The sequence below is a fragment of the Propithecus coquereli genome, unplaced genomic scaffold, assembly GCF_000956105.1.
Source record: "Propithecus coquereli isolate 6110/MARCELLA unplaced genomic scaffold, Pcoq_1.0 Scaffold139, whole genome shotgun sequence".
Classification (NCBI taxonomy): domain Eukaryota; kingdom Metazoa; phylum Chordata; class Mammalia; order Primates; family Indriidae; genus Propithecus; species Propithecus coquereli.
In genome coordinates this window covers 4,768,588-4,829,909 of record NW_012138191.1, presented here as the reverse complement: position 1 = coordinate 4,829,909, position 61,322 = coordinate 4,768,588, and the positions used below count along the sequence as shown (strand labels likewise).

The 61,322-nt window shown below is 47.8% G+C and overlaps 1 protein-coding gene across 2 annotated transcripts; it reads right to left on the bottom strand.

Moving 5' to 3' along the window:
- Nucleotides 1–3,774: 3,774 nt before the first annotated feature.
- Nucleotides 3,775–33,569, bottom strand: RASSF2 (Ras association (RalGDS/AF-6) domain family member 2). 2 transcript variants are annotated; one of them, XM_012639303.1, is made up of 11 exons: nucleotides 33,554–33,569; nucleotides 20,747–20,837; nucleotides 18,732–18,807; nucleotides 16,145–16,296; nucleotides 13,952–14,040; nucleotides 11,797–11,957; nucleotides 10,867–10,968; nucleotides 9,578–9,629; nucleotides 8,999–9,120; nucleotides 7,670–7,767; nucleotides 3,775–5,813 (listed from the first exon to the last, which is right to left on the bottom strand). In XM_012639303.1, exons 2-11 carry the CDS (start codon nucleotides 20,803–20,805, stop codon nucleotides 5,744–5,746), a joined length of 981 nt encoding a protein of 326 aa, XP_012494757.1. In that variant the 5' UTR covers nucleotides 20,806–20,837; nucleotides 33,554–33,569; the 3' UTR covers nucleotides 3,775–5,743. The 2 variants fall into 2 exon arrangements, with proteins under 2 accessions (XP_012494757.1, XP_012494758.1); XM_012639304.1 differs by lacking the exon at nucleotides 3,775–5,813 and adding an exon at nucleotides 7,285–7,328.
- Nucleotides 33,570–61,322: the final 27,753 nt, after the last annotated feature.

The following is a 61,322-nucleotide window of genomic DNA, read 5'->3' as shown; positions in this document are numbered from 1 at the left end:
TTTCACAGTAAAGTCTTATACTCGCAGCAAACTCCATTCAGTGATAACTTTATTACCTAAAATAGATAATATCAAATTATTTCATAAAATCTGTTTCCATTAAGCAAGCCAAGAACTGCTGGCTCCTTTGGCAGACTGCAATTATTAGAATTTGTTGGGTGATCTTAGACACTCTAGCTTCTCTAAGGCTTACTGCCTGATTGGGGGTCTTGGTGAGATTCCCAAAGGAACCATTTATGTTCTGTCTGTATCACCTACATCATGATGGGCAGTACAAAAGTCTGACTGCCTTGGAAGGGTTAACTGACTGATCACCTGTTTTGCCCAACATAGTTAAGGCAGCAATCAAAGAGCTATCGCTTTGGACTACAAACACTAAATATAGGAAGTGGAAGCAACACTCAAAGGGAAATGTGATTTATTCAAACTTTTCTCTCTTTCTTTCTTCTTTTATATCAATATACATTGTTTGGGAAGGCATCATTAAAAATCTTGTCTTGGCTGTTAGCTTCCTCTAGAGGCCAAATTATTATGGTCATTATTCATGCTTCATGCCAGGTTTCCTAGGATGACAACTGTCAATCACATATTGGACTTTCTGGACCAACCACATCACCCCTCTGTATTAGTCAGGGTTCTCCAGAGACACAGAAACAGAACAAATAGGATGTGTGTGTGTGTGTGTGTGTGTGTGTGTGTGTGTATAGAAAGAGAAGAGAGGGCCGGGCGCGGTGGCTCACTCCTGTAATCCTAGCTCTCTGGAAGGCCGAGGTGGGCGGATTGTTCGAGCTCAGGAGTTCAAAACCAGCCTGAGCAAAAGCGAGACCCCATCTCTACTAAAAATAGAAAGAAATTAATCGGACAACTAAAAATACATAGAAAAAAAAAATTAGCCAGGCATGGTGGCGCATGCCTGTAGTCCCAGCTACTTGGGAGGCTGAGGCAGTAGGATTGCTTGAGCCCAGGAGTTTGAGGTTGCTGTGAGCTAGGCTGATGCCACGGCACTCTATCCCGGGCAACACAGTGAGACTTTGTCTCAAAAAAGAAAAAAAAAAAGAAAGAAAGAAAGAGAAGAGAGAATTTATTTTAAGGAATTGGCTCACATGATTAAAGTTCCAGTTCGAGCCCAAAGGCAGGCTGGAGGCAGAATTCCTCTTCCTTGGGAACCCCAGTCTTTTCTCTTAAGGTCTTCAACTAATTGGTTGAGGCCCACCCACATCATGGAGGGTAATCTGCTCAAAGTCTATTGATTTAAATGTTAATCTCATCTCAAAAATAACTTCACAGCGACATCTAGGCTAGCATTTGACCAAATATCTGGGTACCATGGTCTAGCCAAATTGACCTTTTAAATTTACCTTTCCCCCCCTGTTGGGTTGGACTTGAAGTTTTGTTCTTTGGGGCCTTGGGGGGGTTGCTTCCACCAGAGGCAAGCCCAGGTCCCCAGACCCTGCAGTGTGTGGCTTGGCCATTTTACAAGTGAGAAAACCAAGACCTAGAAAAACGTTCATTGAGTTGGTCCCAGGTCCTAAAGAGCCAGGGGTGGAGTTGGGGTGAAAATCCAGCTTCAGTGAATAGTAGTTTCCAGCTCTTTCCACAACACCTGGCTCCCCTGGGGCCTCAACTAGAGACTCAACACAGGGTGTTCTCATCTCACTTTCCATTGGGAACATGACGGCCAGGCTCAAGCACATTCAAACCATAAACTCTGGGGGAAGGAAATTAACTTATCTCCTGGGGGTACCTTCACATTCCTGTCCCCAAACATACCGACACCCTCTCACAACACAGAGCTCCCCACCCAGCAGACACACACAGACCCATTCACGAGGGGACTTCTCTTTGAAAAGTGCTTTATTTCAATCAGAGCTAAGTCAGGTGCATTAAAACATATCAAAACGTTACAAAAATGTACGGCTCCCTACCAAGGCCTTGTCAAATTATGTTAAGATGCCTAAATGCATGGGTTTATAAGTCCAGAAGCAAACATTGAACCAGGTCATGTACCATCACTGAAAAGACAAGTTAAGATTAAGAAAAGAACACTCCACGAGGCTAAAATGAGTGGGGAAACGCTTAGGAAACACTAGCGATTACACACCAGAAACATCAGCCTGAAACAGGTCTGTGACGTGCAGGGAGGACTCCAAGGGCAGATGGAGGCCCTCCCTTCATAGCTTGTGAGGCTTTTGTGCTCAGTTAAAACACAAGGGGTGCTTTAACCTCCCCTTGCAATAAGGTAAAGCTTTCAGTTCCATCTGAAAGAAAGGGTACCACACTCGTTTTTATATATATCTCTCCAGGACATCCCATCTCATCCCATCGGACTGAAGCAAGACTTCGCGTAAAACGATTTAAGTAGAAACTTGAAACTTCTCATGCCGCTGTATCAAGGATGCTTAGGGTGATCTCTTGTCATCCTTCATATCAGGGTTTGGTCACCATGAGACACTGAAATTCCCCCGTTCACATAGAAATTTCTCTCTTGGAGGTGTAACTGTGATGCCATGTTCTCCGTGCTACAGAGCTTTGAAATAAAATGTGGTTTTTTGTTGTTTCGGCGGCGGTGTTGTTTGAAAGAGAGCTGCTCTTTTCTTAAGAGAATTCCTTGCCCTTCTGGGGCTCATTTTCCCTTCCACTCTCCTGAAGCTCGGAAATAACCACCTGACGGCACAGAAAAGGATTCCTGCGAAGACATTTTTGCGTGGAGAACTTATTTTGAGGGGTCATTATAGGCCACTGATATGATGATTAAATGTCTTTATCTGGAGGTTTCCAGGAGAGAGTATTGTTTTCTTTTCTGGGGGGAGGAGGGTGGGGTGAAAATATTTCTCCCTGAAGCATCAGCATGTCTCAGACCCAAACCTGGACCTCGAGCCTCAGCATCTTTCTCGTGGATGGGTGGCTGATCTGAGATCCTCTCGCCTCAACCTCAACTCGAAGCTGAAGTCCATCCAGCCTGGAGACGCGTGTGCATGCTCGCCACCAACACGCCCGGGCAAGCCTATCGTTTGTGCTTCTCAGCCCCTCCCCAAGGTAACCCTTCCCAGTTAAGCCCTCACCTTCCCGCTCATGTGAGCGAGGATGTGATCTTGTGCTTAATTCCACCATCCCAGCCAGATGGGCTCAAGGTTTTCTTTCACTTGATCACCTTGTAATATAAGCCCCAGATGCGGCTAAACTGCTTTTCCCAAGTTGGGAAAAAACACTCACAAAACCCTATAAATTGGCCTTTTGTTCTTCACGCCATTTCAGGTTGATTGCACACAATTACATAAACCCACACAAATCGGTGGAGGAGTTCAAAGCTGCAAGGCCATGTGATACCAGTGAGAAAATCCCATCCATACCGTGGAGAAATGTCTCTGTTTCAACCGCTGCTATTTCAAAGAACTTTTCCAAAATGTCTGATCAGGTTATTAGGACGAGAGAAATGATCTCTAAATAGGGCGGGCCAAAATGGAAAAGTGGAAGTGCATTGTGTAAGATGTGATTTCTCCTCGCTTCCCTGCCCTGACCAGCTCCTACCCCCTATTTTTGAAAAGCTGAGCCTACTTTAGCATCATTTTCTTAGAAAGTCATCTGGCAAAATGGACATTTTGCAACATTTCCATATTTAACACTATCACAGTGCTAGTGCAAATTAAAGAGAACTTTTACAAACCAGAAATAGCTGTCCAGTAAGAGTTAGTGGTTAGTAATTTGCTTTGTGGAAATTCTCCCCCACCCCCAGGCCCCAAGGAGAATTACTGGGGCCAACGAAGGCTTTGAACATTCAAAATATAAAGTACTGGAAGAGCTGCTCTCCAAATCATCTTCTCAAATGCAAAACTCAGGAGGTATGTTTGCATTCACAAAGCTGCTCTTTCCCATCTGTAACAAAGGGAGCCTCTCCTTGTCTTTTTTGTCCCCAATTCTGTGCATTTTGCAGGAGCCCACTGAGACGTACGATTGAGACTAAGCCCCTCTGGGTTTCCACTCCATGCCCTACGGGGCTGGTGGTAGTGTCCCCATGAGAGACCCCCAGCAAAATGCCAGGTGACAGCATGCCATCTTTTTTGCAGTCTACCAGGAGACCACAGCTGTGGGCCTTCTACAAAGGCCATAGGTATGAGTAGGGGGCAGAAGGGTGCCCGGGGCAGGAACAGCTCTGCCGAAAGGGTCCACCTTCCTTTGGAGGCACCGGCCAGTGGCTCTCCTTTCCTCAACTGCCCAGCTCTGCAAACCTTCCTTGGATAGGAGGTGGAGAAGAGAAGGGGAGGGCCCATACCCCAGCAAGGCTCAGAGACACTGCTGTTAGGAGCTCCTGGTCTTGCCCAGTTGATCTCCCCAGCCAGGCACCCAGCTCCAAGCATCGTCTGTGCCTCCTCAAACTGTATCAGCCACACTGGTGCACTCAGCTGCCTGGCAATTTTCCCTATGTGGGCCACAGTGGACTGACCATCTCTGACCTTTCCTCTCATTGGGGCTGGCTCTAAAGATCACCTGTGTGGCTGCTCAGAGAAGCCAAAAGAGACGTTCTGTCCTTCCTCTGCACCTTTACCTAAAGAGCTTCCCTGAGCCCCACCCTCAATCAGTAGCAGGACGAGTCCTCGCTCTTGGAGTCCATCTCCACACACAAGGTGAGGGCAACTTGCAAGAACCCAAGAGGCTGGAAAGAATAAAGCCTCAACTTCAAACACAGAGCCCCAGACCAAGTGCAGGAAGACCCTTGATGATATGGAGACGGGCTGGGCTCATGGCACCTGTCGTCTCTGCTGGTAGCCACTGCCCTTCAGCATGAAGGAGGGAACTTGGAAACTTCCTGGCCACTACACCAGAAGGACCCATGCTCTGGCCACACTCGCTGCTCAGCATCATGTGCACACTTGCCAAGATCTTTGTTTCATGAGACCTTTCCTTCACTTGAGGGAGCAGCAGGGAGATGTGCCAGCAGCTTGGCATGCAGAGAGACACACAGGTGGCCTCTGTCTCCTAGAGGTGGCATGGAGGTGGGACGGAGGCAGAATCCATTCTTTACAGGGGTCCACATAGAATATCCCATACATCTTTGTTATTCAAAACAATCAGTTTCCAGTGTAAAAACTTGTGGGCTTATTGCATCTACCCCACTGATGGGTTATCTTTTTCTTTCCATCAGACTTGCCCTAAGGGTATTGGGGGTGTTATTTTGTCAATTTCCAAGGGTCTCACATTCACTGATCCTTCTACGCATACAGGGAGAATTTAAACTAACATATAAATACCCCAAATGGTAAGATTGGAGAACCCCCTGCCCCTTCTAAATATCTGTGGCTGCTCCATGGCACTTGAGGTTTTCTTTGATGTAAAACCCTTCAGATCAGCATCTCCTCTGATTTTCCTGCCCACAGGCAGCACTTCTGGGCCAGCCTCATGGCACTTGTGCTGGTTGCTTGGAATTTAATCACATGTGAAAATGTCAGGTAGGCACATAGACACGTATCGCGTGCGTGTTGCACGCAAGTGTAAAAACACGCACATGCATTTGGAGTCCTCCTTAAATCAAAAGTCCTTGTGAGTGAATGAAAGGAGAACAGGGTTCAGGGATGGGGAGCTGTCTGCTGACGTCTTCATCCTGCTCCAGGTAGCAAACGGTGGCTTGTCCAGAGCTGGAGAGGTTTACATTTAAACATTTCCATGGAAAGAAGGCATCCGGCCTTCTGTGGGTCTGCTCATGTCAATGGTGGCTCCTGGGGTGTCTGGATCCCCTCACTCCGGTGGCTCAGATTGTTGCGGGGGTTTCTGCTATCTCCTCTAGCCTCTGCCGAATCATCAGCCGCAGCACGGTGTACCTGGGGGCAAGAAACAGGCCCCAGTGGAGAGCAGGCAGCAACACAGCCCTCCTCACGACCTTCCTGGCCACCCAGGTGACACCAAGGTGACTCCAGGTAACACCAGGTAATGGTGTGGGCTGAGTGTCCTGTCCCTTTACTTCCATTTTTGGCCCACTCTTTAGCCACTGTATTGCTTGTGTTCATTTCCACAACAGGATGAGAGAGGATAAAGAGGCCAAGTCCAAATTAGACTATTTTACTATGGTTAGAACATCTGGGCCGGGTGTGGTGCTCACACCTGTAATCCTAGCACTCTGGGAGGCCGAGGCGGGAAGATCATTTGAGCTCAGGAGTTCGAGACCAGCCTGAGCAAGAGCGAGACCCCGTCTCTACTAAAAATAGAAAGAAATTAGCTGGACAACTAAAAATATATAGAAAAAATTAGCTCGGCATGGTGGCGCATGCCTGTAGTCCCAGCTATTCAGGAGACTGAGGCAGTAGGATTGCTTGAGCCCAGGAGTTTGAGGTTGCTGTGAGCTAGGCTGATGTGACAGCACTCTAGCCTGGGCAACAGAGTGACACTCTGTCTCAAAAAAAAAAAAAAAAAATCTGGCAAAAGGAGGATGAAAAGGTAAAAATAACAACAATAATAAGCATTCCATTAACTGAGTGTTTACTATGCTCAAGACACTATACATAAGACTTTCTATACACAGTAGCTCATTGACTCTCACATAGGCTGGATTATATGAAATTGCCAATATTTGACCTTTTTGGAGGACCTACAAAAATGGCAACTGCAAATGCTTCAACCCTATATTGGAAACTGCATTTTGCAGAAGAGGCCATAGCAATGACTAGGCATGGAGGCCCGTGGCTGGTGGGTGAATTCAGTTTTCCTGAGTCATGGCACCACAGACACTGGAGTGGGCACTGTTGTTCCGGGCTACGTGGGCATATTCCTTATGCTCAGGGCTTTGCACTGCACAGCAAAAGCTATTTTTAAACTTTAGGACATAGTAAGTGTTCAATAAATGTTAACTGATAACATTCTAGTTATTATCATTGATATATAGCATTGGCTTTATTCTCCAGTGGCAAAAATCAATCACTTACTCTACCATATCTATGAGATACAGTTTATTCTATGACTCAACAAGGCAAAGAAATCATAAAATCCTCCCCAGAAAGAAGCTTTACTGGATTTTTTCAATCCAAATGAAATTTTCAGAGAAGAAATGTTTAAAAGGGAAGAAAGGTGGGAAGAAAGGATTTTTGAGGTAGGCTGCTCAGACTACTTCTGCTAAGACAACCTTCCTGGAATCTCAGAACCTCTGGGTCTTGGTTAGCACTCCTTGCCCTCAACCAGAGTTAGGCAAGGGGTGGTGACACCAGCTAACCCCAGGGCTGCACTATCCCTTGAGGTGACCCCAGACTCCACCCAATTCTCCATAAATAGTCCCTTCATCAAATGCCCCTCAAAGACTCGCCCTGGAGTGGGCATCTGTGTCCTGCTGGGAGCCTGATCACACACTTTGGAAAGAAGAATAAAGTCACCTCCCCCATTTCTGAATCTAGACCCCAAAGAAATTTGAAACCAACACCTTCTTTTCAGGGTCCTTCCATAGAAGGGGGGGACAAAAGACATTTTGATATTCCACATCGAAATGAGAAGCTGACACGAGAAGCAGAGAGATGAACACACTTAAGTTCTGTGTCCCCATTTGAGGTCCAGATTTGTCAGTGGGAAGCCCCCCAAAGAAAGCCTATAAGACCCAGGCCCACGTAGCAGCTCGACACAGTCCCTGTGAGGCACCTGAACAGAGAGGTCCCTCTGGCTGAGGCCCCAGGGGAAACCCACCCAACACACTCACTTGCGCATCAGCTTCTTTACTTCCCGATCTTCTTCCTCTTGGAGCTTCTGAATGAAGCTTTTAAGAACAGGCATCTCGAACTTTATATACTGGGCCACCTGGGGAGAAAAAAGTAAGTTCTGGGGTGCATGTCCCTCCCAGTGTTATTCCAGTTCCTTTTGGTATCACTCACATGCAAGGCACAAAGCCTTGGGAGATCTATTTTTCCACTAACCCAGAATTTCCTTAAAGGTGGGGACCAAGACTCATCCTTCTTAAAGCTGGTAGAGAGTCTGCGATGAAGATTTCTTCATGTACATGACACCACCCCATAGCTTCTCATTTTTCATCTGACATATCCAGTCCATGATGGGGTGATGTCAAACACAGAAAAGCACGTTCTCTTGATACATCAATGTAGAGAAAGAACAGATCCCAGGATATTTAAGAAAACTTTTTGTTCTCCACTAAGAGCATTTAAGAAACCATAGTGCCGAGGGACGATTTGGGTCTCAAGGCTCAAACAGGCATCCAAATGTGAACTTGCTTCAGAGAGGCCGTGGGTGGCTCCCAGGTGAGTTGAAGTTTAAAATCAGCTTCCTCTCTCCCACCACAATCCACCCCCCTTCTTCTATCGACCCTCCTCCAGGGGAGAAGTGTATTTCTCCACCCTGTGAAAATTGAACTCAGCTATGCGACTTGCTTTGGCCAATGGAATGTGTGTGGACATGATATATGCCAAATCTGAGTGGAGGTTTCAAATGCACTCCATGGTTTGGCATGGTTTCTTGTGCTCCATCGTCCCCCAGGAGGAGCATACACAGGAGGAGGAGTATGCCCTGGAGCCTGAGCCTCTGAATGAGATACGCATTGCAGACTGAACTTAACCCACAGCCTAGAGCAGAGCCCCTGCTACCAGCTGACAGAATCACAAGCCAAAAAGTAAATGTCTGCTGTTTGTAAGCTACTAGGATTTGGGGATGTTTGTTACTGCAGCAAAAGCTGACTAATACACTGCTAACTTCTTGAAGTTACAGTCTATGAGATGCAGTCTATTCTATGAGTAAGTGAGTGGCCACAGAAACTTCTCAGCCCTCTTATAGTACCCTACAAAGGCACAAGAAATTTATTCCTTCTATAGAAATCACTTTCTGCCTGAGAATTCCTCCAACAACTCCCGCAGGGCAACTCCCACCCTTACCCTACCTTCATGAACACCTGGTATTGAACAATGGCAGTGAAAGGGGACACAGTCCTTGGTCAAAAATTCATGCTACACCCCAGTTGCAGGTAACATCACCAAATCCCCCTCCTCCTGAGGGCAGACCACCCAAGCAAAAGGGGACTCACATCATAGGTGACTTCCTCCACCTGGTCCTTCTCCATAAGGAACACTTTGGAGACCTGCTCACATGGGCCCTGGAGAATTCGGGCAATCAGGGGGTAATCAGTGGTCTTCAGCTTCTGTTTCTCTGGAACCACACACAACCAGAAGCAGCCCTGAGGTTGGCTAGAGGCCTTTCTCATCTTGAGTAGTGGTCAACTCAGGGGCCCAAAGGAACAGGCAATTTAGGAGACTGATTTGTAAATGAACTACTCAACGGGTGTCATTAAACACAACCTCCTCCCACTCCCCTTCCCCCAACAATACTATGGTGCTTCAAACCCTTCAGAGGAATTGGGTTTATCTATCTCTTAAGAAAATTAAGTTCTTTTTTTAATAGGCAGTTAGGTTTTAGAGTTTGTTTACTGACCATATATGGCATTCCCAGTGGATTCAACCAGCAAAGCGCATCAGCCTTGGAGGCAAACAACATTTGGAAGTTTCCAAAACCCAAACAACAAGCAAGGCAGAGGTATTTTTTTTTTTTAACTTGCTATTTTGAGTTAATTAGAAGTTTTAAAGTACACTGTGGTCATCAGACTTACCACCACTGGTATGGACCACGTACAAAGCAAACTCCTCCGCCGAATTCTCAATCTGAATCAGGAGCAAAAGGTACTAGTTGAAAGCACATATTTAAACATCCTCACTTTGAGCTTTTCCCTCTTCTTTAACACTGCAAAGCTAAATAGATTTTAGGCTCTTTTGAAGGGAAAGCTATATATCAACAGCTCTCGGAAGTGACAAGGAGATGGGACAGGTGGATAACTTTATCAATAATACAGCCATGTCTCACTTAACGATGGGGAGACATTCTGAGAAATTTGTTAGGTGATTTCGTTGTGTGAACATTCTAGAGTGTACTTACATAAACCCAGATGGTACAACCTACTGCTCCTAGGCTACAAACCTGTACAGCAGGTTACTGGATACTGCAGGCAATTGTAACACAATGGCAAGTATTTGTGTATTTAAATATATTAGACATAGAAAAGGTATAGTAAAAATACAGTATTATAATCTTATGGGACCACCAGCATATATTCAGTTCGTCATTGACCAGAAGGTCATTGTATGATGCGTGACTATGACAGATAAAAATAGCTAAAATTTATTGCAATGTGCCAGCCTAATTCTACACATTTCACATGTTCTAACTCATCCAACATTCATGACAACACCATGACAAGGTACCATTGTCCTCATTTTATGAATAAAGAAGCAGAAGCAGAGGCAGGTTAAGTAACTTGTCCAATTCATTCAACTAGCAGATGATAGGTGGGGACTGGAACCCAGAGACCGTGCTCTTAGGCCCCTAGGCTACGCAGGCTTCCAGTAAAAATAAGATTACCTTGTCTCCAAAAGAATTATAAGGAGGTTGTGGAAAACACAGAGTAACAGGATTTTAAAAGCATTCATGCGCCATAATTTGCACATCTATTTAAGTATCATTTTACAAAGTAGGTTCCCCAACTGTGTCCTAGAAGTCAATCTGTGCACTGAGTCCAAAACCAATCAGTAAGTCCCACGGCCCTTCCATAGCAGCCCATAAAGGACCCGAGGGCTGATACCTCTCAGACTTCAGCAGGCACCAGAATCCCCCGCAGGCCTCGTTAAACAGGTGCCCTGGCCTCACCCTCAGCATTTCCAGCAAGCTCCCAGGTGATGCTGGTGCTGTGGACCTTCCTTGAACAGTGGGAGTCTAAAGAACCCAAACCCACTGCCCGGTGCCCCCCAAACCATACACTCTCCACAGCTTCCCCCACTACCCCTCTAGGGGTCCCCAAAGCACATGTGTGACCCTATCTGTGGCCAGCCAACAAAGGGAACTTGCCTTAAATTTGTTGAGCAGCAGCTTCAGGACCTGCGGGGTGGTCATGGTGCTGTTGATGCGGACGTTGGTGACGGAGCCATAGGCCGGCGTGAACACCGACGTCTGTCAATAGAGGGGTCCAGCTCAGGGTGGGCAAGGACAAAACACTAAAACCCACATGCAGTATAGGGCACAGTGACACTGGTACTCTAAAATGGTACTCGAAATGTACTCCTGGAAAGCCCCCTGGCGGCCTGGCAAGCAGCCAGTCCTTGGGGTTCGCCTAATTTGGTTCATGCTCTTGCAGGTAGCTCAAGTCTGAGCTTGCCAGATGGCAAGATTGGGGAGGGGGAACCAGACTCGATAAGTGAGGTCCTCTCCAAATAAAACACTCACAAAGACCCTTCCACTGGGACTTCTACACAGGGAGGTCTCTGACCACTCTCCTACCACGCACTTCCCTCTGGGCGTAGGAAGCGAACCAAGCAGCAGGAGGGGAAGGAGGTGTCGGCTAACTTGGGGTGGGGTGGGTGGTGCGCTGGCACCCCCAGATCTGGGGCCTGCAGCTCTGCTTCGGAGGCAGCCCTTAGCTCAGGGAATGTCAGACCGTGCACCAGCCAGCAGGCACAGTGTGCAGGAAGAACAGAACACATAGCTTTACCTGGGAGGGATTCGAGAGGTGTGTTCGTGGGCTCTTCAAGGCTACAGCAGGGCCTGCTTGACACAGCCCCTGAATTCACCCACCACCCTAGGGAGGTCTCAGAGTCTCTGACTAGGCACCCTCATCCTTCAGGAAGCCAGCAGAGCTTGCAGCCCACCTGCCACCCAAAGTCTAAACAGCACCGCTTGGCTTCCCAGGGGTCCCACCTCAGACCGTGTGGCTATAGCCCTGAGGTGGCAGCTGCCCAGGAAGGGGACTTGCCCCCCTCTCCCACCCCCTGTCCACTCTACCTTATGGTTGTAGTAATGGCCATTGATGGAGAAGCGGTGGCGTCTGATTCGCCGCTGATCACTAGGTGTCCTCACATTGCCCCGGCGACGCACTCCGACATCACTGCGTGTGCGCATCAGCTGTGGGGTGTCTTCCTGCAGGGGCTTCAGACCCCTGGCGTCTGAGAGGAAAGAGGAAAACGAGCTGTCCGTCTGGACCCGGGCCAGCTTGCACATGGCTCCCCCTTTGTGGCCAACGCTACAGCACCACTGCCTCAAAATATATAGATTTTATAAAAATAGTGTTTTCTGCTGGAGGAAAAACATAATGCACAATTGATTGAGAAGTTATGCAGTGAAAAGGTTCAGAGCATAGACTTTGAGCCAGACTACCTGGGTTCAAATCCCAGCTCCCCTATTGCCTTATTTTTACCTCCCCATGCCTTGTTTTTTTCATCTATAAAATGGGCATGATGATAACACCCACCTCATGGGATTGTTGTGAGGGTTTAAGTGAGTTAATATACATAAAGCACTTAGAACAGTGTCTGTCACAGGATAAGCACAGTATCAGGGCTTGCAAGATACTGCAAACAAATTCTGACACATTACAACATGGATGAACATTTTGGACATTACACCAAGTGAAATAAGCCAATCACAAAAGACAAATACTGAATGATTCCACTTATATGAGGTACTTAGAGTAGTCAAAATCATAGGAGACAGAGAGGAGAATGGTGGTTGCCAGGGGCTGGAGGTAGGAAAATGGAGAGTTACTGTTTAACGGATGTAGAGTTTCAGTTTTACAAGACGAGAAGATTCTAGAGACAGACGGTGGTGATGGTTGCACAACATTATGAATGTACGTAATACCATTGAACTGTACACTAAAAAATGGTTAAGAAGGCACATTTTACGTTATGTGTATTTTACCACAATAACAAATTGGAAATAAAATGCTTAATAGGGCACATAAATATAAACAAATATAATATGACATATTTCTGTCCTTGTGTGTATAAAAAGAAAATATTGACATTAACCAAATAGTGAAACACAAGTAGGTTAATCTGTTTTATTAAAATAGTTTTAATCAATGTTATGTTAAAAAAGATATTGCAAATTGATAATATCTATCAAAATTACAAATGCACATAGCCTCGAACCCAGAAATTCCACTCGAAAGAATCCCACAGACACACTGATAAAGAAGGATGGACATATTTGAAACACGGACTTTGGTGGGGGGGGAACCAAGGGCAACACACGTAACTTAAACGTATGTACACCCATAATTTGCTAAAATAAAAAATAAAAAAAATAAAAAAAATAAAAAAAAAAATACGCAAAATGATACGTGTGTAAGGCTGCTGCTGCAAGCTTGTTTGTCACAGCAGAGACTGAACTTGACTTAACTATCTATCAATAGGGTGTGATTATATAAATTATCATTTTTCCATAGAGTGGAATAATGCAGTGCTGTAAAGAAGGAGGAAGTTCTTTACAGATTTGTATGGAACAATCCCTAAGATAAACTGATAAATGAAAAAAGCCATGTGCAAAATGCTACCACGTACATATCAATAAAAAGGAGAAAAAAAGAAATTACATCCAACTATAAAAGTATGTTGGTGTGAATTTGCTTATATGTGCATGGAATACCCCAGGGAGGATGTTCTTGGTTGGCTTCTAGGTGGGCAGATGAGGTGGGTAACTTTTAATTCTTTCTTTGTAATACCTTTAGTTTTTCTTTTCTTTTCTTTTCTTTTTTTTTGATACAGAGTCTTACTGCCCCAGTAGAGTGCAGTGGTGTTATCACAACTCATTGTAACCTCAAACTCCTGGGCTCAAGTAATCCTCCTGCCTCAGCCTCCTGAGTAGCTGGGACTACAGGTGCGCACCAGTGAGCCCAGATAATTTTTCTATTTTTAGTGGAGATGGGGGTCTCGCTTTTGCTCCGGCTGGTCTCAAACTCCTGAGCTCAAGCAATCCTCCTGCCTCGGCCTTCCAGAGTGCTAGGATTTCAGGCGTAAACCCCTGTGCCCAGGCTAGAATCTTGAACCATATAAATTTTATATTTTCAAAAATAAATGCCTGTTTACAAGAGCTATCACAGCGGTCTTCACGCAGTTGGCCCCTAGCGCAAAGTTCCTTCTACATACGACGCACGTACCTGTGGTACTCAGTGTCTGGTCACTCTCGGGCGGTGCATCCACCTCTGAGATCTGAATGCTGGGCGTGGTGAGGGGCTTCAGGATGGTGCTATGGTGGGGGGGAGGCGAGTAGAGACAAACAAAAAGGAGACTGGTTTAGCCCCTGCAGGGAGACGCCCCCGCTCCCACCCCAACCCACCCCACCCCATTCCTGCAAGGGGAGGACTTTGCTTGTGCCAGGCTGGGTACCAGCACCCATCAGGCAAGGAAGGATGCACGTGGGCTGCCCTGAGCATCCCACCAGGCTGGCCCAGCTCCCAGGCTGAGCAGCGGCTGGGGAGGGGGCAGTTCTGGAGGGAGATGTTCTTTCCCAGCATCTGCAGCAACACAAGCACCCAATTCATCAAGCCCAGGATGAAGAACACCAAAGAACAAAACCCGTGTGTTGCCGGCACTGAGTTTCTAAGCACGTATGTGTTATTTGGAAAACCCTAATAATGGCCGTTTGTTTCGCAGGACAGGATTCCAGTTCAGATCCATCTCTGTTGGAGGAATAACTCAAAAATTGCTTCTGCCATCTGAAGGGAATGAAAGGTAATATTTGATGGCTACAGGGTCGGAGTGGCTTTGGAAGGGGCGCTGATGACAGTGTTCTCAGGGTTACAAGGACAGAGTCCTCCGCCAAGCTAGAGAAAGGGTCACAAGCAGACAGTCCAAGCTAAGACCGGGGTTTGCTGTGATAGCTGGCAAATAACTTCTCAAGGTGAAAAGGAACAATGGGAGTAGCATAGAGAGAAATACCCAAAATCAACAGAGGATTTGGTGGTAAAGTTGAATCATATTTGACCAGTTAGGACCATCCCATGGTGAGAAGAGCATGGTCTCCCTGGGACCCAGTAGAGACAGGCTTCATGTTCCAGAGATGGTAGTTTTCAGAAAAGACAACTAAAATTGGAAATCTGAAAGAACTTCCTATTGTGATATAACTCATAAATTTCTGAGCTGCAGAATGGATGTGGTCAGAGCCCCTCCGGATGGAATGTAATAGGAATGGAATGGAATGGAATGGAATGGTCTGGGGCTCAGGGCTGGGCTGTGAAAAGGGTTTGGCCCATTGGAAATCAAATACAGTGATGATGCCGAATCAAAGCAGAGCGTGACTCCAGCAAAGTTAGATGAAACCAAAGAACCTTGACCAGACCTCCCAGCGCCCAATGGGATGGGCAAGAACTTTCCTCCTTAAATTCCTTGGAAAGAAACCAGATCAGCTCCAGGGTCTGGCCACATTCTAGGTTTCTCTCAATTGTACAGAAAGATAGATTTGGCTGTGGAGTTGAACAAAACGTTCAATGCGGCCAAGAGAGAGGGCTTGGTTCTCATTTAAACTGGAAATAACATCACTGTGGTTTTGGCTCGGAGGCTGGCGCGCTCCACCCAGGCTCTGGCCTGAAGGCTGTCAGCGACAGCAAGTTCCAGGATGGAACAAGGCTAGTCACTTGATCCCGAAAACTGAAGACCCAGAAAGACAATAAAAGGGTGTGCCGAAGGGCTACTCATTTGGCCGTGCAGAATGGGGAGGAACAGGCTAGGTTCACAGACCTTCCAGTGGGGACCCAGAGGAGGGGACTTCCCAGACTGCTGGCCATCACCTGGTGACTTGCTCCAGGAGTGGTCTGAAGGGAGCAGGGTCCTGGCTGGCCTCACTGGCTGGGTCAGAGAGGTCTGACATTCCTTTTCCCCTTGCAGGTTCCCTGAGACTTGGTCAGAAGGTTCAAGTCCTAAATGTCTCTGGAGCGGGGCCATTCTATAAGGAGCAAGCTCAGCCGGGAGGATGCAGGGGCCCTGGGCGTCTGGTCAGAAATCTGCAGGCTGGGCCTAGCCAGCCACTAGCAACACCCCTCAGAGACTCCAGAATTCTCCACAAGGGGGGCACGCTATCACCCTGGCCTTGGCATGGGGCTCCCCCTCTGACTCAACAGCTCCTCTCCACCCTGTGACCTCACTCAGCGATTGTGGCGACAGGACAGAGGCCCCATCACATCAGTGTCTGCCCCTCTCTCCTTATCCCAAACCCAAAGTGGGGATGAGGCGGCGGAAGTGGTGGGACAGGAGCCAGGATGAAGGCTGGCTGGGACAAGGTGGCCTTGACCTGCTGAGAACACAAAGAGCCCCCAGGCACCCCTGTCTTCCAGCCCCCATCTCATCTCACTCACCCCTGGGCCCCCAGGTTACAGCCGGAGTGCCAGGAGGAAGAAGACGGAGGGGGACGGATGCGCTCGTTGTCATCTTGCATCTGCAGACGAATGGGCCGGCGCAGGCCCCAGGAGATGTTCAGCAGTCCTTCCACGATGAACTCATCTTCTTCCTGCCCACAGAGCAATCGCACAGTGAGCCCAGAAAAGTCCCACAGAAGCCAGGACCACGCTGGGGGACAAATGGCAGCATTTTTCATGTGTCCTTGCTGGGTGTACCCAGATTGAATTCACAGGATGTGGGCAGCTGCCTAGTCCACACTCCAACTCCGAGACAGTCTCTACTCCAAACTACCCCAGACCTTGAAGCTGACCTCACAGGTCAGCACGAAAGTTGCTGTGAAATGCAAATATACATGTGCAAATTATAAAACTTTTTTTTGCTTTGGTACTAATGACTTTTTTTTAAAGCAAGCACAAAAATGAGGTTTGTTGAGGCAAGATAGGATTATAGACCAAGAGCAAGATATAGGCTTGCAGAGCAAGATACATATGCCACAGATGACAACTGGACCCATTGTCACAGCAAAGGGAGAGCAAAAGGAAGAGCCAAAAAAAAAAAAAGTACTAATGACTTTTAAAGACAGCAGAATACATCTCTTAAAATAAGTGAGACTAGTTTTGCTAACAGAAGCAAGAGCTGAATTCTTGAGTTAGCTACTGCCCCTCCCCTACTATGGGAAATGATGTCTTTAGCTAAAACACATGTTTAGCAATCTGACCCACTAGATCAGGGGTCTCCAACCTATGGTGAGTTGTATAATTATTTCATTATATATTACAATGTAATACTAATAGAAATAAAGTGTACAATAAATGTTATGTGCTTGAATCATCCAGAAATCATCCCCACCTTCCCCAGTCCATGGAAAAATTGTCTTCCATGAAAACAGTCCCTGGTGCCAAAAAGGTTGGGCGTTGGAGACCGCTGCACTAGATGAAGGAGATTTAAAGCAACATTTCCTCAGGTTCACTCTCTGCCTGATGAACTGTTGCCTTAAAAAGAGTATCAAGTGATTGTGAGCTGGGAGAGGCTGCATTAATCAGATTTCCTAACAGCAGAATGTCCCAGAGCCTATAATAAGCTAATGTGCTACATGACAACTCTTTAAGAGGTGAATAAATCCTGCAGGAGTTCCCAATTTATACACTCCAAGGTTACTGACTAATAAGCTAAATGTAAAACCCATCCGAGGGCATTTTTATGTTCTGTCCCAAAGAAATGGATCTCATTTATGACCATGACACTCTTTAATCATGGAGCACTTTGAGGATTTATTCTATAGGACTTACCCCAGGAAAGCTATTTAAGAACCAAAATCTTGCCCATGGCCCAGCCACTAATTAGTAGATGCTCTGAGGACAATGCCTAAAAGAGTCAGGCTGTCCTTCCCCAGTCTCCGAACAACCTTTCTGAATCCATGCTTTACAGGCAGGGCCATAAGTGTCAGACTTGGGTCATGGCCCATCTTCAGGACAAGCCTCTGGGTGAAAATGACATCTGCCCCATGAGCAACTAATGTGGGTCACCTTAGGGAGGCAGGGGGACATAGAAGAAGGTAGAAGAGGGATGGAACAACTTCAGGGCATTTGGGGATTTTGGGGAGAAAGGCCTATGTACGCATAGCTATATATATATGGCCTTCCAGCTGGTCTGGGTGGGTATCATTACTTTACATTACACAATTGTAGGACAGAGTTTAACCCGAAACAAGACTTTGCCTAAGTGAAGTGGTTTGAGGGACACAGAAAAGGCCACTGCATCCACATATTGTCCCCAACCGGCCTGCCTTCGTAGCTGAAATTCCATCAGCTGCTATCTGTTTCTATGGATTAAATCACCATGGCTTGCTGACCTGAAAATGTGTTTCCAAGGGTATGATACATATGGACCTTCTTATCAGTCAAGAACACTTGAGTATAAATTACTCTATCAGACTCCTTTATAAGTCATCTTCTATCTGATAACAGGCTTTACAGAAATGTATACAGGATGAGTAAGCTTAGATTCAGGCTGGGGGTGGGGAACATCAGATGGGTAACAAAGGGCATTTCAGGAAGGCAGCCGAGAAAACGCACTGCAGTTGTGGGGAAAAGCCAACTACTCAGAGCTTGTGTGACTCGTCCAGGTCCCTGCAGCGAACTGGGCCCAGACGTGTAAACCTAGAGGACTGGGTAAGGTTCCTAAATTGCCCAACAAGAGGAAGTCTGCTTGGGAGACTTCTGAAAGAGTGATTTCATGAAAGCTTCCCTCTGAAAAATCTCCCCTTCAACGTTGTGTTAGCCCAGCCACACACACGCAGGAATGGAACAGAAAAACTCATCCTTTTTAGAACAAAACTGGGGCTGGGGTCTCCTTCCAAAGAATCCCAAGGACTCTTGAAGTTCTTTGGAAGGAACAGCCTAAATGAGAGGCCACTGACTGTGGCAGGAGAGGTTATGACCTCTTGGGACCTCAGGAACCCTTAGACCGAGGACACACGTGGACAAAGACTGGGCCAGCCATCCAGGGCAGGAGACTCACAGGCCTTCCCTGCGGACTCCTTACCTCTCGGTGCCGGAGCTGCAAATTCTGGCCTTCGTAGTACAAATTGTAGGTCTTCAGATGCAAGAGAAGTTCATTCCTTAGGGGGAAAAAGATACAAGGGGTGTAACATTTTCAGCTGAAGCCACATATAGTGCAGTTGCTCCCTCTTTATGTCACCTCTAACCTGGTCTTCAGTCACCCCGCTTTGTCCACATGTGTGTACCCACACACACAGGCACACGCAGAATTCTACCACTGCCGCCCCATCACCATCCTCCCCAGAATCAAGGTCAAGAGTAAACACCACCTCAGAGCAGGCTGAAGGTAGGGGGCAACTCCAGAACGCCGGGGCAGGCCTTGTCTGCAGACAGCACCCCGCCAACCCACGCTGAATAATCAGGTGTTAATAAGCTACAGATTCACAGAGACAGACATACTTCGAAGCCCACAGACACGGTTTCTCCTGCCCCTGCTGGCCTTTCCCACCTCAAGCACGCTGAGTGAGGAGAGAACAATTACTGCAGGCCTTCTCGAGCCCCAGAAACTTCTAGGCTTTTCGGCAGATTAAAAGGGACAGGTCTGGGCCTCACTGACTTATGCTTCATAGACACCATCTTATCATGTGTTTAAGACTTACAAACTCCCAGCAACAGTGGAATACACAAATCTAGTTTTACCTAAAAGTGCGTGTTATTGCACTCCACGAGGGATGAGAGCGGAGAGAGGCAGAGGGGGCTGCTGGGTGCTTTTGCCTATTTTCAGGCAAGAGGTGACAGAGTTCAGTCCCCCTAAACCCAGCCGTGCAATGGAGAGGTATTTGGACCACACCAGAAGTCAAAACCTGCTGGAAATTCCAAGCAACTCCTGACAAGTTAAACCTAGATAAACTGGAATCATTCTATGCCAGCTGAAATGAATTAGTGAAAAATGCGATTCCAAGTAATCTAAAACAAAAAGCTATTTGGTACTTTTGAACACACAGGTCTGAAGCCAGGATTTAAAATTTCTGGTCAGTAGAAAGTCCCTGGGAAAATCTTTCAATAAAGAGATAAGAATGATTTGGATCTCACACAACTGGTGTCTGTGTATGACCGAGTGTGTCTACGGACTTAAAGCAATTTAGTCTCAGATCAATTAAACATTTAATTAAGATACAGAGAGCATCCAGTGCTGGACGTAAAAATATATTCTCAAACTCACAATTTGAAAAAGTTCATTTTGGCACAACCCGTCACATTAGCAAAAAGGCTGAGTTCAAGAGACTTTAGTGCATAGAAAGCAATGAAACTGTCCTCTTCTATTCAGAGGGCACCTGTGCCAATTGTAGCCAGAATCACAGCAGCCCAGGGAGACATTACCCCAGCCGGGAGTCCCCTGGGGAACACCACAGACAGGACAGTGAGTAGTGTCTTAGTCCATTTAGGCTGCAATACCGTAGGCTGGGTGGCTTATAAACAACAGAGATTTATTGCTCATGGTTCTGGTGGCCGGGAAGTCCAAGATCAAGGTAGATTCAGTATCTGGTGAGAGCCCTGCCCTCACAGACAGCAACTGCTCACTGCTTGCTCTCATGGCGGAAGGGCAGAAAAGCACCCTTGGCCTCTTGTACAAGGGCACTCAGATCTAGTCACCTCCCAAAGGCCCCACCTCTTAATACCAGCACCTTGGGGGTAGGTTTCAACATATGAATTTGGAGAGGACACAAACATTCAGACCACAGCAAAGAGCCACCAGCCAACTTCTCTCCTGGAAGCCTTCCAGGACACCACTTCTTTCCAGCCCCCGAAGGTCCCACATCTTGACCCTCCCTTTACTTCAACCTCCAGACTTGGCGGGGGGGTGTCCTTATCTATGGCAGCAGCCTTGCTGATGGTCTCACTAAATCCAAGTTCAGCTGCTCTGCTCCTTCTCACACGCGGGAGCCCCGGCTGTCTGATGTACAGAGGAGGCCCCTCTGCCAGAGGCTGCCATCCACCCACAGCGTCCCAACACAGGATAGGCCACTGCAGACAGAGCACTGCAGCAAAACATCTTACTTGGAAATGTATTTATCTTGTCCACAGGGGACCAGGGAAGTTTGGTGACTGTAGTCCATTCTTCCTTTCTCTTTTCATCAGAAGGAGAGGCCTATAATTGAAAGGAGAAGACAGAGGTTAATGGCAGGTTGTGTCCTTGGAAACTCAGCAGAACTTGGGCAGCAGGGAGGTGGGGGTGGGGCGTGGGAGTGGAGGACACAAAATTGGATGACATAGCTTTCGTTCCCCCCAGCTCCACACGGCTCTAACACTGGCCTAGGACGAGTGAGATGCCACATTGCTGGCTGTTGCCTCTGCTTGCAACAGCCTCTGGGGAAAACACCCAAAGGAAAGACGACAACCCTTTACAGTCTGAGGACAAATGCCCCAGCCGCAGAGAACGCTGACACTCAAGTTGATTTCAAGGACGACCGACGAGTCCTCCTCTCTGAAGGGACCTTCACAAGACAGAATAGAGACCTGTCTGTCAGATTCTACTGAGGTATACAGAGATGGGTAAACCACCTAAAAATGCCCAAATATAGCTGGGTGCAATAAATCACAGCATATATGCCTACAATCACCATTAAAATATGACAATGTAAAAGGCAATTTAATTATTTAAGAAAATAATACATTATGAAAATGCAGGTTACAGACCTATGAGTTCAATTTTGTTTAAAATAATGTAAGTGTACAATATGCACATGTACAAACATATATACACATTTATATTTGAATATGTATATTCAGAGATATGTGTGTATCTGTGTGTATGTATGTCAGGGCTTTTCAGCCTCGGTACTGTTAACATTTGGAACTGGGTCATTCTTTGTTGTGGGGGCTGTCCTGTGCATTGGAAAATGTTTGGCAGCATCCCTGGGTTCTACCCCTGGATGCCACCAGCACCGCCCCAGCTATGACAATCAAAAATGTCTCCAGGCATTACTATGTGTCCCTGGGGGCAAAATCACCTCCGGTTAAGAACTGCTGGCACTTATATATATAGATAGATACATAAATGAATAAAAAGCTGGCTCTATCTGGGTAATGGCATTACCAGCAATTTTTCATAAACATTTTATTATGAAAAACTTCAAACATAGACATATGACAGCTGGATGCTGTGGCTAATGCCTGTAATCCCAGCACTTTGGGAGGCCAAGTCAGGATGATTGCTTGAGGCCAGGAGTTTAAGACCAGTCTGGGAAATATAGCAAGACCCTGTGTCTATGAAAAATTTAAAAATTAGCTGGGTGTGGTGGCATGCACCTGTAGTTCCAGCTACTTAGGAGGCTGAGGCAGGAGGATCACTTGAGCCCAGGAATTCGAGGTTACAGTGAGCAATGATCAGGCCACTGGGCCACTGCACTCCAGCCTACACAACAGAGAAACACTTATGGAAAGAAAGAAAAGAAAGAAAGAAAGAAAAGAAAGAAAGAAAGAAAAGAAGAAAAAGAAAGAAAGAAAGAAAGAAAGAAAGAAAGAAAGAAAGAAAGAAAGAAAGAAAGAAAGAAAGAAAGAAAGAAAGAAAGAAAGAAAAGAAAGAAAGAAAGAAAGAAAGAAAGAAAGAAAGAAAGAAAGAAGGAACAGTAACCAGCCATGTGTCCATGGCTATTCTATCCTTAACATTATACTATGCTCACTCCATTGTATATCTATTCATCTATGCATCCTTTTATCCAATCACCAATCCATGTTATTTTTGATGCATTTCAAGGTAAATTATAGACATCAGTAACTTTCCCTTAAATACTTCAGTATGCATATCATTAAATTGAGCTCAACATTTGTTTATAGTACTAGTGATTTTTTTTTTTATTTTCCCTTTTACTTTACTATACCTTTCTGGACTGTTGACAATTATATAATATATGTAACTGGAGCGAAAGGGGTTAGACATTGGGTGGCTCCAAGGAAGGCAGGGAAGAGCCAGAGGCACGCATCTGTCGGGGGTGGGGAGACATGTTCAGAGCAAATGGAAGCCTTTTCCTGCCGCCACCCACTGCCAGGGGCTCCAGGTGGTCCCAGGGGACTGGGGACTCAGATGCAGGTGAAGGTGCCCACTGTCCACCTACCAGCTGCCAATCTCTCCGTTCTTTAAGTCTAGGCAAAAACTGAGATGGAAGGAGATATCTCAAATTAACATGGAAGAGGCCAGGAACTCACGAGCTCACTGGGAAGACGTGTGTGCTCTTCCTTTTAGCTGCTGGTGAAGGAGGCATGAAATGGGCCCTAGCAGAGGCCAGAGCAGGGAGTTGAGGCCTGTAGTTGGCAGAATAAGGGCCCTCCCCAAAGTCAAAAGGTAATGCTGGATTGTCTTGGGGAGCCCAGTGTAATCATAAGGGTTCTTAAAAGTGAATCAGTAAAGTGAAAAGGCAACCCAAAGAATGGGAGAAAATATTGCAAATCATGTATCTGATGAAGGGTTAATATCCAGAATATATAAAGAACTCTTACAATTCAACAACAAATAATGAAAAACCCAATTCAAAAATTGACCTAGGTCTTCAACAGACATTTCTCCAAAGATGATATACGAATAGCCAATAAGCGTATAAAAAGATATTTAACATCATTAATCATTAGGGAAATGCAAATCAAAACTACAATGAGATACCACCTCATACCCATTAAGATGCCTACTATTAAAAACAAAAAATCAGAAAATAGGAGTTGGCAAGGATGTGAAGAAACTGGAATCCTTGTGCACTGTTCTGGGGAATACGAAATGGCACCATTGTTATGAAAAACAGCATGGCAATTCCTCAAAAAATTAAAAACAGAATTACCATAGGATCCAGCTTCTGGGTATACACCTAAAAGAACTGAAATCAGAGAACTGGGGAGATATTTGCACACCCATGTTCACAGCAGCATTATTCACAATAGCCAAAAGGTGGAAGAAACCCAAGTGTCCAAGGATGGATGAAAGAGTAGTATACACATACAGTGGAATAGTATTCAGCCTTCAAAAGGCAGGAAATTCAGACACATGCTGCAACGTGGATGAATGATGAGGACATTATGCTAAGTAAAATAAGCTAGACACAAAAGACACACATTCCACTTTTATGAGGTACCTAGAGCAGTCAAAATCAGAGACAGGAAGTAGATTCACGGTTGCCAGGGGCTGGGAGGAAGGGGAGATGGAAAGTTAGTGTTTCGTGGGTACAGAGTTTGCAAGATGAAAGAGTTCTGGAGTTGGGTGGGGGTGATGGCTGCACAACAACATGAGTGTATTCAATGCCACTGAACTGTACACTTAAAAATGGTTAAGATGGTAAATTTTATATGTATTTTACCACAGTTTTTTTTAAGTAGAAGAGGAAGGCAGAAGAGTTAGGGTTATTGAACTGGACCTGCTGCTGTTGGCTTTGAAGCTGGAAGAAGGATCCATGACCCAAGGAACAAGCCTCTAGAAGCTAGAGCCTCCAGAAAAGAACACAGCTCTGCTGATACCCTGATAATAGCAACCTGGTGAGACCTGTGGCAGACCTTTAACCTATGGAACTGTAAGATAAGAAATCTGTGTTATTTCAAGCCCCTAAGTGTTGGTAATTTGCTATGGCAACCACACAGGAAACTAATATTAATACAAAGACATACTAAGGAAGGGCCATGGGTGGGGGGAGGGGAGCAGAGTGAGTTTCACTCAGAAGACTCAGACTCCACCCACGCATCCAAAGGTGGCACCCTGAGAACACAGCTGATCTCTCTAAATTTTAAATTTAATTTTTTTCTTTTCCAAAAAGGAAAAATAATCTAATCACACAAATGAGAGTACATATGTACTGCACAAAAAGGAAAAAAGGAAAGTCAAATTAGTGAGAATGGGTTTCTTTTTAAAGTGACAATTACCCATAACTCTTGAGTATTTATTTAAAAAAAAAAAAATGTACCTCTTCTCTGCATGTGTAAATGTACCCATTCAGGAAACATTTATGATATTTCCTGATGGTGTTTCAACAGCAAAATACCCAGGCACGATCCTGTCCTCAGGGCTACATGGTCCGGGAGGAGGGGGACAGAGGGTTCTATCCAGGGAGGTTAGGTGCTATGGTACCACACAGGAAGGTCACCTAATCTGGATTGGGGTGGGTCCTGGGGGCTTTCCAGAGGAAGTGACCTCCAAACTGAGACCTCAGTGACAAGATGGTGTTGCAAAAGAGAGGGTGGAGAGGTCCAGGCAGAAAGAAGGAGTATGCACCACAGAGTTGTGCAAGATGGGGTGGCACGAGCAGGACCTTGACATGTTGAGGAGTTTGGACTTCATCTGGAAGGCAAGGACATGCCCTGGCGGGTGCGGTAGGACAAATACCACATCCAGGTCCCAATCCCTGAAATCTGTGACTGTTACCTTATATGGTAACAAGAACTTTGCAGATGTGATTAAATGGAGGATCTTGAAATGGGGACACCATCCTGGATTATCCGGTGGGCCCTAAATGTCATCAGAAGTGTCCTAGAGAGAAGGCGACAGGACAACCTCAGCAGAGAGAGAGATGTGAAGATGCTCCACTGTGGATAAAGATGCAGGAAGGGGCCACAAGCCCAGGAATGCGACTCCCCATGCTGAGAAAGGAAAGGACACCGATTCCCCCCAGAGCCTCTGGAGGGAGCGCAGCTCTGCCCACACTTTGGTTTTGGCTCAGGGAAACTGATTTCAAGACTTCTGGACTTCAGAATGGAAGAGCGTACATTTGCATTGTTTTAAACCGCCAAGTCTGTTGTAATGTTTTACAGCGGCAAGAGGAAAACAGGGACATTCTGACGGGAGGGATGTGATCTGATGTGTACTTTGGAAAGATCGCCCCACCCCGCTCCCTGCTTTGTGGAGAAAGGATCCAGCAGGTGACCAGGTGAGAGGCCTGAGCCAGGGAAGGGGGACGAAGCAAGAGAATCTGAAGGGTTTAAAGAGGTAGAAGAAAAAGTCGTGATGCATCAATAAAAAGCCTGGGAAAGGGGAGTGCTGCTAGACTAGGGGTGGGGTGCAGGCAGAGGCACTGGCTGCTGGGGAGGGCAGCCAGGTGGAGGTGCCATGTTCACACTCACTCACGTGAGGAACACGGGCTGAGTTTGAGGCAGGCCTGTGGAACCCTCTGGTGCAAATAATGAGAAGCACAGCCAGGTCTGGGGTGCAGGAGGGTGGGTCCTGGCACATGAGGTCATCTGAGGAGAACGGGGAGGGCAAAGAGAGCAGGGCCGAGGGCAGGGGCCCCACGAACTCAGGCCGTCAGCGTGGGCAGAGGAACAGGGGTCCCTGGAGGAGGGGGTGGGGACACAGGAGGCAGGATACCCTGGAAGCCCAGAGGACAGTGTGCTTTGAGAAGGAGGCCACGGTCAGCACAGCCAGGAGCTGGGGGCAAGCGCCCAAGGACGGGACACCCAGAGCAGCCCCTGATTTAAACCACACAAAGGTCCCCAGGGACCTCGGCCAGAGCCACTTGTGCAGCCCGGCTGGAGTGGAAATCAGATGACCAGTGCCCGCCATCGCCAGCCCTTCTCCCCCTGAGCACTGGAGTCTTTCTTCAGCTGGGGGAAATGTTATTCTATTCCTTCTTTCATTATTTCTCCTCTTCCTCCCATTCTGGGTTCTTCTGCAATCTCTCTCTCTTCTCTCTAGCACTGTCCATCCATCCATCCATCCATCAACGCATCCACCCACCCCACGGCTATCCTCCAAGTCTCATATCATTTTTACTCATCATCTCTCCATCTCCTTATTTTTCTTCAGAATTCTCTGGCTAATCTTCTAATTCACTGAATTTTCTGCAACTTCCTCTTTCATTCACTGCCTCCATCATAACCTATAATTTGGTAATTTTGTTTTGCATCTGTCCTGCTCTTAAGACAATTCCCTTTTGATACCATGGCCTCCTAAATCTACTGAGAATACCAATTCTCAGAGAATTTGTGTCTTCTCTACAGTTATTAAAACTATTTTGTTCTAGGGAAAAACAAGCAGATCAATGAAACAATAGAGCATTCAGAGAAACAGGTCCAGATACATCTGGGGACAGAACGTCAGAACCATTTCTAAATAGCAGGGAAAAGTAGATTAATTTAAAAACAAAAGCCACTAGAGAATTGGTTGGCCTTTGGAAAAGGGAACCTTGGGAAGCTAAATCCCTACCTTACTCCTTCCACCATAAGAAATCATAATTGAATAGAAAAATTAAACATTAAGAAATAAAATCCTGAAGGAAATGCTCATATTCAAGATCCAAAATCCAAAGGCATAATTTTAAAATGTTGATATCAATGTGTAAAAATTTTAAACTTCTGTTTGGAAAAAAAAATACCCTATACAAAGTCAAAAGTCAAATAAAACACTGGGAAAGAATATTTACAATACATATGACAAAAGGCTAATGTCCTTAATCTCTAAAAGGCTTCAATATTAATAAATCAATAAGAAAAATGTCCTACCCTCATTTAATAAAATGAGCAAAGGACATGTATAATAGTTTATGGAAAAATAAACACAAATAGTTAATAGATATATAATAAAGCCTCCTTCATGACTATCTTTTTACTTACCAGATTGATATTATACAAATCAAGTAGTCTGATGGCCCTGAATGTGGGCCATCTCCAGGGCTCGGTCACTCTCTGCCTGTTGGTCTGTCTTACCAAGGCTATAGCTATTTATGCGACCTATGGGCTCCTGTTGCCCCATCTTTGCCTCTGGCCTGACTTCTACCCACCTTTTTTCTTACTTTTACATTTCTTGGAGAAGGAGCGTTAGGAAAATACGTACATAGCCCCCACCTTGTTGAACTGAGATTACAGGTAAGTGATTCCAGGCCCCAACCCCTCCTCTGTCTGCCTTGAAGACATCTGCACCTCTCTTCACCAACTTTCCAACCATCACCACACATCTCTGGCTACTCCCAGCCAGCTGAAAAAAACCAAGCTAAATCCACGTATGCTTTAAGGCAAACACGAGAGCAGCGCTAACAAAGGGCCGGAAATTTACAGTTAAGTCTGATATTTTTTAAACAGAGCATTGTTCCTCACACAAGGAAGGGTCAGAGGAAGATGGTTTATGGAGCTGGAATGTGGATTCAATTGGACACTTCCTCCAAGGGTCCCTGCCAATAGCCGTAGCCTTGGAGAGAGGGATTCACTTCATTGACTGGCTGCAACTCTTCTGCCTTCCCTGTTATTATCTAGACTTTATGGGGCCCTCCTGGGCTCCAAAATGCCTTGTAAGAACCATTTACAAGCATCACTTCCCACGATGTCTTGGAATAGGGCCCAATGGTCACCATGTCTTTGTAGAGGGGAAAGCAAGGCAGGGAGGAGAGAGGGCTTCCCGCACCAGCCAGCGTCTCAGGCACGGGACTGAAACACCTAGTTTACCATGCCGAGAAAAGAGATAAGAAAGAGTGGATTTTACACAAATAATTTTTAATATGGAGCTGCTCTTTGGATGTCTAAAACATTTAAATCTACTGAACTCCCTCTGTGGGCACAGCTGTTTAACCCCTCAAGAATTCTAAATTAGTACTTCTCCTTAGAAAAACCACTTTAGAAAATTACATTTCCTGGAGCCTGCTCAAAACTCAGAAATCATCTGCCTGGTGTTTGTTTCTTTCCCCTCCTGGGCCTGCAGCTTCCTTGCTCCCGGCCTTCAGCCCAAGGACGCTAACCTGCTGCCTTGGGTCAGGGGATTCCTAGAAGCAGAGCCCAAGAGGAGGATTCTTGTGTACGTGATTAACTCAGGAAGTGTTTGCAGGAGAAACCTGTAAGTGAGTGAGGGAAGCGGGACAGGGTGGGACGGCAGCTAAGGGTTCAGCTGGGGTCCAGCCACAGCCTGATCCCAGGGGGAGCTCTGGGGTGTGGGGGGCACCACAGGGTCATCTGGCCGGGCCTCTGGAGCCCTGTCAATCATCAGCGGAGAGCCACCCCTGGGAGGACGGGGTGACCCCCCAGGCACTTCCCTGCAAGAGTGATTATCAGGATAAGGAGGCAGTTGACACTCACAACACATGACACAGATTGAGAGGACTTGGGTGGGCACAGTGTCCACGACACCTGCCCCATGTTTTGGACTGAAGCAACTGCTCGCTCTGTCACCTTCTCCCACGCCCATCCCCAAGCTGGGAGGCCACAGCTGCCCACTCAGGACCGGCCTGGTGCTGCGTGAGCCTCAGCTACAGGAACAGGGCAGACTCGCCCAAGCTCTGGCCCAGCCAAGCCCTGCAGCAGTTGCACAAAGGATCTTTTCCTCTTCCTTTCCACAGACCCCCACTCACAGGTGTTTCCAGCCTTCCCAAGAATAAATGAAGGGCTGTCCAAGCCCTTGGAATTCACAGGCTCAGCTTCCTGTGAGGACAGCAAACCCCAAGTCCTATAGAATCTCTGGGAGACTGGAAAGGCATTAGAGCTCCCTCCAAAGCTGGCAGAATCTCCTCTTCTTAGCTCTTGCTTCCTCCAAACGCCCCGCAGTCGGGGAGCCCGGAGGACACACCGTGGTTAATCTGGTCTCCGAGCATCCCCAAGACGCTTGGCTCATCCCTACAGTTTCTGTCTGGCCTGGGGACCAAGCATCTCTCCTCTTATTTATTAACTGGAAAGCCCCCTGGAGGGAGAGCAGCAAATGTGGAACAGAAAGGCGGGCAACCCTGGCAGCAAAGTCCAGAGCAAGAGAGATGAAGAACCCCCCATCTGGTGGCTGCTTTTTGTTTTTTGTTTCCCCGAACTGTCTTGCTGGTTATAGAGCAGCGGCCAGGCCAGGCCCACCCCCACCTCTGTTCATGGAGGGATGGGGGAGGGGAGGGCAGAGGTGGATTTATAGGACCCAGGCAGCCCCAGCTGTGAGAAATTACACCTGGGAGAAGGGAGAGACAGGTGTGGGGAGGAAAGGGCTTTCCACGGAGAATTCCCAGGGTGGCTAACCCCACAGAACCACCCCTGACCGGTGAGAGGGCCGGCCAAGGACGAGGGTGGTGGGGGCGCGCAGCTGTGTCTAGGGACACATGGCATCTCAGGGGTGCGGGCTCTGCGTGCTGATCAGACTCTTCCGGAGCAGAGGCAGGGCAGGGGCTGGGGAGAGGGGTTGCTTTTAAAACCCCGACGTCCAGGCTTCAGCCCAGACCAGTTACATCAGACCTGCTGGAAGGTGCCCAGGCCTGAGCATTTTTAAAGCCTGTCACGCCAGTGTACAACCAGGGCTGAGAACTGCTGGGAAATCTGGTAGGGATAGAGCTGTGTAGACTGAGGCCACCGCCAAATGTATTTCAAAGCGGCCTTTCAAGAAAGGAAGAAATGGAATTTTCTAAAAGCAAACTGAGTTGGGTATTTAGCACCCTCTCCCCATTACTAATATTTCTGAGAAGGAAGGGGACAGTGTGGAGCCCCTCCCAAAGGTCCGTGTGTGTAGGCACAGAGCTGACACAAAGGGCCCCTGCTTGTGCACCATGTCACAGAAGCCAGGAAGCCAGCGCCAGCCCCAGGCCTGATGCAAAGGAAACGCTGGCTGGAGGACCGCAGCTTCCCCTTTTGGGGCCTATCCCCACCTCCTCTCTGAGCCCTGCCCCTCCCTCTGAGGACAGTCTGGGACTAGGGTGGAGATGAAAGTGATCTGACACAGTGCTTCATACTATAGTGTTAAAGACTGACTCGGCTGGGTCTCCTGAGGGAATGTGCAGTGTAACCAAGCAGCCCCAGAGGAGACAGTGCTGAGCCCTCTGCGTGCACTTCAGCCCCATCTCTGTGCTTCAGCCCCCTGGTAGCGGGGCAGGAAGACGTTTCGATGGCAAACAGGAAACCCCAGTGCTATTGTGCCACACGAGGAAGGAGACTTGAGCTGCGGGCTGGGACCCTGCCAAGACCTAGAGACGACAAGAGATTCCACATGATGCTTCCTAAACCTGAAGCTGTCCTGGGCATCGCAAAACTCAGGCTGCTTCGGGAGGAAATAGAAGGGCTGCTTACCAGCCAGGCCCGTGTCCTCTCTGGGACCCGTGCCTCCTCTGTCCCCTTTCCCACCACACTCCGCCTCCTGGGGCTGTCCCAGCCACTCTGCTCAGGAAGGGACCCAGCACCAAACACCACCTCAGGGAGAACGAGGTCAAGTGTCCTGGGTAAATGTACTCACTTTCCCAGCTTCACCTTTGACTCTGAATGAAAAGGTTTTTCCCCTCCCCACCCCAAAAGAATTTTAACATATTGACTGCCACACTAGAAAAAAAATTTTTTCACTGGGGCCATGGTGTTTTATTACGAAGATAGAATAAAAACTTCAAAAACAAAACAATCCTTTCTAATTTAATGAAAAATTTGTTATTTTTTATTGTTTTCTGTGTGTGAGTTATATGGAACTCACGTGGCACTAGAATCAATTTTTACACTGCACGCCAACTGAGTTGTGACTCACTGCATACTTATTGAATTCATTTTGGAGAATTGAGTCTTCATATGCTTCACGAGGCCCCGGGCTCAAAACTAGCATGAGTTAAATACAACTCACATGGCAGTTAAAGTGTTAAGCATCAGGGAAGAGAAAGAGGACGGTATTTGGGAAGAAGCCGCCTTGCCCTTCCAGAGGACGGACAGCACCTAGGGGGCAGGTAGAAAGGGGCTTAGCTCAAGAGAACTAGCAGAAGACGAGCTGCAGGGGGCCCTCGACATTTTTCTCCCCCACAAATTGGTAACAGAACAAATCAGGGAGATTTTCATGCTAATAGTAATAAAACAACAAATGTGAATAACAGACAGCTACCATAGCTGAGACCCTATTGTGCGCCCGCTGTTTACCTGCTTCGACTCTAATCTCCACAACAACCCCATTAAGAAAGACACTTTATTATCCCCATCTTGCAGATGAAGCAATTGAGGCACGAAGAAGCTGAGCGACTTTCCCAAAGATGCACAGCTAGCAAGGGGCGGAGCTGGGGCTCAAATCCGGGACTGCTCAGCTGCAAAATAGAACCCTTATACAGCTGTTCTCGGGGTGGAGAGGAAGAAAGAGCTTTCAGCCCAAAATCAACTGACCCGGCTCTATTCCAGAGGTGAGCTTCTCCCACCTGAGTGTGCATCAGAACCCCCGGAGGGCTCCTTAAAATACAGGGTGCCGGCCCCTCGCCCCAGTATCTGATTCAGTAATTCTGGGCAGGGTCCGAGAAGGTGTGTTTCTAACAAGCTCCCAGATGCTGAAGCTGCTGGCTCTAGATGCTTTATCTCTGTCCCTCCAAGAACTCCCGGGGGGAGGTTTTATTTTCACCATTTTACAGATGAGGAAACAGAAGGTCCCAGGACTTGGGTGACTTGTCCCTGGTCACGCAGCCAACATGAAGCCCAGTGCCCCTTCTGTGGTGCCCGGGCTGAGAGCGGGATGTGAACGACTGGCTACAGGGCAGGCAGGTGCAGGCTGGCTTCAGTTCCAGCCCACAGCAGCCTGCCTGTCCTGGGGAAGGGAGGTAAGTGAGTGACCAGCCCAGAGGACAAGCTGTGGGAAGAGCAGACCCTGCAGAGGCCAGGGAGGGAGACCCAGAGTAAGACCTGGGCACTGCGTGCACAGAGCCACTGACTCTCACCCCACGTCACCCTCTGTCCAGCAATGACCTACTCCTCACACTCGCGGGCCCCACACACTGTCCCCAACCTGCTCCCAGAAAAAGTCTCGATGCCTGACGAGCAACAGGCACAGGCCCTTCCAGAGGCCACCCCTGCTGCCCACCCTGTACAGGAGGGACCGAGGTGCAGCAGGGCAGAGCTGGGGTTCCCCCAAGCAGGTCGGCCTGCAAAGCCCTCACTCTTCTTGCGCCCCGGCCCTCCCTGCTCAGGCCTGGCACACAGGTCTGAATTCCCCAGCACGACAGCGGAAGATCCGAGGAAGCGGTTGTGGGACTCCTCCGCACCATGCCAGCGGGCGGGTGGCCAGGTGAGTGACCAGGAAGGCCACCACTGGGGCCGCCCAAACAATAGCCTCGCAGGCCGGAGGAGCAGCCACATGTTTATAGGGAAGTCTCTCCAGCGTCTGCAAGCTTTGACCTTCCGGATGGATGTTTAGAAGGAAACCCAAAGGCCCTCAGCTCTTATCAGAGAAGCAGGGTGTTGGAGGAGGACAGAAAAAGAGATACAGAGAAAGTAAAAACTCCAGACAGAAAAAGCTGTATGTGTGAGTGGGTGTGAATGTATGGGTATGGGTGTGTGCGTGAGTGTGCGTGTGGTGTATGTGTATGGGGGTGTGTGTGTCCGTGTGTGTGTGTGTGTATAGGAGTGGATGTGTGTGTGTCCATGCATATGGATGTGTCTGTGGTACGGGTGTGTGGGGCTGTGTCCATGTGTATGGGTGTGTGTGTGTTCATGTGTTCGGATGTGTGTTCATATGTGTGTATGTATGTGTGTCCATGCGTGGGGGTGTGACCTGTTTCCATGTGTATGGGGGGATGTGTCCATGTATGTGGATATGTGTGTGTTCACATGTGTGTGTGGAGGTGTGGCATGTGTCCATGTGTATGGGTGTGTGTGTGTGGTCAGCATGTGCAGAATTTAGACTCTGGCTCGGAGAAACCAGAGACTTAGAACGCTAAACCCCCAATATCTACTGACGGGCAAGAAAGAGCCTGGTCACATGTGCCTCCCTGAAGCAGCACCTCTATGACCTTCAGCCAGAGGGACCCAGCCATGACAGACCCCATCGTGGGCTCAGATGCAGACAAGTGAGAAATTCCATGTGACAGGTTTGGCCCGAGGGGAGAGTGGGAAGTTGGTGGAGAAAACTCTGGCTCTAATAAAGCAAAGAGGACTAAACACACCCTAATCTGCATTTCTCAAAATGGAGGACTATTTTATAGGGTGGTTTTAATGTCCTACCTGGGGCTGCAGGGAGTGCCTGAGGCCTGTGTCACTTGGTGCTCCCACTCACCCGTGTGCGGGTTGGTCTCTCAGCTCTGCAGAGACAGGCTGACGGATCCCGGCAGGTGAGGAGGGGCTGCCTCCGGTTCCCCACTTCCTACAAGCGCAGGTTTCTTTGATAGCCACACTTCCTGTTTACCAGGTGGTTTCCAAGTCACAGGTCTCTCTGAGACTCATCTCTGAGCTCACATCCCCTTCCTAAAGGGAACCCCACCAGTTCTTCCTTTTTGGTGCTATAGGCTGAGACTCTGAGCTCTGCGTGCAGAGGCCTTGGGGTCTCCTCTGCTTGCTACCTGGGGACAGGATTGGAAGCCTAAAGGCCAGGCTGGCGGGTCTCCTCCACCCTGAGATGGGCAGGTTCCTTGGAGGCGAGAGGCAGTGAGGGGGAGAGCGAAGAAAGGGGCAGCCATCGTGGGGGCGTCTTGCATCCACCCTCCTTGTCTACACCCAACATCACACGCGGGGAAATCCACCCTCCCCCAGCAGATGGCGGGCCCTGTGCAGGGCCAGGAGAGATGGCACATCTGGGGGTTTCCAGAACATTTCCAGGAGGCTGAGGGGAAGTTTGCCACAATACCACATTCACAGCCTCCCCACTCGGCCCTGCCCTGTGACCAGCTGACTAACCCTGAAGGAAAGTCAGCACCATGAAAAACAGAACTGCTCCTCACAATGGCCTTCAAAGGCGTCTCTGTGAAATCTTTGCACTTCCTTAACTGCCAGAGCTTAAAATAGCAGCTGCCCACTGGGCAGACGGAAAACAGGCAGAGCCAGGTACACCTGAGAGCCCTTCTGGACCTACAGGACAAGTGCTTCGGGGAACTCACTTAACAAGGAACTTGAAGTATTTGAGGCAGAACAAGGCGTCCCAGAGAAAAGCCACCTGACCCACTCGCGTGATCCCTGAATAGACTCACGTGACCTAGTTTCCCAGTTCTGGGTCCCGCAGCCTCCCCATGAGAACTGAACTGCACACACTGCCTCACTGCCCCGACCTCGTGCGCCATGGCCCCAGCGACACACAGGAGAGCAACAGCTGCGTCCGACAGACACAGACACAACCACCTGATGGGTGTTCAGCAGGTCCAGTCCAGCCGCAGGGTTTAGAGCACGCAAAGGATGCTTGAAATCGAAAAATTGAGACTCTCTCAAGCTTCAAGGCAGCTGGTGTCGACAACCCCACCTCCACCTGGTTTGGAATCTCACTCACTGCAGAACAGCTGCCCCGTGAACCACAAGCCCACCCTTCCAAACCCACCAGCATGCACAGCAAACCCTGGGGTGAGATGACTCAGCAGCAGGCAACCAGCAAAAGCCACACTGTGGTCGGCTCCCAGGCCAGGGGGCCGTACTCCTCAACCCCTGGCTGCCTGCCTTTGTCCCGCCAGGCTGACACGGAGGTCACAGCCCGACACCTGCCCCAGGGCAGGAAGGATGCCCTGGACCCTGTGGTCCAGCCTGAAATGGAACCACCAAGGCCAAATACCACAACTCTCTCCCAGGGCTTGCCTTTCCTTTGTGCTACACAAGTAAAATAAACATTTCTTATTTGTTTTATTTTAAAAATACAGATAAGCAAAAAGATTAATATCCACAAAATGACAAATATTGTACAATTCCATTTATACGGGGTACCTAGAGTAGTCAAACTCATGCAGACAGTAAGTACAGCAGAGGTTACCAGGAGCTGGGGGTGGGAGGGAATGAGGGGTTATTATTTAATGGGCACAGAGTTTCTGTTCGAAATGATGGAAAAGTTCTGGAAATGGGTAACGGTGATGGTCGCACAACACTGTGAATGTACTTACTGCCACTAAATTGTACTTAAAAATGACTAAAAGGGTAAATTTTCTAATATATATATTTTACCATAATTAAAAATAAAAAATAAAAGGAATTACATATAAAAAAAGATGAAGACCAAAATCTCCCAAAATTCCACCACCGCGAGACAATCACTATTAACATTTTCCCATATATCCTTTCACATGCAAATATAAATGGGTGATATATTTTGCAAACATATCACACTGTTAACCTGCTTCTTAGAAATATATCATATTTTTCCATGTTAACAGATGCACATCTACGTCTTACATTTTTGCATCCACATGGTATTCCAATGTACAGATATACAATAATGAACTAATTTATGACTGTTGGGCATTTAGTCTCCATTTTTTTTTTTTGCTGCTATTGTCATTATTATAAATAATGCAGCAAGGGACATCCCTATACACTTATTTTTCTGCATTTGCCTAATTATATCCTTAGGATAAGAATTCCTACGAGTAGAATTGCTGAGTCAAGGACTCCCTCGGGAGGGTTTTCAATAGAGCATTAAGACTAAAACTACACCTCCTATAGTCCCAGCTCCTCAGACTCAGGAGGCTGAGGCAGGAGGATTCCTTGAGCCCAGGAGTTTGAGGTCAGCTTGGGCAACACAGCAAGACCCCAACATTAAAGAAAAAAAAAAACAGTAAAAGGACACAAGGATGTTGAATTCTGTCACATAAAAGTCTCTTTCTCCACACAGACTTTCTTTGGATTCCACTTGGACATTTATGACATTGCGTAGTGGATCAGAAAGGGACTGTGCTGTCAATGAGAAACCAGCCCCTCCTACCGTGAGCCTCTTGTGGAGACACACCATGCCTATGCCATGAAGTGAAACTGGTATATAAGAAAGCCTGGATTATACTGGGTTAATGTCTACTGAATTCCCTTGTCCAGCAAGAAAGACTCTAGGATGCCCCAGTACTGGGTGCCCCATGTTGGGCAACACAAGTGTAGGCACATGGCAGGTTTTCTGTGGTTAAAGGTTTTGTTCTTGTATGAACAGGATGAGGCACCAGATTCTTCCTAAAGAGATCAAGGGCTAGAAGGGAGCTGTGGAATCCTCTAATCCCTGGCCTTGGAGATAGAGAAACTGAGGCTCAGAAAGACTCACAGTGTAAACATTTCAGTCTTCTTTAGCTGTAGCCCAGAAGTGTCTCACTCACAGCGATTCAACCTGTTCAGGGCAGAGCTGGAACATATGCCAAGTTTTTTGCCCCTTGTTCCACTTTTTCCCTTCCCTTCTCCCATGTACAAAATTGGAAATTGAGATCACTGGGGTCACCTGCTGGCTCAGTCATGGCTAGATGTGTGCCGGAGCTGGCTCCTACTGGCTCTCAAGGGCTGGAGGTGCTCACCTCTTCCCAACTCAGTAACTCAGTGCTCAGTGACACCATGTGGCAGCTTGAAATCAGCCATGGTAGGAATATTTATACCGTAGAAATTGGCAAACGCTGCCAAGCAGGGCTGCTTCCACCCCACCCTTCCAAGAGCCAGTTGGTTAAACACTGGTCACAACCAAGAAATCACTGGGTACAACCTAGGAAGGCAATCTGTGAGTAGGTGACCTCAGTTTCCTCACCTAACATAAGGACAGCCTCTCTCCAAAGTACTGAATTCTGCATGTTCCACCGTGTTTCGCTCTCGACTCCATTATAGCCCCCCCCAATACTCACCAATGAGTGCCCCATGGTGGGCACAAATATAGACAAATGCTTTCCTGCATGCTTGCTATATGCCAGGCCACTGCCTGAACACATATGATAGCTCATTTGATCTTCACAGTGTTACTGTGAGATGCTTATTATAATTTCCATCTTACAGCTGGGGAACTTAAGACTTTAAATGACTTTTTCACCATATACAAAAGCCTGTCTTAGGTTGGTTTCCTCCACAAGTAGACCCTGAGACAGGGACTCAAGTGCAAGTGCAAGGGGAGTGGGGCAGTGAGATGGGGACGGGAAGGCAGCCAACGAAGGGAGCCACTTACCACCATGAGTGATTGGGATTCAGGCCTGCTGGGGAACTCTTAGGAACAGCAGAGAACATCCCTCAAGGTTATCCCAACAGAGAGGTGAGGGGGCTGGAGTATTTATACACCTTCTCCCTTCAGTCATCGGTGGAAGCCAAGGGAACATGGGCAGGAGGCTGACAGCATCTATCACACTGCCCAATATCCTACAGCTAGAATATGGCAGAAAGCAATTCAAACGTCCAAATCCAATGCTCTTTTCATTACACTTATAGAAATGAGCAGTTAATCACACACAAACACTTAACTGAGCACTAAGTATGGGTAAAGTGTCACGCTGATGAAGGAAACCTACTGTGCCAAATCACTTTGTGTTGACGTGTCTAAAGAAAGCACAAGTTATCTCTCCACCAATTTTTATCAATAGAAGGAATAGGAAAAGTCCTTGTAAGTCACTTTGCCCATCCCACAGGAGTTAGTCAGATACCCTCTCAGGCTCCCTTATGTGAGAGGTTCCTTTCTCTGGTGCAGCCAAAGCTGCCTTGGGTAGGAGTTCGCCAGACCCAAGCTGTCACCCCAAACAGCCGCATCGACCTGTGATTACAGGATCTAGAGTCTGCCATTCCAGAGATGATAAAACAAATGACCCGCTGGTCGCCCAACCAGCCGAGACTGAGAATGTGCCATTTACTGCGCCCTCCTTCCCCAGCGCCTCCTGTCCCACACACTGACCCCAACCCTCACACGGCCATGTCCCCCATGGGAGCCCATAAGCAGGCCACATAAATGAAACCAGCAGTTTCATTCATCCCAGGTCTGTAGGAGCTCATCCCACCTTCAGGACTTTAAAAATTCTTCTGGGAGTCAGGGAGGTGTTGAAATAGGACAGTATGTCACTGGGGCAAACGACTGAACTATATTGTGAAGAGTGGCAGGAGGGGCAGGAAGGTGGCAGGAGGGGACTGCTACCCTGGTTTTATAAACCCAGCTGTGGCAGCTCTCGGCAGCTACATGTTGAAGACAGAGACTGGACATCTTGTTCCGTTCCAAGTACATTGTTGAGACCTGCCTGGTTGCTCACTCTGGGGGAGCGGAGGAAACTGAAACAAGTCCTGAGACTGCTCCTGGGATCACCCAGTCTGCCTCCCAGCCTCTCCTTGGGCCTCTCTAGTGACCTGGCTCTGCCTCTGTGGCCCCACCTCCCATTTGGTGAGGATACTTCCTGCCAAAGTATCCCAAAGAGGACTGAAAGCAATAATCAGGCCAAGGTTCTTTTGTGCTTTGATGACGGGTCGCCTTTCTGGCAAGCAAGCGGCGCAGCCCAGCCCTCTGAGGCAGCAGATGCACAGCCCCGGGCACCTCTCCAGCGACTCTCAGCCATTCCTAAGCAGCTCACGCACAGAGCGCAGATACGAAGCTTGGCTCCAAAGCACCAGGAAGTAGACCAAGAAGTAAAAGCAAAGCCAGCGGGTGACTGAGCCGTCCCAGAACACCCAAGAGCGAGGGACTGAAAAGAAGGCGTAGGGTTGTCTACCGCCCCGAGTGACGCCTAACATAGCACAAACTGGGGAGAAGGCCTGAACCTCCAAACAGAAGCCAAGCAGAGAAGCAGAGAGGTGGACTGTGGAGTCCCAGGGACAGCGTGAGACCACCCTCAGGAAGGTGGGGATGATGCTGGCTGGAGATACGGCAGGCACAGGCGCACTGGGCCGGATGCAGAGGGCACCCCGCCCCCTTCTCTGGAGGAAGGTGTGGCTGGGGCCTCAGATCCCTGGCCTCCTCTCAGCCAGGCTCCTCAAAGGGGTCCTCATCGGCCGGGCGGTGGCTCACGCCTGTAATCCTAGCACTCTGGGAGGCCGAGGCGGGTGGATCGCTCAAGGTCAGGAGTTCGAGACCAGCCTGAGCAAGAGCGAGACCCCGTCTCTACTAAAAATAGAAAGAAATGATCTGGACAACTAAAAATATACATATAGAAAAAATTAGCCGGGCATCGTGGTGCGTGCCTGTAGTCCCAGCTACTCGGGAGGCTGAGGCAGGAGGATTGCTTGAGCCCAGGAGTTTGAGGTTGCTGTGAGCTAGGCTGACTCCACGGCACTCTAGCCAGGGCAACAGAGCCAGACTCTGTCTCAAAAAAAAAAAAGGGGGGTCATCATTATCCTAACCGAATTTCAACAGCTCTCCATCGGAATCAGGGTAGTGGAGCACTTGGGATATGTCTAGGCTGAACCCCAGGATTTTCCTGTGCCTCCCCAATATTCCACCTCTGTTCTCCCATCTGTTGAAGGAGGGGCAGGACTTACATCCCAGCCTCCCCAGCACTGGGAATCCCAGACTGGAGCAACCCACACCCCGGGGTGCCCAGGCAGCCTGCTCATTCTGCCTCCATCTTCTCCCAGGGTGAGAGCTACCCCTGTCTCCAAAACTACCCACCCTCTCCAAGCTCAGCCATCATTTGAGGCTCTCTTCTGTCCCACTGAGGCCCGCTGGACTGCCACAGCTCCCAGGCATCAGGCTGGCCTGTCCAGAGACGAACATACAGCTGCTGCCCCACTACAGGCTCTCTGGTCCCAAATGGGCACCCCCCAGGTAGATGTCACACTTAGTCCCTGGGACACTGCATTTGGATACAAGTTGTTGAGGTTTTTTTAATTAACTCTTCTCAAGCCAATTTATCTTAGCCATGAGAGGTTTCCTTAATTTTTCAGACTATCTGCAGAAAAAGTTCCTAGTAAGTAAATGTGTTTTGATTAATAAGATAAGTCCAACCTCAGATTCCTCACCCAGATGCTCCTAAAGAAGGTCCTGGCTCTGTCTCCCGGATGCTTTTTAAAAGAATCACGGTTTCTAATTCTTTCCTCCCATTGTGCCAGGATCAACGGGAGGAACCAAGGAACCTAGTCCCCCTCCAGGACAAATTGTTATTTGTCAGCTCGTTCTTTCATATATTCATTCATTACATGTCAGGTACTTACTATAACCCCAGCCGGCCGTAGACACAGCCTCTGCTCTCCGGGAGGACACGCTCTAGGCACGGGGGTTCCGGACACCTGGAAGGAAAGTGCGTGCAGCGTTCAGCAGCCTCGCGCTCAGACCCTGCTGTCACTGAGGCGCAGAGGTGCAGTGGACAGTCCGGGACTCACACAGCGCCCCAGAGGTGAAATAGAACCCTCGTTCTCCCTGTCAGGCCACCGCCACTCTGTTGTCCCCAGAACTCTCCAGCTTAGAGCTGAGTGCACAGCAAGGGCTCGAAATGAGAAGCGGCGAGTAGCTAGCTACCCAGGGCACCTGCAAAGAGAGGATGCAAAGCAGAGGTCCCTGGCGACCTCTGCTCGGGCACCAGTTCCGGAGGTGGGGACAGGAGACCGCGAAGGGGAAGTGCCTCAAGGACCAAGGGCCCCCGCGTATTCTGCGCCCTTCTGAAAGCAGAGGGAACCCTGAGCGCGCTGCCTTCCCGCGCCGGGGACTAGGACCCGCCTCTGGGAAACCGTCCACCGCGCGAAGGCGGCGGATTGGGGTCGGACACCCTCCGTGGCTGTCCCGGCCTACCCAGCCATGCACCTGCCACCCCTCCCCACCTCGCCAGAGAGCTCTGGAGCCCCCGGGATGGGGTGGGGGCGCCTTCCCGCCGCCACCCTCGGCGCGGAGAGAAGGAAGGACCCCCCAGGGGTCGGAGAAGGAGTACGAGCTCCGAGCCACAACTTTCTTCGGCCAGAAGGCGGGCGGGCTGGGGCTCCGCGCCTACGCGACCCCTGAGGGGCTCTGCACGCCCAAGGGGAGTATAGGGGAGACCAGAGGCGGGCAAGGACAGAGGGGCTGACCAGGACGGGCAGGGGCCATCGTGGGAAAACTTTCGGCGAGGTGGAGGGCCGGGGGAGAGAGAGAGAGGACAGCCTCGTGCCCTGCACCTTGCGCCCGGCATCCCGCGCGGCTGCCTCGCCCCCAGCGCCACACGCCCCACGCCCGCGCCTTGCCTGCATCCCGGGCCAGCTGCATCGCGCGCGCGCCGCGGGAACCGTGGACTTGGAAAGTGGGGGCGCCGCGGCCGGGGGGCTGCTCCAGCTGCGCCACGGCCAGCGATCGGCGGGCCCGGTTCACAGGCAGCCAGGCTGGGCAAGCGGCTGCCGCGCGATGGGGGATAGGGCGCCCGGTCCTCCTCGCTCCGCTTCGCCCCTCCTCGGCCTCCCTCCCTCCTCTAGGCCTTCATCCGCCCCTACCGGGTGCGATCGTCCTCTCTCCCCCCTTTTCTCTCGCTCTCCATCTCTCTCTCCACCCCTCAGCCTTCGCCTTTCTTCCTCCCCTCCTCTCCCGCCCTCCCTGCCCTTCTCCCCTCCCTTTCTCCCCTCCCCTCTCGGGGGCGGAGCTTCTCCCCTCCCTCCCAGACAATGCTGTGGCTGCGCGTCCCCTTCCCCGCCCGCGAGTCAGGGCTCCCGCTGCCAGCGTTTCTTCCGCGCGGGGGGTGGGGGTGGGGGACGGGTAGAGTGCGGGGGTGGGGAGGATGAGCTGACTCCCCTGGCCCCACCGCTGCAGTTCTCTCCGAGCGGGATGGAGACTTGACCCAGGCTCCTCCGCTAGCCGGGCGCTGTGACAGCCACTCCCAGGGAACAGTCGCGCTGCCCCACCGGGCCCACCTCGAGCGTCCCGGATTCCCCAGGCAGCTATTGTGGGATTTGTTTCCAACGCCCCAGTTCATTCCCAAAAGGGTTTGAGCTGGACAGGGGGCGGATAAGCAGCCCCCTTGGACTTGGCGGGCTGGCAGACGTGACAGCAATGTGAAGGAGGCCAAGTTTCTTTGTCCATCTCTCACCTCCCCCCCTTCTCGGTCCCTGGACCTCCGGGGGCTCCCGTGCACAGGAGGCCGTTGAGCTGCCGGGCTGCGGGTTCCCTATCTGCTCCTTCCTCTTATCGGAGTTCTCCTCCTCCCTCCCTTGCCTACCCCAGCCCTGCAGAGTCGTCCCCACGCCAAAGGGGAAGGGAGCCTAATGGTTAATGGGTGGCCAACCCCCAAGGTACAGCCGGACCAGCTCCTCCAGCCTGGAAGCCAAACATTCTTCACTAAATTCATTGTTTAGATCTTGGAATGTGTCTCCCTTAGAAACAATGTTATAAATGGTGATCTGCTTCCCAGGCCAGCCACAAAAGTCTGTTGAACCCAAAATGCAGCTGTAGGGTGGTGCTGAGAACTGTGTCAGCTACCCTGGAACAAGGAGGTCACTGATCTGCTTTTATGAGGGGGAAAGAAAAAAAAAAAAAAAATATATATATATATATATATATATATCTTCTGGTTCTTTCCCCTTGAGCTATAAACACTATAAATTCAATAAATTAAAGCTCTCCCATTAAGTTTCCCCCCACTGGAGCCACCGCTCTGTAAGTTAAGCTTCTTTCCTTTGCAGGTAACAGGAACACCCTCAGGGGGGATATATTTTGAGGGCAAAGGGGTTTCTAGAGAATCTCAGTGTCAGAATTGCAGGGAGAGATCAGTAAGAGGCAAATCCAGAACCTGAAGGGCTTCCAGTAATCCAAGAAGTCTTTTCTGAGAGGTCCTTTCTTCTCTTTCGTCATAGACTGGCCTTTCCTGCACCCTGGACACCTGACAGAGGGTGGCCATGGCTTCCATCACTGGGGCTTGGAGCTCTGCTGTTCAGGAAAGCAGCCAGCCAGATGCTGGTAGAATCCTTTAGTTTCTACTTTAGTCTCCTAGGAAAGGAGTTCATTGGCTCATCTTGGGTCAGGTGATGATCCTGTGACCAATCATCTAGGGCCAGGGGTGGGCTTGGGTTGTCCAATCTGGACTTCCAGAAACCCTGACCCTAGGCTCTGTTTAAAACCAAATCCATTTCCGACGACTTATATTCTCCATCTAGTGAATTGATTGATTGTTTGATTGATTAATTCAAGACACCAGAAGACATTTTTCCATTCATCAATTTCCCCATGCCGAAGCCACAGGAGAGAAATAGCCCCTCATCCTTCATCCTTCAAGGCAGAATAGAGGCGACAGCTCTGTAACAGAGATAATATTTTACATATATTAAACTAATGTATTAAAGTCCACCCTTAAACTGTTTTCTTTTAGGCTTCAGCTGCTGGACCAGGAGCTCATGATCCAGGAAGCAACAGATGAGCGTTGTCTAGAATTGTCTAGAATTCTCCAATAGAAATACAACTCAAGCCACAGTGCAATTTTAAACTTTCTAGTAGTTACATTAAAAATGGTAAAAAGAAACAGGTGAGATTAATTTTAGTAAGATGTTTGATTAACTCATATCTAAAATACTGTCATTTCAACATGCAGTCAATATAAAGAAATTATTCATGAAATATTTTACATTCTACTTTCACACTAAGGCTGAAATCCTGTGTGTTTCATGCTTCAGCCCATCTCAATTTGTACATTAACTTTTCATCCAAAATACTTGACCTGTATTTAGGTTTTATAAAACTTCTAGTTGAAAAAGTAGATTTACATGCCCAAGTTATTCCAAACATCCTTAAAAACTTCCTGATAACTGAATCAAGGATCAATGTGTAAATTATAATTTTAGTTAATTATGAATAAATAAACTTAAAATTCAGTTCCTCAGGACCACTAGCCCCATTGCAAGTACTTGGCAGCCATAGGTGATTAGTGGCTACCAGATTGGGATGGTGCAAGATTAGAGCGCGAGGAGGCCACTGGTGAGCTTGGAGTCCCAGAGCTGACTTCCTTTTTTTCTTTAACAAAACAGTGGTGGGAGTATCAAGCACGGCCAAGAGAAAGCAATTTTCCGTATTTCTTTATCTCCTCCCTATGATATCTCGAGAGGCAGGCCTGGCCACTAGATCGGAGTTCTACCCTGTTCCTGGGGAGGAGGAGGCTACACAGAGAAGAACTGGGAGGCCCAAAGCCCACTCTGCAGTTCCCAGAGGATTCTGGGAGAAGGGAGGAGTGATGGGGGAGACAGGGAATCTGGGATGCTGCTTCTTCCCTACTTGTGACCTTTGGCCATAGAGTGGAGGTATGTTGGTGTGACATTACCACACTGGCTGCCTGCTTCCTTCTCCCCTATTTTGGGCACTAACCGAGGCTAAGGGACAGCCTCATTCAAGTCAACTTTGTGGGTCACTATGGCCACATGGAGGGAGGGCCTGGGGCCACCACAATGCCCCTGTGGCATAGGCAAGAGGCCAGAGCCCCTCCCTGATCCCGAGGACCAGGGGCTTCAGAGGGAAGCCGAGTTGTGTGAGCCACAGGCCTTCCTCGGGGCCTGTCCTGGTTCGAGTTCCCTCAGGGGCAGAACCTAAGGCAAGGACTTGGCTGCAGGTTGTTTACTGAGGACCCAGGAAGCAGGAAGGAGGGAGGCTGGAAGGGGAGAGGGAGACAGGGAAGGAGGAGAAGCTAATAAAGATGGATTATGGGGTAGGCAACTACCGTGGGCAATGGGGGCTCGAGTCCTCTGGGAACCGTCCGAGGAGCCGAGTAAAACATGCCTCAGAATGGTCCCATCCAAAGTGGGTGCTGGGGCGTTGACCCACTGACTCTGATCCCCCGCTAGCTGGGGTGACTCCTGGGAGGGCTTGCCTCCTCTCGCTTCCTGGTGCGTGTGAACCTGCCTGGCCTGAAGGAAACATCTGAGGCAGAGAAGCAGGAGCCACTGCCACCACCCCTGCCTTGGGGTGGGATGAGTCAGGGCTCATGGAGCGTCCACCACAGCCTTGCTGGGCTAAGTGGCCTGAGAGGGTGTGACACAGAACCCGCAAATCATCTGCTCTGAGCCCCATGGTGGAGGCTAGGTCAGGTGCCGGCAGGAGGATATGTTGGAGATCCAGAGAGGGCACCGGTGAAGGCCAAGTTAAGGTCGGGGATACAGAAGGATCCTGGAACAGCCAGACCCTGAGTTACACAAGCTGCAGGCATAGCAGTGGACTCCAGCCAAACACTCAGGGACGGGACCATTGCCCCTCAGCATTCTGCTTTTAAGGGAAGGTCCAGAACAGGCCCCTGCAGTGGTCTCCCTGTGACTCTGAGCACCAGCCTTACGTGTCACCACAAGTCAAGTAGGTATAACCTCTCCCAAATACGCATCTTGCAAAGGTGCTGGGAAGGAAGGGAGAACTCTGAGTTTTTACATAAGGAGACCAGAGGGACTGTGTGTTGATTTATTTGTTTGTTTATTTATAGAGACAGGGTTTCACTCTCTTGTCCAGACTGGAGTGCGTGTGGCCTCATCATAGCTCACTGCAATCTCAAACTCCTATGCTCAGGTGATCCTCCCACCTCAGCCTCCCCAGTAGCTGGGACTACAGACACACACCACCATACTGGCTAATCTTTTAATTTTTTGTAGAGATGAGGGTCTTGCTATGTTGCCCAGGCTCATCTCGAACTCCTGGCCTCAAGCGATCCTCCTGTCTTGGCTTCCCAAAGTGCTGGGATTAGAGGTGTGAGCCACCATGCCCAGCAGAGAAGGACTGTTTAAATTATCACATTAAACTACATTTACCAGACTATCATTAGGGGTTGTTTGTTTGTTTGTTTGTTTGTTTTCTCTGCTACCCACTAAGTGAAAATTTATAGAGGAAGATCCAATGAGATACAGAGAAACAAGGAAGCCTAAGTGAGTCTAGGCCTGGGATGTAGCCCCCACTGGACATGTCTGGCACACTAGTGTAGTGGGCCTGGTGGAACTCTGTTTACTTGGGAGGTGAAAAAGGCCCTTTTGGGAGATAATTTTCATTCTAAGAAAAGAAGTTTGGTCTGGTACAAAGCTTTAATTGACAAAAGGATGATGAGATTGTCACTCAGCTCTACCCTGAACCTGGTCCACGGAACACATGGGAGGGGGTTCCTGGGAAGACAGAAGCGGCTCTACGCTACAACTCAAAGGGCTATTTCATAAGCCTTGGGGTACTCTGGGGCCTGAGCAACCATGCTTTGGGGAACCTCCTGCTGAGTAATATTTAAGGAACCAACACTCCATTGCTCAGCTTCTCTATTTCAAGGGCTTGGTGTGCTGACAACACTACCTCAAAAGAGGTAGATTGATTGTCAGAATGGTCACAATTACACCCCTCCCAGCACACACGCCCTTTGCAATGTGACTCTGTGGTTCCTCCAATAAAGAGGCAGAGTCTATTTCTCCACCTTGAACCTGGGTTGACATTGTGACAACGCTTTGCTTTGGCCAGTAGAATGTGGCAGAAGTCATGTTGTGCCTTTTCAGAGCCAGGGCCTCAGGAAGCCTTGCATTCTCCCACTCTTGTCTTTGGAACATTGCCTCCACCGTGTGAATGAGCCTGAGCTAGCCTGCTGGAAGATGAGAGACCACCTGGCCCAGAGCCAGATCAGCCCAGGCATGTGAGAGAGCCCAGCTAAGATCAGTAAAGTCCCACACCCAACCCAGAGCCGACCACCAATGCATGTGGGAGCCCAGCTGAACCCAGACCAAACAGCTGACCAATAGAAGCACAAGCTAAATAGATGGTTATCATTTTCAACCAATAAGGTTTGGGGTGGTTTGTTTTATAGCAATAGCTGACTGTTAAAGAACTTAACAGGATATCGCGGTCATAACCAGGGTACTCAGTGGACATAGCTCAGAGGTGCCCTAGATTTGTTTATGAGCTCATGTGAATTACTTCTGGGAACTCTGCCCCCACTGCCGGCCCCATATCCCTTCTCCCCCACCAAAGCAGCGCAGAGGTGTTTGCAAATGGCTCAAGTCTGGGTGAGCCGGTGAAATGTAGGTTTATGGCTGTTAATGTGACCCCATTTGTTCTCACAAACTGGAGAAACCTGGGGAAATTTGAGTAACAAAGATTTTGTCACTGAACTCTACAAGTTTATCTTTCATGGGGAAGGACTATCTTAATTAAACGAGTCCATGTAATCCACCACTAAGAAGTTTCCATAGCTTCTAAAATATTTATATGAGACAGTGTCTGGATTCATCCTTGCAGGTGGGAGGGTGGATCACAGCCGTCACGCAGTTGGTATCCAAGTAGATGCAGGTGCATGAGCCTTGGGCCGCGGACAGGAGACTGATCTTACTAGATTTTCCTTCCTCCAGTTAAAATGCAGACATGCGGCAGGTAAGAGAAAGAAAGGTAAGCAAAGGATCCAGAGCACATGACCTAGACTTGTTCATTTCCACCAAACATGTCTCTTGTCACAAAACGTATTTGGTAGAAAGCCTCAAGGCTGAACTCTCTCTCAGCAGCCTTCCTGCTACACAAAGTGCTTATAAACAGTTTGGTAACTGACCTGTTTCAAATCGATGGGATATTTCATATAATTTTCCTGGGAATCTATTCAAGTTCTATTAACCTCAGGGTTACATTCCACCAAAGTTCCCCTTCCCTGTTTGGAAGGAAATACCAATTACTTGGTGTGAAAACGTTACTCTGCCATAATACAAATTGAATACACGTTCAACATAATATTAGTAGACATTTACCAGACACCTATAGTGTGCAAGGTGCCACGCTAGGCATGGTATACAAGCCGAAAGGAGTAGTAGGCAGCATCTTGTCCAACAATATATTTACTGGGCTCAGAAATTGGGACTTAGAGAAATCAATTCACCACACGATTTGGTTGCAAGAAACAGAAGCCATCTGAGCCAGCTTAAGTAAAGACAGATTAATTTTTAAAGAATTTCTTGCAGAACCAACAGGAAAGCAGTGAGCCAGGTCTATAGACAGAGCTTTGGCCATGACCTTTAGCATCTTCTCTCTCTTTCTCTCTCCCTCTCTTGCTCCCTTCCTGTTTCTCGTATTGCCTTTCTCTTATCTGCTCCAACTTCTGCCCAGATGCCAGTCTTGATCTATACTCTTAGAGACGCTGCACCTACCCAAGACTCACTCAGTCTCTGGGTGCTGTGAGGTGTGGCCAGCAGTGGAGTAGGGGCCAGGACATGAGATGGGTCAGTGTTCTCAGAAGGGTGAGGGGTGGGCAGAGATGGAAAGTGTTCGAAGTCCCTATCTGAGAGCTCATATGGCCTGTTCATCTCCCACCTGTTGGAGCCCAGGTTCATGGCCAGGCTCGAGGGCCCCTCTCTACTTCCCCTGGCCCCCAAGTATCCTTGAGAGATTCTGGATGGTGAGTTCCCCGAACGTGCCATGCTTTCTCATTCTTACCTCTGTGTATTTGCCCAGGTATTTTCCTTCTCCTGGGATGCCCTTACCTCCCCTCTCTGCTGGACCGTTTCTCCTATGGCAGTGCCAAGGGTAATGATACGGGAGGGCTTTGCCTATCGATGTAACCTCCGTCCGTGCCCCTACCCTTCAGCCTCTCAATTTAAATGTATGCTCTAACTAAAAGATCCATTCAAACGTAGCATCCCGTGCATCCCCTGAGCAATCTGGTCCAACCAGAACTGTACCCAAAGCCCCCGTCATCTTCTAGAGCTACTCTTCATGTCTGCTCATCCTCCAAAACTTGGTTCAAGTGCCACCTCTCCTGGCGAGCCCTGCCTGCCAGCCTTTCCCCACCCATCCCCTCACTTCCTCAGGGCTCTCACCGCTCTGTTTCAAAATGTATCTATAAGGACCACTTCCTCGGGTCAACACAGCCAAGGGCCAGGATGGGGTCTTATTTACCAGTCATCTCCTTCTCCATCTGCCACTCCGTGAGTATTCAATACATACCGGGAAATGAAAGCAGTGGAAGAAGTTAATTTATCAGCTATGTGTTGAGTACTCACAATGTGGCATATTCATGTACTCGTGAGAATATAACATATGTTATGCAACATGTGCATGTATAATTGGCATTCAAATCCCATCACATTGCAACCATCAACTCATTTAGTCTTCATGCAACCCTAGGAGGTAGTACTGTTATTATTCTCACTTTCACAGAGCATGAAACTGAAGCACAGAGTGATGAGGTAACTTGCCCAAGATCACAGCCAGAAGGTTCCAGAGCTGGGATTTGCACCAAGGCAGCCTCTCTCAAGTCCTTCTCTCCTCCCCTGTGCTTTTTGCCTCCTGAGCAGCCAGGTCCAGTTGGGGAATGATGCCTGCCCCTCACTCAGACTGCTAGCTTCAACTAACACCTGAAACCAAACGGGGAGCCTGAGGCTGGAGGCTGGTATAAGCCCTGGGGTGGGGGTAGAGAGAGTCAGGGTTGTTGCTTCTTTGCAGTTTCCACAGGGCCAGGCATTGGAAGCAGCAAAGCATCCCCTTAGAACCTCCGGGGTGAGAGGGGAATGTTCACCCACCCTGGGCAAGGCTGTGAGGTCAGCTGAAGTTGGCCTTGGTTTACTGCCCTCACTTCCTTGTCTTCCCCTCCTATCTCACACACCCATTTTTCTTTGATAATGATGTGGAAGGCTCTTTCATTCACTGATTCATTCAACAAACACTTAATGAATATCTACCATGCCAGAATTGTTCTCGGCACACTGGAGATGAAGCCTTGTCGAGTCATTATTGTGTAATGAATGAAGTCAATACATATTACTGTGGTAAGATAATATGCTTAAGTACTAACAGATGTCATACACACACACACACACACACACACACACACACACACACAAAAGTTCTGGCCGCAGGAGAGGAGCATTCCGGAACCCCATATTATGCCAGAGAATGGCAGGAAGATGGGTGCTGAATGAAGAAAAAACTCATAGATATAAGACACCAAAACAAAGTAACAGAATGAAGGATAATCTGTGAGAGGTTAGTGGCTCTGCAGTCTGCGTTTGTCTCAGGAAAGGCCAAATTATCCCCATCCCACCACACAGAGACCACGCACAACTCCACTGTTCAGAGCTCTCCAATTAGCCAGAAAAAGACTTCTTGTGAACACTTGAGAAAGATTTTGTCTTAGACAGATAAAAATTGAGACCAAAGATTTTCTCATGAATTCAATACTTAATTAAAAAATCACCTATAAACAATAATTCAAAGAAAAGTTATAAGTACACAAGAAAACAAATGTCAGACAAGGGAAAGAGGGGAAATATAACCTGCCAGGGCTCAAGGAGAAAAATGAAAGAGAAAAATAAAGCCATCACAAAAGTGAAAGACCCAATGAAGGAGCAAAACACTATGAAAATTCAGCTAGGAACCTGGAAGATAGACTTCAGAAAAATGAACATAATAACATGGAGGATAACAGTGAATTGTAAAAAACAAGAGAAGAAATAATAGATTGGAACAGAGGAAATCCAACATATGTATAATTGGCATTCAAATATATAAATTAAGAAAACTTTCCTAAACCCCAAAATTTGAATTTATAGATTGAAAGTCCATACTATGTTCTGAGAAAATGGATATATGTGTTTTTCCCCCTTTTTAGTTCTTCATCAGAATGTATGTTCCATGAGGTATGAAGATAGGGATTTTTGTCTTTTTTTGTTTGTTTACTGCTATGTCCCCAGTGCTTAAATAATGGCTGGCACGTAGGCGCCCCCAGCACACATTCATTGAATGAACTGCTGAATGAACAAACCCACCCACACCAACATATCCTATTAATGTTACCATACTTCAAAGATAAAGATTCTTTGGTGGCACGGCAGAAAGTTCAAATCATCAACATTCAAAGCTAGAATCCATGAAACAATCTTGTACCTCACATGTTACCATGATGTCCTTAGAGAAAGAAAACATGATCCAAGAACTTTATATCAACCCAAACTCTAGTCTAAATATAAAGCCTGCACTTATTTTCAAAACTACAAAAACTCAGCCATTTTGAAGAAAATATTAATACTAAAAGAACAAATTTGGTAAACAAATGAGTTGAGAAACAGAAGCAAAAGCACCAACAATAAGCACTGAATACATTTGGGACCAAAGTTAAAACAACTATTGGAATTACGGTTACAAAACAAAACATAAATGTTATAGACCACAATAATGTAGAAACTGTAAAAGCTAATGAAAGTAAGAACTCATTAACTATCCTTATTTCCTCATTATTTATAGGAAGGGAATGATGATGTATTTAAAGTAGATAGCCCAGCTACTAGAAGTATAAATAAATTTGAAGCTGTACAAGTATCCACCAGAGAGAGGTTTTTGGCCAGAGGTGGCGTCTGCATCTTTGGTGGTCTTGGAGCTTGAGCAGCGTTGATGTCATTTAGTGTGTTGGGATCAAAGATAATGAGCAAACTGCAAAGTGCTCGACTGTCTTGGACAAAGAAGATCTGTCTCATACAAACACTCCCAGTGTCCCTAAGGAGAAACAGAGCACTAGAAGTAATAACAGCAATAACCAACCCAAACTGAGTAAAGCTGAGGAGGTTAGAGTTGGGAGAAAGTGGAAGCCAACTGGTTTTGTCATCAGTCGTGGTAGAGATTCAATTGATTATGTCCTAAGAAATAGAGGATTAAATAAATTGCATAAATATATGAATGTTCTTTTGTACTATTGACTTATTTTTTTTCCATGTGCATATATTAACTAGTCAAAAAACAAAAAGCAAAGAATATCCTATGGGTGGTGGGGAGAGGGGAACAGGGAAGATAAGAAGAGGGGAGGTGGGGATGAAGCAGGTCAGTGAGATGCTGGTGGGGGTCCTGAGAAGGTGTCCAGCACACTGCCCTCTCTCCAGGGTTATATCCAGAAGGATGGGAGTGGACAATAAGATGCTCAGGTTGCAGAGAGTGTGGGATCTGAAAGGACAGAACTGTGCATCCGTCAGCTGCAGTGATATGGCTCCCACAGCGTGGGGCTGCCTAGGGCATCTCTAGCAGCAGAGGGACCTCAGCAGACCCAGAGAGCTTCAGGGTTATAGGATAGCGGCCAACATTTCCCATACCCCAGAGAAGGGCATGGAACCAGATGGGAAAAAGCTGGGGGTCCTGAGGGTATCTCACAGTTAGAACAAGAGGACCCATGAGAAGACACCAATCTGGGCCATGCCAGGGACCACATGGAAGCTCAAATATCTTGGGAGAAGCCCGGCAGAAGGAGGCTGTACTGGAACCATCACGACACCCACACAGGAACCAGATGCTCCTTTTGCCTCCCCAGTTGCTGAGATGTTACATAAGCCCACCACCACCGCCGCCACCACCCAAACAGAGATGAGACCCTAGGGAGAAAGTGGGGGTGGGGCAGGCAGAAAGGAAAATTTCAGAATTAATTGAATTTTAACCTGAAATGATCAAGTTCATCAGAAATTGACCGGCATGTTTTTTGCTACTAGCCAAATGGGAGATCAAAGTAGAGATTAAGTTGTATTTTTTTTTAAGATGCGTGTGTAGCACATCAGAGTGTTTGGCCTGAAAATTCAAGTGAGAGAATGAGATAAATGTTTTAGATCTTTGCGGCTCAGAGGGTAGTGCATGGACCAGAAGCCTCATCATCACCTGGGAGTTGGTTATAAATTCTGAACCAGGACTCGGGCTGTGTTGGCCATGTTAAGTTGTAGCAAGATGGTCTCCGTGTAACTGTTAAAGGTGGGGACCTGTGCTCCAATACAGCCACCACGTGAAAGCACTCAGGAAGACAGGACTAGGTGTATAAGGGGAGATCTCACACAGGAAGTGACATCTGGGTCAAGTCTTAAGGGTGAGATGCAGAAGGACATTCCAGGCAAAGGCAGAGGCAAGTTCAAAGCCATGAAAAGCTTAGGTCAGCCAGAGAACAGCGTGCGGTCCAGTGTGGCTGGAACAGAAGGTGGGAAGTGTGAGGTGTTTTATGTTCAACTTACACAGCCAAGAAACAAAATTCAAGACGAGTCGAGTTCCCTGTTTCCTGTGGTGTTTCAGGGACAGAGCTCTCGCTTTCCCCTGAGTGTGTACATGGTCCAAACTGCAGGTCCGGGTGGGCAGCCACCGCCACCTCCCATGGACGTGCAGAACAGGCTGAGAGGAGCCAGCTGGGAGAAGTTTCTTGGAGGACAGACACACTTCCTGGGCCAAGAAACCTCAGGAAGAAGCCAAGGAGGGGAGGAAAGCCGGCAGGACCGGCCCACTGACCCCTTCCAGCTTGTCATGAGACACCTGAGACGCTGACCCTCCACTCAGAGCTGGCCGACTCTCTGCAGTTGCAAAGGCAACTTTCAGGGCTTTGCCACTTTGAGACCTTCACTGCCCCTCCTCCCTTCCCCTGGCTGAGCCCACCCTCCTGCGTGCTTGGAGATGAACGGTCCGCATGTTCTCTCCCACGCTTTGCCTAATCACTTTGCTCTGGAGCAGCCCCACGCCTTCCTGCTGGCCCCTGATTGAGAACAGGCCCGAGCTATCCAGGCCTTCCAACAACCTTAACCTCTTCCTCCCCAGACCCAGATGAGCAGGGAAGGGGTGGGGAGGAGGGTCTCGAAGCAACTACGAGCCTGGACAGAGAATGCCATCACCAATGACCAATCAGTGCATTGGCTCTTGCTCTGAGGGGACGATGAAATAGCGCCCAGGCGAGCAGGCACAGGATGAGGTAGGAGACGCCGGGTCGTGCCTGGGGTGGCAGTCCACGATGAGGAGTTTGGGGTTTCATTCTTACTGCAACTGGACACCCTTGAATAATGGATTTATTAGTGGGGTTAGACCTTATGTCCTTGTGGGAGAAGTTGGTGAGGTAGCACCTGTAAGAAGACATTGGGAGGTCAGAAATAAGTCACAGGGGAGGTGATGAAGACATCTGAGGAAGGCCACTGCCTCCGTGTTCAGTGATAAATCGAGATCAGCTGGGGAAGGCTGGGAAGAAAAGCTGGACACAAAGTGCGGACAACAAAGATGAATGGGAACCTGCAAAGTCACACCAGAACCCACGAGGACAAACCGGAAAGTGTGTCTATCTTTCACACGACTGGAGGTGACCTGCAGACGACACTAGCACACAGCCTCAGAGCTGCACATGTAGGGGATCCAGTGTGAGGATGGGGACCTATAGGCCTGACTGGCCACATCCAGCAGATCGGGGACAGGGACGGGTGCAGCTGCAGTGGCACCTGGACCCTGCACCTAGCTTCCAAATGTGATAGCTGTTGCCTCTTTCCAAATCTTGCTCAAGTTTCTCTTGTGGCCAACTTTGCCCTGGACTCATACAGGGAAGGGAATTTGGGGAGCTATGACCCCAGCTTAGCTTGGCTGACACAGCACATGCTATCACAGAATCCAAAACAGAGACAGTGTGTCGCATAAATTGAGAGCTTTCTTTAATTCTGGTTTTGTTTAATATTACAAATGTGCTTGTATAAGTTAGCATTGTTTCTGAATGCTGTTTTGAGATATTGTATTTGCAGGAGTGGTAGCAGAGGATTTTTGTGCTCCCAGTTTTTTGGCATTCCATCTTTTACTTGATAAGTGCATTTGCCTTCTGTTTTTCATTTGAGATCTACACAATTAAACCCTTTCATGGCTGCACCACTAAAAGTGCTTGGTCTTAAAAAATTATCTTTAAAAAATTGCAGTGGGATGCCATTGAAGGCCTTTAAAGATGCAATCTGGTTTACAATTAAAAATATCACAGTGGCTACAGTTTAAAGAATGGATTGGCAAGGGGCAAGATTAAAACATGTAAATTGGTTAAAAGGTTGGGGAAGTTAAGAAACAAAATTATGGTCACAGGATCACAGAGGTGTATCAGTCAGCTACTGCCACAATATTGCTGTGTAACAAACAGCACTAAACTTCAGGGCTTGAAACAATGAAGATTGATAGGGGCAGTTGGGACAGCTCTGCTTCCTGCTGAAGGACTGCAGCTCTGCCCTAAGTCTCTCATCTTCCAGAGACCAGGTGGCTAGCCTGAGGCCCAAGAGAGCAAGCCCCACCACCCAAGCACATATCAAGTCTTTGTGACATCTTATTGGCTGAAATAAGTCATATGGTCAAGCCCAAAATCAAGGCATGCAGAAGTACACCACACTTGTAGTGGGATGAAGTAAAAAGTCACATGGCAATGGGTGTGGATTCAGGCTGGGTGAAAAATTGAGAAAAGTGATGCAGTCTGCTACCAGAGATAACCATAGGTGTGCAGAGACAAGGATAGACTCAGGAGGTGGTTGCAAGACAGAACCCACAGAGTGTGGTGATAGCCTGGATGTATAAGGTGACAAAGAAGGAGTGATCACGAGTGACAGCCAGGCTTTGAGGGAGGGTGACGGGGCTGGAGGATACGCATCTTTGGTGGAGAGGGAAGGCAATGCTTCTGCTTCGAGAGGCATCCCATAGTGACGTCAGGTAAGCAGTTGGCTCTAGGGTCTGGAACGTGGACACAGGTCTGAGTAAAGGCTTAGAGCAGCCCGTCATCGGCTTGTCAAAGCCTACCAGAGCACTTTGTGAAGTATTTGCTCGTGGCAATAACCCATGACACCACAGGACATCTGTGCTCCTTTTCCCAACCCCACACTCAGACAGGGACCCCTGAAGATACCCGACCGCATGTCCCCCAGCTCAAGGGGCACCATGCTGCCACTGAGAAGACGATTCTCATGCAGGTCCAGAGACTGAAAGGAAGAGATAAACTGCATTTGGCTGAAGAGAGGGTTTTTTTCTGTTTGTTTTGTTTTGAGAAAATTATCTGTAGAAGCTTAGGAGTAATGTGCAAGCTCCCCATCTCCACTCCTAGGAGGCACCTGTGAAATTCGGTGATAAGTGTGGGTGGGTATCACAGTTTGGGTTCCCTCAAATGCAGACACCAAGATGCAGACTCAGGTGCAAGGTGCTGAGCTGGAAGATGGTGAGGGGAGTGAAAACCCCAACACAGGGTGTGTGGAGCAGGTTTCCACTGGGGCCACAGGGGCTCAGTCCCTCTGGAACTCTGGGAGAGTGTGGAGCATGCCTCTGCCATCTGCCTGAGGCACAAGGGAGCTGGCCACTGATCCTCCAGTCACTGGTTGAGGGCTGTGCCTGTGAGTGTTATTCTCTGGCACTTCCTGTTTGTTCAAAAGGTTCCAGTGAGCAGGTTTGGTCAGGCGAGTGGCCAGAGGGAGCAGTGGACACCGATAGTGTCTCCCACAGCTGGGAAGGCTATTGTCCTGTCCATCACAGTGAGACCATGAAAAGGTAGTCCTTCTCCCTGCAACATGGCCAGAGCTATGGTCACTGGGAGGAAGGACAATAGTGACCACTTCTAGGGGGTCTCTGGGAGCCATAGATGCCACCTAGGATGGCAGGATGGGTGTGCCCACTTCAGCAGACCATTCTAGGGATGCATATGGGTAGTTCACTGAGGGTGGGATTGAAGGGTGGGTGGGATATGACTCCAATTCTGGGGGACATGCCCCACTCAGGGATGCAGTATCTTTGTCCATCCCAGATGAGAGAGACAGCTTCAGATGGCCCCAGGTGAAAGAAGAGCCCCTGTGGACATCAGCCACCATGCAATGAGAGCATCCAGGAGTCTGAACGCATAGACAGATGGGGCTGGGGAACATTCTGTGGGGCTGGTGAGCAGCCTGGAGTGAGGGGGAGGACATTGGGTGGTGCGGGCTGCAGAGGAACCATGCTGAACAGATCCCAAATGGGACTGGAAATCTGCGCCTGAACTAACTGCCTATACTGGGAAGGACCAAGGGAAAATTCTAATGGATTCTCAGTGTCAAGAAGAGAATAGTCAATCGTAAGACAAATGATTCATTTTTGTGCATATCCAGTTTGTGTTTGTGCTGTCTTGCATGATAATGTAAACCATGGCCACAGGAGAGGGTGGGCACCCTGAAGAGAGAAAAGATCCAAGGTGGGGTCTGCTAGTTAGGGGTGGGCCCTTGAAATCCTTTGCCATTTCCCACACCTGTAGGACTATGTCCTGAAGCCTCATTGTGGCCCACGTCTTCGTTTGGCTTCACTCAAGAACAGACTCTGTGTATTAATTAATTATCTATTGCTATATAACAAATTACGTCAAAAGTTAGCAGCTTACAACAATAATAAGCACTTATTTCATACAGCTACTGTGGGTTCAGGATCTGGGAGAAGTTCGGGTGACTGGCTCTGACACAGGTCTGTCACGGGGTTGCCACCAGGATGTCAGCTGGGGCTGCAATTATCTGAAGGCTCGACTGGGGCTGGTGGAATCCACTTCTAAGGTGATGGCTCATGCACATGGCTGTTGTCAGAAGGCCTCAGTTCTGTCCGACATGGGCCTCTTGACAGGCATGCTTGTGTGTCTTCATGAGGTGATTCAAAAGAACAGGTGGAAGTTGTAAAGTCTTTTATGATCTAGCGTTGAAAGACACACATTGCCATGGCTACTGCAGTGTATTCCTTAGAAGTGGTCACTAACTCTACCCATACTCAAGGGGAGGGAAATTAACTCCACCTTTTTTTTTTTAATTTTTAGTTTTTTCTTACTAAAAGCCCTGACTTAAGCATTATAACTCCACCTTTTGAAGGGAAGAGTGTCAAACAATTTGCGAATATATTTGGAAATCACCACACCCTGAGACAAGAATTTGGGTGCACATGGTTTATTTGGGAGGTAATCCCAGGAAGCACCAGTGAGGGAACGCGGAAGTGGAACAGCAAAGGGAGGAGGCCAGTGAATGGTGCAGTAACGAGTAGGTTACCCCTGTGGGCAACTGGAGCTCCGTCCCGTGTGTCCTCCGAGAGATTGTGTGGAGTGTGCCTCGGAGTCATCCCATTGGAAGGTGGAAGGTGGGCATTTTCCCCCTAACTCCTGTCTTGCATTGGTTGAAGTTAAAATTCCTGCATCCCCCCACTTCCAGGGTACACCTGCCTTCAGCTGAGCAAACTCCCATGGTGCCCAAGCCGTAAGCAGAGAAAATGCACAATGTACAGATGCTCAAGGGTGAAAGCTATCAGTGTGCTGGAAACTGTCTTCCTCTGCAGCTGCAGGTGAACACAGCTGGGTGAGGGGTCAGAGAACGGAGCATGGACACCATGGACTGTGGCCTACAAGGCAGCCCACTGGCTCGCCCTTGCCTGAGGCTCCATTTCCACTTCTTACTTCTCTCTGGGACACACGTTATGTGTCAAGAAGGCTGAAGTGCTTGCTGCTTCCTGCACCTACTCTGCTGCTTTATGCTTCCTTGACTTTGTTCAGGAAGTTGTCAGACCCCAACAAGAACAAAAACATTAAAAGAGTACCTAAAAAGAGTTGAGAACAGCACAGAAAATATTTTCTGGCACTAAGACATTGAGTTTTATTATGAATATTTACATACACACAGCAATGAGTACTATGGGCCTCTCCATATGCCAGCCCAGGTTTAACAGCTGCAAAGATTTTGCCACACATGCTTCACCAACTCCTTTTCTTCTCTGCTAAGTATTTTTCCCATTTTTTTATTGTGCTAAAATACACATAGCACAAATTTACCATCTTAACCACTTTTAAGTTTATAATTCAGTAATATTCAGAAGTATTAAATACTTTCATAATATTGTGCAACCATCACCACCATCCATCTCTAGAATTCTTCATCTTGCAAAACTGAAACTCTGTTACCATTAAACAATAGCTCTCTCGAACATTCCCCTGGGCAGCTATAAAAAACAAAAACAACGAAAACACACAAACAAAACAAAACAATAGCTCTATTTCCCCCTGTTCCCAACCCCTTGGCAATTGCCATTCTATTTTCTGTCTCCATGATTTTGACTTCTCTACGTACCTCATATAAATGGAATCACATAATATTAATATTTGTCTTTTTGTGACTGGCTTATTTCACTTAGTATAATGTCCTTGAGGTTCATCCGTGTTGTACTATATGTCAGAATTTCCTTTCTTTTTAAGGCTGAGTACTATTCTATGATGTATATCTATAGTCCACAATTTGCTTTTCCATTCACTTATCGAACACTTGGGTTGCTTCCACGTTTTAGCTTGTGAGACCCTACTTTCAATTCTTTGGGGTATATACCCAGAAGTGGAATTGCTAGATCATATGATAATTGTTTTTTTTATTTTTTTGAGAAACCACCATACTGTTTTCCACAGTGATGTATGTACCATTTTACATTCTCACCAACAGAACACAAAGGTTTCTGTTTCTCCACATCCTCACCAACATTTATTATTTTCTGGTTTTTTGGTAGTAGCCATCCTAATAGGCATTAGTTTCGATTTATAGTTCCCTAATGATTATTGAGCATCTTTTCCTGTGCTTACTGGTCAATTGCATATCTTCTTTGGAGAAATGTCTATTCAAGTCCTTTGCCCCATTTTTGACTCTGATTGTTTGGGTTTTTGTTGTTGTTGAATTTTAGGAATTCTGGATATGCTCTGGATATTAATTCCTTATCAGATTTATGATTCAAAAATATTTTCTCCCATTCTGTGGGTTGTCTTTTTACTTCATTGATATCTTTTAATGCATAAAATTTTTAATTTTTATGGAGTTCAATTTGTATATTTTTTCTTTTGTTGCCTATGCCTTTGTCATATCCAAAAAATCATTGCCAAATCCAATGTCATGAAGATTTTGTCCTATGTTTTCTTCTTAGAGTTTTAGAGTTGTAGGTCTTACATCTAGGTCTTTGGTCCATATTGAGTTAATTTTTGTATATGGTGTTAAGTAAGGGTCCAGCTTCATTCGTTTGCATATGGATATCCAATTTGAGATTCTCAGCACCATTTTTTGAAAAGACTGTCTTATTGCCTATTTAATGGTCCTGGCCCCCTTCTCAAAAATCATTCATTTGACCAAGCCGGGCACGATGGCTCACACCTATAATCCCAGCACTCTGGGAGGCCCAGGCCGGAGGATCGCCTGAGCTCAGGAGTTCAAGACCAGCCTGAGCAAGAGCAAGACCCCATCTCTACTAAAAATAGAAAACAAAAATTAGCCGAGTGTGGTGGTGGTGGAGGCTGAGGCAGGAGTATCTCTTGAACCCAGGAGTCTGAGGTTGCTGTGAGCTAGGCTGACGCCACTGCACTCTAGCCTGGGCAACAGAGCGAGATTCTGTCTCAAAAAAAAAAACAAAACACAAAACAATCATTTGACCATACATGTGAGGGTTTATTTCTGGGCTCTCTAGTCTATCCCATTGGTCTATTTGTCTGTCTTTATGCCAAAACCACACTCTTTTGATTACTGTAGCTTTGTTCTACTAAGTATTTTAAAGCCAGTTCCAGACACCATGCCGTATCACCCCACGTGCTTCAGTGTGCATCTATAAAAACTACACATTCTCATCTAACCACAGTTTGCCACATGCTTTAACTATCCACTTTTGTACTTTGGAAAAATATTTTAAAGCTAACTCTCTTTATAAAATAGACATTTCACCATCTAAGCATGATTTTTAAAATGCAATTTTTAAATTAAAATATATGGTAGATGAACTAAAGGAAAGGATGGTCAATACTGAGAATTGAAAGAAGGAACTAGGCACTTACGCAGGAAAAATAATCAAATTGGGATCAGACTTTTAATCTGCAACTCAGTAAGCTAACAGAGAGTGGAATAACACATACTCATTTAAAAAACCCACAACAACCCAGCAACCTAAGAATCCTCTACTAAACTAAGATATTTCTGACATGTTAGGATGAGAGGTGCCAGAATGTACTGTACCTTCGGAAGTCTCTTTACCCACTCTTAAAAAAAAGAAGTCTTTCTCCAAACCAATGACTCAAAACAGAGATTTCAAGTTGAGAGAGGGTAAAGAAAAGAGGAAACAGTGTTGAGCAATGGACCGTTCAAAATGCACGCTATTAAATCTAACAGAATAATACAGTGTGAAAAATTGTGTAATAAAAGTACTCAGTAATAATTTATAAATAGAAGAGACATACTGCAAGGGAAATTCAAATAATCAGCTGGAATGAAGAGTATTAACCTATCTCTGCAAAACTTAGTAGTTACGGGGTGACAGGGATTGGAAAGTAAAAGCTTTCTGTATGTCTCATCTGGGAAGATGAGGAAATGAAAGTATTGTGTTTGTCTCGAGTTACTCAGGGGAGGGGATAAAAGTAGTGAGAGGAATGATTGGTATCTTGTTTGTATAATAGACTTATATTTATGTAATTATGAATGCTGGGAAAGTTCAATGATGTTCCCTGGC

Coding starts and splice junctions, on each gene's coding strand:
- RASSF2 (XM_012639303.1), bottom strand. CDS start 20,805: ATGGACTACAGTCACCAAACTTCCCTGGTCCCCTGTGGACAAGATAAA. Junction 14,041..16,144: donor TGTAACCTGGGGGCCCAGGG/GTGAGTGAGATG, acceptor CCCCCACCATAG/CACCATCCTGAAGCCCCTCA. Junction 5,814..7,669: donor GTAAAGAAGCTGATGCGCAA/GTGAGTGTGTTG, acceptor TCTTGCCCCCAG/GTACACCGTGCTGCGGCTGA.